Source organism: Panicum virgatum, chromosome 2K (assembly GCF_016808335.1).
Source record: "Panicum virgatum strain AP13 chromosome 2K, P.virgatum_v5, whole genome shotgun sequence".
Classification (NCBI taxonomy): Eukaryota; Viridiplantae; Streptophyta; class Magnoliopsida; order Poales; family Poaceae; genus Panicum; species Panicum virgatum.
The window spans coordinates 18,195,369-18,267,457 of NC_053137.1; the positions used below are offsets into that span (position 1 = coordinate 18,195,369).

Genomic DNA, 72,089 nt, shown 5'->3' on the forward strand with positions numbered 1-72,089 from the left:
TCTGAGCATGAAATTTGAGAAATGTCAAGTTCTTTTATGTAATTCTAACTGCAATCTGGAGTAAAATAGAGAAAATTTGAAGCACTTTGGTAGCATGTTGTTTGAAAACTGTTTGTGTATTGCTATGTAAATTGGTTCACTGAGGGAACACACGTAGTATTCTTACTATCTCTGCAATGTGTTATCTGAATTTTCATTGAAATAAGTAGCCAAGTATATTGTTATCAGCTCTAAACATCATCTTTGTTTGGATTCATGACTGAAATAAGTAGACAAGTATATTCATTAAAATAAGTAGCCAAGTCTGTTGTGTAAAATAAGTAGCCAAGTCTGTTGTGTAAAATAAGTAGCCAAGTCTATTGTGCAGGCAGCGGCGCGAGGGGTGCAGGCAGTGGTAGCGTGCAGGGCAGGGGAACCGGTGAGGCAGCTATGACACAACCATAGAGCGATCGACCGCAAGATCAAGGTGGCTAGTGCGGAGGAGCTCGACACGGGGCAGAGTTCAACCTTGGTGCATCCCCAATATGTTCGTGCATTTTTATGTTGGTTTTTTAGCAGAAGGCTAATTCATATATTTTATTAAGCATTAATACCTCTTAGCATAGGCAAATTCATGCATTAGATTAGGCAACTTATTATGATTATTGATTGCTTGGACTGGAATCTGTGTTTTCTTAGCACCAGAATCCTTGGGTTTGTCCAGAAAAAAAATGATCATATGTAAGAGGCTTAGATAGGAGTACTTTCTGATGACCTGCCATCTTCTTGTGTGTAATATATGAATTTTCCATTACTAAAATTGTGCACTTTAGGTTTGAGTCATCATTTATTTTTTCTGATGATCTGCCATGTTTTTTATTTTAGCGTGCCATCGGCTCCTGCTACTTTTGCGGCCAAGGGAATTGAGGCTGCTCCTCCGCTCCTGCCTCCATCTCGAGGAGCTCTCCATCAGCCGCCTACACGGCCTCACTAAGTTGGAGCCCATCAAGGCTATGGATCCGGGGGCGGTTATCAAGGCTGCACTTGGGAGCCACAGCAGCGACTCTGAACCATCACCCAACAGCAAGCACGCTTAGTTGTCCAGCAGCAAGCTGCAACCTACAAGCATAAGCGGAGCTATTGCAATGGTGTTGTAAACAGAAGCAGCATTAAGGTTCTTCACTAACTGATGTTTGTTTCTGCTCACAGTTGTATTGCTTTGTGATGGTATTTTTTAGGCAACTTATGCTAAAGCAACTAGCATTTTGGTAAAACTCATGAGCATTTTAATTGGGTTAGTAATATCCTTTGACAATCTCGTATAAGCATTTTAGTTGTATTGCGTTGATCCCCCTAGCATTGTGCATTTTATTAGATTTTTGGTTGTGAAATCCTCAGCTCCCTGGAGAGCGTCACAACTTTTCTTATCTGCTGCGAGAAGACTGCTGCCCCTGGTGAGAAAGTGCACAAATGTTAGTCAAGCAAACCACCCCTTTTTCAATTCTCAGTTTAAGGAATAGGACTCCTAGTTGCTAGTAGTTATTTTTTGTCTTAGCTTGACTAGGCATCTATTAATATGCATTTAGTTATGGGCTTTTTGGTGATTTAGTCGATCAATAGTACAGTGAGGGCGGGCCTAGTTGCTAGATTTGTTCTCTCTTTAGTTTTTTGACCAGTCATTTATCTGTGGTGCTTTTTTGGTGACCTAGTTGATCAACGCAGCTTGGGGGTAGGCCTAGGCGCCTAGTTGCTCCATTTTTTCTCCTTTTAGCTTTTAGCTAGGCATCTTTTTTAATCATGCGTTAGTCATGGGGCTTGTTGATCTAGTCGGATAGCGCAGTCTATGTCTAGCTTATCACCGATAATCCTGGTTGTAATTAGAGTAGAGAATAGATGACAAAGATCAGGAGCTGGCCGATAGGCACATCACTATGTGACACTTCCATCCTAAGGCACTAGGTAGACTGGTGCACTGACTGGACCGAAGCTAGAGTTTGTCACTCGACTTTTAGGATATTTTCTTCCTACAGATAACTTTGGTGTGTGGGGGGGGGGATTGGTAGCTGAGACTTTGGTCATTTTTTTCTGAGCAATTTAATACATGCATGCCAAGCATTTTATATTGAATCCACAAGCAACTGTATATGAGCCGCTACCGCTATACAGTTAGGGATGCAAGCAATTTAGGCTGCATCCATAAATAATTTAGGATCTATAACAAAGCAATTAGGCTGTGCAATATCGAAATTTAGGAGCCATATAGAAGTAAGTATATGGTTATATGATCTATAATTTAGGTAATTATTCTACAAATGCAAAAAAATAAGAATTTGTAACTTTGGTACTTTTAGCTTTATGTGTGCATGTTCTTGTCATATTGCAGGCTAGCAAAATAATTCACCATGGTTATGTAGAAGAAGCTCCAAAATAGTTATATAAACCAACTTGGATGAACTGTTCTTCAAAAGGTTAGTTATCAATGTACTAAATTTTCTCTTCAGAATTTTTCACGTTCAATTGTTCCATACACACTTTTTTCTCCAACTATTTTTATACTAGTTAGTGGTTACTGATGACCAAATTCCCCATGGTAGCAGAATAACGATACCTTCTTAATATTTTCACTTGTACGTTGGATGGTTTTTCCTCTTTACATTTTGTAGGCAACATATGTGAAATCAACAAGCAGATTTTGTATTTTAGTTTAGTATTTTTTGGTATTTTCGTTAGCATTTTTGGTGTTAAGCTGCAGCTCAACCATTTAACAGGTTGTACTTATGCTCAAACAACAGGTTATTGCTGCCTTTTCTTGTGTGTGTGTGTGTGTGTTCATGAGATTTCGAGTGATGTGAAACATTAGGGAGACAGATCTTTTTGTCGTTTTGTTTGAACTACAACATATACTTGATGTTTTATCCGTTTTTCATATTTGGTTAGGTTCACCATTTTGGTTTCACTTACCAACTTCTAAGGAAAATCTCATTTTCAGTTTAGCATGTTCTGTATTCTAGTTTAGCATTTTATAATCTGGTCATCTATCATCTTTTAATTTATAGTGACTCAATTTTTTTGTAGGGTACTTTGTGCTTTGTTCTATAGCATGTTCACGCAAATTTGGAGGAGCCACTTCATACTTTTATTTTGGTGCTAGGGGATGACATCTGAAGACTTGTTTTTTGAATCTTTTAGAATTTAATTATATGGGTGAAAATACCTTTGTGCATGTTCTAATTTGCTTACATCTTTTCATAGTTTTGCTTATGAGATCTTAAGAAGTTGCTTTTTAAAAAAACATTAGTAGGAATTGGGTAATAATATATGTTCTTGATAGGCAATAATATCTGTTACAATAGGTATTCTTTTTACATAAGATTACATGCGGCTTTTGCATACTAGTTGATGCACATATTGGAGCAACCGCATCACCATAAAATATTAGATGCTAAATCTAATGCTTCATCAGGCAAGAATAATGTACTCTGTGTATTGTAGTGTCATCTAATGTTTGCATGTAGGCAACATACTACAAAGTCTTCAACCACTAGTGCTTTCCTCTAATTATGTTCTGTCTAAAAGCATTGCAGGTCATAGTGTGGCCAGGACGGGAAGCCAATATGTATTTTTCCTCTAATGTTGTTTGTTTGTATATTTTACTCTAATTTTGCTTCTAATCAATCTATTTTATTTGTTTGTACATTTATTCCAAATTGCTTTAGAGTTTATTATGATATGCTTTTAACTTTTAACAAACATGCTTTTTGGGACTGTATGAGAAAAAATATCATTGAAACATACTGAAGTGAGATCTTATTTTGATGTTTTTGTTGAGGGCAACTTAATGGTGCAATCAGATTTTAGTTTTGATGCTCAGCATAAAATTATAGCTTTTTAAATCTGAGATTGCTTTTTGCATGCGCTGATGTCATCTATTTTATTTTTATCCTCCTTTGATAACGAAGTTGCACTCGGGTAGCAGCTTTTTTATTAAAAAAAGAGAAACCTGATTTCCATATGGCCAAAAAAGGGTAGGCTCGTACGGCCGTACGTTAGCCGCGTCTATAAAAAAATGTTTTCTACCGTCATCCTGAGCTCGCTGCTGCGCGCCGCGCTTCTTGCTGCGGGCCCGAGCCACCACCGCTCGCCCCGGACGCGGCTCGCCACGAGCCCGACCCACCATCAGTCACATTAGGCCTGGTCCGCCACTGCTCACCGGTAGCGCGGCTTGCCGCGGGCCTGAGCAGCCACAGCGCGGCGCTGCTTGTCCCGGGCCGGGCGTGGCTTGCCGTGGCCCGAGCCACCGCCACTCGCCGTAGGCTTGACACGTCACCGCTCGCCCCGGGCGCGGCTTGCTGCAGGCCGGAGATGGCACCACGCGGCGCTGCTTGCAGTGGGCCCGACCTGCCGCCACCACTTCCCTGTCTCTGGTCTTACCTACCGATCCGCTCTGCCTCCCCTAGCCTTTGCCTGCCACTCCGCCTGGCTGCACCACTCCCCGACAAAAGAGCGAGGGAGAGAGAGAGGAGAGGGAAGAGGATAATTCACCGTAAAGGAGAGGATGGTCTAGGGAGATATTGAGAGACGAGAAAGATGAATAGATGGAGATCCGACCAAGAAAAAAACGATTTAGTTTTTCATCCCGGTGGCTGGCTACACCTGGGATTAATGCTCTCTTTTGGTCCCGGTTGGACCCAAAAGAAGGCTGCATGGAGCTGCCAATTAGAATTAAAATTTCTCCTCTTCTAGCTATTGGATCTGGGACTATTCTCATATTGATCCCGTATCCAATATTAGCCGTGATAAACGGTGACCCTTTCTATAGTAGTGAAAGGGTCACCAGTTGGAGCCTCCGCCTAGGACTAAAGAGTTCTTTAGTCTTGGTTCGGGATATAACTTGGGTATAAAGCTTTGTCCATAGGTTAGTTTAAAATGAAGGAATCCTATGAAAGTCATATGTACTGTGTAGGTGGTGTGGTAAAGAAGTTATGCGCGAGACATGAGGTCTTGTGTGCAAATCCTATTAACTGCATAATGGTGGTGGTTGTGTATTATTTTTTAACCCTCCACTCTCTTTAGACTATGTTGGGATTGCTACCTCCGAATGGAGTAGACGAGGTGATGTAACCCCTTGGAGGTGATTTCTCTCCTTATTTCTCACTAGGATGGAACACATGAAGGATCGAAGGTCAGTGGCGAGCTCCTCGTAAAGGATGGAGGTCTTCTATAACCTCTGAAACTGAAGAGGGAGCTCGGTGTTGTGCGCAGATCTAACGATACGACAATCGGAGGTCCTTGTCCTTTGGCGATCACCAAAAGGCAAAAAGTCATTCCAATACCTTCAAAGATGCTCGGATCTCCTTAAGATAGCCCGAAGGTGACATCACCTGAAGAGTGTGGATTTGAGGCCGGAGGTCACCTTTGGGATCACCTGAGAACCGTGATTTTTTTTGGGTATTCAATTTGTACACTCCAAGCCCTAGAATATCCATTAGGTCGGAGTATCCTTCGAATATTCTGGGCAGGTAGTGGTATTTTTTACATCATATAACGAAGACCATGGTATAAATAGCCCCTCCCATTTTCACTGTACAAGGTTGATTTTTTTTGGAGAATATAGAGCACATTTCCTACATTACACCCGCTTGTGCTGTAGAACTTTCTTCTATTCTGTCTGGTTTCGCTTGTTCAAATCCCAACGGAGGCACCTGCCGTGGTCTCAGCTCAATTAATAACCTATGATGGCACCTGCTGTGGATTCATTGAGCAAGTCTCTACGATAGAAGAGTCACGTTCTAGGACACTACTGAGCAAAGAAAGGCAAACGTGAGTCGAGCATAACCTCAGATCTATAAGCAAGAAGACGGCTGCACAGACAACTAATCAACAACACGAAAGTGGAGATGATGAACTCATGCTCGCACAGCAAAAAGAGCTACTTGTAACCCTCACACAACTCAAAAAGCTGGAAAAGGCTAAGGCCCAAATCCAAGCACAAGTGGGAACAAAGCAAACAGCAACACTAATGGCTAGGAACTTGACCAAAGCCAGCCGCAAACTAGCCGAGATACAAGCTGAGCTTGAGGACCTTCAAAAGGCTCAAGAAGATACCCATCATGAATATGAAGAAGAGCAAATCCGCCACTACTATGCCGGGACTTCCCATCACACAGAAAGAAACAACCCCCAACACCAAAAAGCACCTTTGTCATGAAGATAACCATCGACAACCACCGCTAAACCCTCCATTTGACCCCAGTTCACCACTGTCTACAACTAACACCTTGGCCAGTTGGCTACAAGCCCACCCAACTCCCAAAGTAAAATAGGTCTCTAGATCCAACCTAGTTCCTCATGTCCTACCAGGCAGCAATTGCATCAGTTGGTGGCAACAATTTTACCCTCCTCCATCTCTTTTTCTTTTCCCTTCTCAGATTCATCATCCACAATGTTGGCCAACCTCCGCCTCTTGGGCATGGCTTCAAGCTTCCTATGATGAAGGGCAAGCATTGCCTCTGCCATCTTTACGTGAAACTCGGAACCTGCGCGCATAGTTTCAAATTGGTGAAGATCAATAACATATTGACCACCTTCTACCTTCGAGAACCTAAGGCTTATCTCCTTTAGCATTCTTCAATTCCTCCATAAATGAGGGCATACCAAGGTCATGAGATTCGATTTTTTGTGGGTAGTCCCCCTGGTTAGCAACCTTTCTTTTTTGAGCCTCCGCCTGATGGGCAGATTGCTTGGCAGTATGCTACTTCAGGGGCTTGCTCAGAGGAGGTTGAGTGGAGGTACTGGTAACCTCCACGTCTGCCTTTCCTTTTGACTTGCTGGGAAGTCTACCGCGCCATCGACCGTGAGCCGCCGCCTCCGCACCGCGACGGCGTAGCCCTCTACTCCAGCTCGCCGTCGACCTCTGCATCGACACCATGACGCCTCTGCACCGCTCCTCTGCATCTTGGATGTCACAGAGGCCACGAGAAGGTATTTTTCTCTGTTAAAGGTTTACCCAAATCGATCTACTCCTAGAGATCCAAAAGTGTATATATAACAGCTGGAAATTCCGAGCTAATGTTGCCAGGACCTCAAATCCTCTTTTGAGAGGTCGGAGGTATATAGATCGCACCTCATAGCTGACGCCCATTTCATGTAAGCACCGATTGATGCATCCTTGGTGACCGATTGATGCATCCTTGGTGACCGATTGATGCATCCTTGGTGTCCGCAAACACAAAATAAAAGAATCACACTCTTTCTTGTTCCATGGCCTTAAGAGCTATGATGCAGCTCGCTCTAACTCGGAAACAATGACCTCATCGCTCTTGCCTCCCGACTTCCTCAGACAAAAGATAGGGCAAACTTGTACTCCAAGTATGCAAATTTCACATGCCTAGTGTGGACTGTCAGTGGCCAAACTTAGCAGCCAAGTACGCCTATACAAGGTCTTGACCTCCGCATGTTAGACAAAAGAAACGGGACAGCGGGGGAAGGGGAAAGAATGGGCTGGCGGCCTAGGAGACGATAGAAAACTGAAGAAAAGAGAGAAAAAGGAAAAAAAATAGAAAAAAGAATATTTCCTTTGCGCAGAAAATTAGATAAATGCATAGAAAATAAGAGAAAAGCTCAGAAAATTCTAGAAATTTTTTGGGAGTTTTAGAAACTCAAGAACAATCATACAAAAATATAATATGCACCAGTATAAATGCAACAAAACAAATTAAAGCCTATGGTGAGTTTTCAAAAGTGCAAAAATGATTCTTTTTGGAGCTAGAAAATTGTGAAACTAAGCTAGATTCTTCTAATGTAGCAAGTCAGTTCCAAATGTCATATGACACATCTTGTCCGTTCCATGTTTGTAGTTCCTCCATGCAAGAAGGGCCATAAATCTTAAGCTGTTTTCATTGTTGATCAGGATCCTCCAACATTATCTCGACCACTCAACATCCACCATTTCTATCCTGTCGGCGTATCTGATCAGGAGCCTACAACATTAATATGCCCTAGATCAGAAATTTGGAATAACAAAAAAATTGACACCAGAAAATGGGGCAAAGAATAATCAGATGAATATAGCGTTGATGTCATCCATTTATTAAATGCATCGACATAGGGGGTGTTTGGGACTGCTCTGCGAATTCTGCTCCACAAACTCCACCGTGGAGCAGCTTCACAAAAACCTGGAGTTTGTGGAGCACCCCTTTAGGTGCTCTCACAACTCCACCCTTTTTTCTCAAGCCAGTGCATGCAGCTAAAAACCGTTTGTCTAGAAAATATAGAGCGGAGCTGAAAACCGTGGAGCGGAGCAGTCCCAAACACCCCCATAATTCTCTCCTCCAATACACATGTCAGATGTGAATACCAAAAATATTCACGACAATAATGTCATAAGTAAATACGCGCATGCAATTTATGCCAAAGATAATTTTGTTCTATTTAATTCTTAGCCGAAAATATTAATTATAGCACTATAATTCCGGCTGAGGACACACGCAGAAATAGCATACTGTGCAATATGTAGCACATTGGGTAGACAACCTACAGAAGGGGCGTGTCTTGTGTATTTCAGTTTTGTCTGTCTCAAATAATTGATCTTCGCCGTAAAAAGTGACATGGATAAAAAAGTGTTGACCAAGAAGCATATTCGGACTATTCGGCTGGCTGGAAAGAAGCGCTTATTTTGGCTTATAAGTTAGAAAATAATATTGCTGTATGATCAAGTCCATAATGTTACCTTGTAAAGCTCCCTTCTATCTCCATGAATCCAAAACCTTCAACCTTATCTTCTCCAAACCAAAGTGACTCCTTAAGCCTGCAAACTTGTGTTTATCATTTAACTGTAGAGCAAATCATATTATCTAGGCAAAACAACATAGAGGCCTACGCTAAGTGCCTTGTTACATATATACATTCATTAAAAATTGTCGTCTATAACAAGACTGATGCGGTGTAATCACCAATGGGGTGATTTTTTTAATAAAGATCATGCCACTTAATCATAGACCAACAACTGTGCAGTGCATTGCAACGGAACATATAACCTATTGCTCGGTCACTCGAACGATTTAATTTGTGCTCAGATATTTATCAACAATCACGCCATCTGGTGAATACGTGTTAGAATTAGACTTTGTACTGTCGCTAGACACATCTTTAGAATCAAACTGCATACCGTGTAGCAAATATGCACATGCATTATAACTGAACATACAGCTTGCTGCGAGGTCAATTTAGTTTGAGCCATCAAAACTGGATATGCGAAGCGTGTTCAGCACCCAGCAGCCCAGCAGCAACATTGAATAGACAGTAGAAGCCCAATGAATATATTTTGGCCCAAGTTCTAAATAAACAACTGTGGGTCCATTTAGTTGGGTGGCTTAGCCCCCAACCAAGGCTATCTAGGTGCACACTTGACTTGTTTGGTCGTCTGTTTAGGCCTCCAGGCCTGGCCGAAACAGGTCACCGACCACACCTAAGCCTGGCCCGCTGGTGGAAACACGAGGGTCGGCCGTTCCCTGCGAGCAAGGATTAGCCAAGGAGCCGTAGGGCCTGTTTGGTAGCCTGGCTAAGGGCTGGGCAGGCCAGCTGGGGCCAGGTTTGGGCCGTTTGGTTTGCCTGGTCAGGCCCTCGCAAGCCTCCTTATGTGGGCTGGCCAGGCACCTAGAAAACGGTTTTTCTGGGGCCTGGCTTGGCCAAGCCGTTGGCCCGCTCCTCACACTCTCCTTGGTATTTCTTCACCGCCCAAGGCCGCTATCCGTCGCTCGAAGTCGCCATCGCCGCGCTTGCTCCCGCTCCTCCGTCCTACTGTCGGCCGTGGGCCTCTCTGCTCCATCCTCGACAACCGCAGCCACCTGGACGGAGCCCTGATGGCGTGCAGCACTGCTCCGCGGATCCCATCACCGTGTGAGCCGTCCACGAATCCCACCGGGCCATGGCGTTCTTCGAGGACGTGCTGAACCGCGTCACGGCCATGATGTGCTACATCGCGTCGGACGCCGGCCCTTGCGGCACCGGGAAGGAGTCTGCACCGCCGTACTCGACGGAGACCGTGGAGCGGCTCCGCGCCATGGCCGACCACCACGCCGCCGTGGGCCTGTCCACGGAGCACGACCTGTGCACCTGCGTCTTCGCCGGCCGCCACGTCACCATGGGCCGCGGCATCTTCACCGACCTCACCCGCTGCGTGATGCTCCGCACGCACGAGGAAGGGGAGGATCCGCCGGACACTGCCACGCTTCGATTGGTATGAGCCGCTGCAATTTAGTTTCCATTGGTATGAGCTGCTGCGTGCACATGCAGGGAGTGTCCTGTGGCCGAGCTCTGCTCCTGATGTGCTCGATTCGGTGGCGCTCAATTCGCCTGGTGCTCGACCACGGATGGTGGAGCTCGATTCGGCGGCGGGAGCCCTGCTCCTTTTCAGTGGCGCTGGACTTCAATGAGCTCTTGGCTTAGGTGGTGCGTTGGATATGGCTGTGGTGGTGCTACCGAGATGAATAAGGTGAGGGGTGGGGGGCGGGGGGAAGTACCAACTAATGTATGCAACCAAACAAAAACTGACTTAGCCAGGTTGAGCTAGCACATTAGAACCAAACACTACTTGGGTGGCTTGATTTAGGGCCTGTTTGGCATGGCTCCAGAGCTGAACTCTAGCAGCTCCAAACAATTTTCTTGCCAAACAGACCAACTCTAAAACTCTAGAAATGTAGTTCATTTTTTCTTGGAGTTTTAGAGCACCTCTTTTGCAGCTCCAAAAACATCTGTTATGGACCTAGACATGGAGTTGGGCTGGAATTACCCACCACTGCCACCCATTACACAGAAAAACGGTTCGTTCTTTTCCTTCTTCTTCGACCCTGCGCCTTCTGCCCACCCCTTCTTCCCCGCCGCCCGCCTTTCCCACCGCCGCCGGCAGCTCACCATCCTCAGCCGCGAGACCTTCTGCTCCCCTCCCTGCATCTCGCCGCCGCTGCCGCCGCCGGCTCCATCCTCCTCGGCCGCGTCGCCCAGCCCTCCCCTCCCTGCATCTAGTCGCCACCGTTGCCGGGGGCCCTTCCTCCCCGGCCGTGCCCCCCGTCCTCCCCTCCCCGCATCTCGCCACCGCGGCCGTCGATGACCCCTTCCTCCCCGGCCGCCCCACCCCGCCATTCTCACCACTGATAGCTCTGGCGCCGCCCTCCCCTCCCCGCAACCGCCGTTGGCGCTCTCCCCGCCGGCCTTCGCCCTCCCCTCCCTCCCCGCCGGTCCCTCCCTCACCACCGGAGCAGCAACAGTTGTGTCCTTCCTCGCCAGCATCGAGCGACAGCGGCGGCCCTTGTGGCTTGCTTGTGGATTTGGGATGGCTTACTGTACGAGAAAGAAGAGGGAGGGGAGGGGTATAGTTCAAAAGAAGATAGAAGTTCTAGGGGGCGTTCTGCAAATAAACTTAGAGCTAAAAGAGTATGACATGTGGGTCCCGCAAACTAAGGGAAAAAAGGACAATCCACCCTCAAAATCCCCTTTTCTGAAGCTGGGGATACCTTTCATGCCAAACACACCATCCAGCCAGCTCTAACTCCACCTAGAGCTAGCTTTGGCTAGAGTTTTAGAGTGGAGTTGCTCCAGGCAGAGCTGGAGCCATGCCAAATAGGCCTTTAGATATGCTAACTCAAGCCTAGCTTATTTTTCTAGCTGGGCTACCACTACTACAAAAACGGCCTTTGTCCCGATTCCAATGGGCCATTTGTCCCGGTTTTGGAACCAGGATTCACCTTCTGGGACAAAAGGCTGGAGGCTTTTGTCCCGGGTGGCAAAACCGGGATAAAATGTCCCACATGCTAAAAATTTTTTTGCACCCCGCGGGATTCGATCCCAAGACCTCTTGTCTAGTGCATGGTTTCCTTGCCAACTCACCTAAGTAGTACATGTGACTCAGTATAGAATAACTTTCTTTTGAACTGTCACGTGGAGGGGCCTTTTGTCCGGGTTGGTGCCACCAACCGGGATAAAAGAGTTGGGCCTTTTGTCCCTGGTGGAGCCACCAACCGGGACAAAAGGGGGACCTTTTGTCCGGGTTGGTACCTCCAACCGGGACAAAAGGCTCTTGTCCCCCCCGCTGGCCCAGCTAACCGTTGGACCCGGGACAAAAGCCACCTATTGTCCCGGGCCCAAAGGCAACCGGGACAAATGGCCTCGAACAAAGGCCTGTTCTGTAGTAGTGTACGTAGAGCCATGTAACCAAACAGGCCCGCATTGCTTCTCTTCTCACCTCCCCCTTATGGGCACGGGGTGCTCATTGTCGCACCGGCTACGCACGGGATGCTCGCTGCGCTGGCTTCCCACCTCGGCCGCCCTCCACTCCCGGCTGCTCGTGGGACGGCCTCCGCGCCACCCCCCACCACGGTCTGCTCTCCCTAAGTCACTTGAAGTCCCCTGCTCCCATGGCCACCATGCGCTTTAGCTTCAGCCCCCTCCTACATCTTTCCTTCCTGCTCCTCTCCATCCTTGGTGCCTCCGCATGTAACGAGAGGACACCTGCATGCCCACCTATGACTGTGCCTATTCCCGTGAAGATTGACGCCATCGTCAACTTCCAAGGTGAGGATTTGAGATTTCAATACCTTTTTTCCTTGGTTTCCTAGGAAAATGATAGCTTTGTTGGCTTTTTTTTGGGTTCGTTACTGCATTTTGGAACTTCTTAAATTTTGTTTTCTGGGAGACTAGTGTTCCACACTTCTTTTTACAACAAAAACTGTGGGGGAGATCCCCACAGTGAGGCCATTTTCATTAATTTTCGAAGTGAAAGAAGTTCATGACATTTGGAGCTCGTTTCTATTTTAGATTTGAACATTGGGGAGGCAAAATGATCTGTTCCATTTGAGTTTTAGAAAGGAGAAGCTTCAACATTAGCCAAATTACAGAAATCATTTTAATGAAACTTCAAATCAAAGTGGCACTTTCTTGTGTGCATAATAAAGATGATGTTGGATTTCTTGCTTCACCGATCTTGATCGATTTCGGTGGCAATGTGGATTACTTGTGTTATTGCACACTCTGTGCTTGCAAGGAGGTGGCGATCTTACCTTCACAAGTACAAGGAGAATGTATCAAAGCTAACCAACCAAACAAGATCTAGGCAATCCAGGCTTAGCTAAGATGAACAAACCAAACAACAACCTCTTGTATTGTGGAGCCAGATTTTGGCTAGCCTGCCTTAGAGCATCTCTAGTAGTAGCCCATAAATCAGGGCCCCTATTTTCAATTTGGGTGCCCACCACTATTTTTGTTGGCCCAAATTTGTGTTTGAACTCTAGCATTAACATACAAACCAAGGCCCCAAAATTCCTTCCCATAGCCACAGACACCTGGGACCCGCCAATTAGTGACTCTCTGCTTTTTCTCCTTTTCTTTTCTTCTCGTTCTACTGGCACCACAAGTGGGAGATCTGGAGGAGAGAGGGAGCGCATGGCTGGGGAGCAAGGAGCACGCGGTTGGTGAGCGCTCATTCTAGTAGCTAGAGGGGCACCGCTTTGGAGGCCGGAGGGGGCCTGCAGTGTTCCCACACCCGCACATCCACAATGGGACATCATGGCAAAGGAAGGCACGGTTAGGCCCTATGCGGTGGAGCATAAGCAGGGGACGGGCCATGTGGCATGGGGCAGGGTGCTCGCATGGCGGACTGACGGCGGCTTGCACACTCCCATGCTCTTGCGGCAAAGGATGAGCAAAGGAGTAGCGGCCTGCGTGGCTGGGGACAGCGCGCCCACGCGGCGGAACATGCGCACCGGAGCTGGCCTAGGAGGAGAGAGGTGGAGGGAAAGGCTATGGGTAGGGCGGAGCATAGGAGAGGACGAAGAGACCCAGACTGAGAGGCAACGAGTGAGGAGGAGCAAAGCGCGAAGGCTATTGGTTCTGGCGGCGATACAATCGGTGCGGAGGCTTCTCCGTCGGGCAAGCTGTGCCCAGGAGGCCATTGGATCTAGCAGTGGTGGCAGTAGCGAGAGCGGTGGGTCCGGCCATGGGGGCTTCTTCTCTGTCGCATAGTGGCGTCGGGTGTAGCGAGAGCGGCGGATCCGGACAAGTGTGGAGAGGAAATGACTGTAATAGTCAAATGGGGGTTATGACCTCTAGGAATGCGGTCTGGAGGGGGATTTGGGGCCAACCTCCCTAATTTTGGGGACCTAGTAGGGCCCTGCTCAAGCTCGTTTCTTTGGCCTGAGCCCCAATTGAGCTATGGGGGCTTAAGTAGGCCCCCTGCTAGAGTTGCTCTGATCTTAGATGGCTAACCAGGCCAAGTCTAAAACGAGAACTAAACTATATATAAGGCATGTTTGGTTCCATGGCTATCCCCTAACCAAGCTTCCTAGAACCAACTTGAGGCTGTTTGGTGGATGAACAACTAGCTAGGCCCCAGCAAGTCACCCAGGGGATCTTAGCCTGGCTCCAGAAAAATGTAGGAGTTGGGCATTTTTCTAGAGCCAAGATCCGGCCAGCCTTGCACTGAGTCAGCTCACCTCTAGTCTACCTGAAGCGGACTGCTTTGGGGTTGTCTTTTCTCCCTCCAGCGGCACACCTTCATGCTTGCCCCCACCCTCGCAGTCACCATGCCCGTGCCACCACGCCATCCACACTCCTCGTGGTCGCTGGTTGCCATGCTCATTGCTGCCCAGCAGTCTGCTCACCCCGATGACGTCATGGCAATGACACCATCTCTGCGAACGAGTTGGCCGTGCCATGATGCTTCCTAAAGCTGGCCATCTCTGCCTCTATGCTATCCTGACACCATCTCCACTATCATGCTGCTCAGAGCTCACGAAATCAATGACAAATTGGTCGACATGGAGGCATCTGTTCCTCCTTTGGTGGCCTGAATTTGTTCCTTCTCTAATGACCCGCATCTGATCCTCCTCCAGTGCACATGGTGTCACCACTGTCGACTTCTTCAGTCGGTTTTCTATGGCAGGAGGCATGGCGATGGTGGACATGCGAACAAGGCGGTCATCCGAGAATGCAAACAAGTTGTTTGATGAAATCCTTGAGAAGGGTGACCTTACCAGAATAGAGAAGAGGTAATTGCATCCAATACAAACCTGATACCCAAACACATTTGATGCTTGCCAGGCTTACACAAAGCATGCAACCAAACAATCCCATGGTGGCTTGTTGGAACCAAGTTTATCCTAGCCATGCTCCAATCCTAGCCAGGCTATGGTAAGCTAGGTAACTAAACACCCATAGTGCATGTGTGTTGTGACCCTATCTTTCTTTTTATCTTTCCATTCCTAGCCACCGCTGCGCAGTTGCACATTGACTTGGATACAAGTGGCAACACGGTGGATCAAAAGTTGTATCGGCCAATGATAGGAAGCCTACTCTATGTGATCGCTTCTAGACCAGATGTGATGTTTAGTGTGTGTGTGTGAGAGAGAGAGACAGAGAGAGAGAGAGAGAGAGAGAGAGAGAGAGAGAGTGCGTGTGTGTGTGTGCAAGGTTGTAAGCTTCACCAAGAGAAAGTCACTTGAAGGTAAACAAGAGGATATTGAGATATCTCAAGCACATGGACTCTGACTATGCGGGATGCAAAGTGGATAGGAAGGGCACTTTGGGTACATGCCAATTACTTGGTAGATCACTTGTGTCATGGTCATCCAAAAAGCAAAATAGTGTTGCACTTCACCGAGGCCGAGTACATCCAATGCCGGTAGTTTTGTGCTCAATTACTTTGGATGGAGGCCACATTGCAAGACTTTGGAATCAAGTACACAAGCGCCATTGCTTTGTGACAATGAGAGTGTGGTCAATATTGCCACTAACCCAATTCAACATTCAAGGAACAAGCACATTGACATTCGACATCACTTCATTAGAGATCATCAAGCCAAAGGAGACATCACAATTGAGTGTGTGGGCATGGATGATCAACTAGCGGACATATTCACCAAACCACTAAATGAAGCAAGATTTTGCAAGCTCCAAAATGAATTGAACATACTTGATTGCTCCAACATGAGATGACTGAACACCCCCACTTATATGACATGCCTCTCCTCCAAGAAAGCAAAGGTAAAATTGTATGGCATACACATTCATACCTCACTAAGGACATGATTAGAGCATATAAACATATCTCTTATTTAAATTAGGCTCATTCATGGAAATTAAATGATTTTGAGTACATATGATGCCACTATTTCTTTTATGTTTATTTGATCTGGTGGCTAAATATGACTAGTTCATAAGAATGTGAACCTAGTGTTTAATCTAGTACATGAGCAAGAAAGTATCTAATTCAACTTTGGCAAATTGAATCAGATTACCTATACAAGTTGACTCGATTGAACCACAAGAGAAGAACCTCAAGCCATTATCTTCAAGTGGTGTCACCCCCATTGATTTCAAGCTATGAACCATTCCAAGAGTTGTCTTCCCAAGACTTCACACCACTGAAGACACATGATTGATTGCATTTGAATGTGCATTTCCATATGATTGCTTGCATAAGCACTAGTTTTAATTTCCAAATAGCATCTTCTTGCTTGTGTGGTGTATGCTAGTTTAGAACTTGATTGATGAAATAATCAACTAGCATGCATAGGAAGTAGCTAGATTCTTTGAGTTATGATTTTCATGTGGTGCTAGTACCTTGCTTCTAATGTTGATCTCATGAGGCATCTAGTGTCTTTGATGAATCTAGCTAACCATGGTGCTAAGGATGGTTCAAATGGTGCACTCTGATGGTATAACGCCTCATTTGAGAGTAGTAACTCTCCCACAACTCTAATCAATACATATGTGCAAAGTTTTAAACCAAACACACTTGGTACATACTACCAAATCAGGTTTGCAATGACTTGTCCAATATTTGACTCATGATCTAATTGCTTGGACAAGTGATTCAAATCCAAACTTGATTGAATTCAATTCATATCTTTGCGAAGGTTGTCATCAATTACCAAAAGGAGGGAGATTGAAAACCCTAGTTTGTTTTGGCTAATTGATGAAACCTAAGTGTACTAACCTTGTGCTTGAGTTTGTTTATGAGCTTGGTTGGTACACCCCAAGTGTGGAGCTTGATGGCATCCATGGAGATGGTGTAAGACCACAAGATGGTGATCAAGTGCTTCACATTGGGAAAAGAAGAAAGAGAAAAACAAAAGGCATGAAGGCAAAGGTATAAAGCCTAAGGATCCTTTTGTTTAGTGATCAAGGCACTATAGAGAGTGCGATCATATTTTGGATTGATAGTTGTACTATTAAGAGGGAGAATCTCGGTGAAAATGGTTATTAAGTGCGACTAGGTGAGATTAATCATGTGCATGCATTAGGACCTAGTGTGCAAACTAACAAACCCTTGGAAAATGTTTTGAGAAATACTAACACATGAGCACACTAGTATTAGATACCACTTGGTGTTAACACTTATGGACAAGGTGAGAGAAATGAGTTGAATAGAGCTCAATGTGAATCGTCGAACCCTGCTCCATTGTGTGGTCCGGACCATCTCTGTGAGTCCGAAACCTTACCCTAACTTCAGGGTTGTCTCGGTGAAGCATCAAGCTCTGGTGCTTTGTGAGCATCGGGCTAACTTGTGAGAGTCCGACGCAACCGCGCAGAGAGGCTCAGAATTCGAGTAAGCGTCGGACCCTGGGTGAAAGATGGTGTCGTACCATCTCTCCTCAGTCTGACACCCAATCCTAGGTGTGGCAAACCATTGAGTGACACGTGGCTCTTTGGCCTGTGAGAGCCAGACCCTGGCTCAGCACTACGGTGGGCATTGGATCCAGTCTAGAGGGAGAAACCCTCCCTAGTTGCTTTGACTGGGGTGTTCAGTTGGTCCGGAGCCTGGCTGGACTGAGTCTAGAGCTTGGTGCGAAATGCGCAATCAGATGGCCGTTGTACACCAATGGCTATATTCAAATGGCTAGTGACACATGATAGTTTTCTGAGCGACAGACCCAGACTATAGATGGTCTTGAGCTCGGTCCAACGGCCCTTCATGGGAGGCAACGACTAGTTGAGTGTTGGGGCTCTATAAATAGAAGTTGGCCGATGCTAGCTCACCCTCTTGGACTTCCTGATCATTGATGCATACTTGTGAGCCTAGCAAACACCCTCCCACTCAATTCGTTGCTTGATTGTGCATCCAAGTGAGTTGGGAGAGATCCTAAGTGCATTCTCTTAAGAGATTGCATCTAGAGGCACTTGGTGATCGAGTTCGCTATGGTTTTCTCGCTCGTTACTCTTGGTGGGGTAGCTGCCACATAGATGGCTTGGAGCAGTGTGTTGGTGTTGGCGGAGGTTGGTGATTGTCTCCGGCCACACTGATGGTGATTTGTGAGGGGTGCTTGGTCTTATTCTCCGGCAGCGGAGCACCAAAAGCACCATTAGTGGACTGCTCGTGTGGCTTGTGTAGCCTTGCTAGTGTGGTTCTTATGGCACCCAAGTGTTGGGCTAGGCGTGTGATGCCTATTAGCGCATGAGCCACCTAGCAAGTGTCGTGCCACAACGAGGACGTAGCTTGCTGGCAAGCAAGTGAACCTCGAGATAAATCTTGTGTCTCTTGGTTTATACATGCCTTTGCTCTCCAGTATCTCCCCTTATGCTACAGGTATGTTTGCCATTCTGGGTCGGAGAATCTAGAGCTGGGCCGGCACGCGTGAGCGGCCGGGCTTGATCTTCTTGGACGCCCGCCTTCCTTCCTTGAGCTGCTGCCTGCTGGGTGCTGGGAGCGGAGCTATGGGAACGTTGCTGACATTCACTCCACCGTTTAAGACATCTTTTTTTTTTAGATTAATGCTCATAGTATAATATCTCTGAAATGGATAGACGTGAACACCTCCCCTGGTCGGAGGTGGTTATGGTTCCGAGTGGACTTGAAGTGATAGAGAAGCTTAAGGTGAGCTACAAGGATGATCCTGAAGCGAAAGGAAGAGCCTGGACCAATCTGAGTGGATCTGGGAGTCATGTAGGTTCTTGGTTTATGCTTAGTTAAGATGGTAAACTCTGTAAGAACACATTTGTGACCTGGGCGCTGGGTGTCGCCAGCGCCAGGTCTAGTGCTTCTGGACAGGTGTGACCCACCTGAATGATGTAACGTACTATGTTTTGCCTTTGCTAATGCTAAAGGCAGGGGCGATGCCCTTAAACTCTATAAAAAAAAAAGCGCAGCCGCTGCAAGCTCAAGCGAACACCCGCCAACGTAAACAAAAGCAGCATATGTTGTCATTACCTGTACGTGCTGTAGTTCCAAATGAAAACATTCCCCTCACTTGTGCCTGTAATTATTATGGGATACTTGGGGTGGCAAGCAACAGCCGTGATGGCAGTGTCCCTCGGAGGCACCAGCAGTGATGATGTCTCTGACCTCACATCCAAGATTTGAAGCGTGTGAACATACGTCATTGACTCCATATCCAAGATCTGAAGTGCATAAAACGAATAAAAGGAACCAATGCGTTAGTAAACATTGTTTGGGACGCATATATTCTTCAAATTAATTAACAACTGTGACAGGTACCTTTGTTCGTCCTTCCTGCATGCTAATAGCCATGTAACACCCAATATTGTTACTTGTGAAATACGCAATAGACTCTACTTTCATTTTCCAGATCTTGACAGGATCGTCAGAATCGATGCTCCAGGTCTGGAGATTTCAATCATAAACGAAAGAAAATAATCATGCGCTGACACGAAAATTTAGGTGCTAACATGAAAAAAGATTAAAATTTAGGGTAAGAAAACCTTCACAGTCCTAGGTAAAGTGGTGACAGTGGCAAAAGTGCTGGCGTCCCTGGGGTTGAAGGCCACCTGAAGCACAGTGCCCTTCTGCCTTCTGAATTCGCGAGTACATGACCAGTCCTCACTCCAGTTCCATAGTCTGATTGTGCCATCGTCAGATGACGACAGTACAAGTGGCTGACTTGGGTGGACCGCCAAAGATGTAACTGCACCCTCGTGCGCTTCGACTCTCTCGACTTGTTTCGGTTCGCCATCATTATATGTGTGCACAAGGATCACCCCGTTACTATGACCTGATACAACCCATTGCATAGAGGCAATAAACTTAACCGAGCGACAAGGTCCACACCCTTTCTGATGACATTCCTCTACGATGAATCTATAATCGTGTGCTCCCTCAGGGTGGGCCTCCTGCAAACAAAGGTGACCTCTTATTAATTTACAGTTTAATGAACAAGTAAACATGGGCTCAATGCATAAAATACCAAAACAGAATAGAACAAAAAAAATGCTTAATAATACGCTTCTACAGAGTAGACCACCACTACCTTGGAGCCCGCCACTACCTTCCGGCTAAGGTTCCTCCAAATGCAAATATACCCTCCTTCATAACCCATGAGAACCCTATGTCAAACAATAGAAACATAATTAACAAGTGTAGCAAATTATTACTCCTCCCTCCATTTTTAAATTGTTATGAAAACAATTGTAGTTCAAACATATGAACTCAACTTAGCTAGTATGTGGAACATGATTTCTAGAGCAAAATTTTAAACCATGTACTCACCATTCCTCCGTCGGATGAACATCCATTGATGTTAGGTAACCAAAGTACTCATCATCTAACTTCACCTCACCCTGCAAAATACCTGTCAGCATAAAAAAGAAAAGAGTAAAGTCCATCAGCGGTCCCTAAACTTGTATCGTTGTGTTATTTCGGTCCCTAAACTTGCAAATCGACCATTTAGGTCCTCAAATTTGTTCGATTGTGTCATCTCGGTCCCTAAACTTAGAAATTACCCGTTTAGGTCCTCAAACTTGTTCGGTTGTGTCATTCCGGTCTCTAAACTTAATTTTGAGTCTCATTTAGGTCAAAACAATACGATCTAAAAACTATATATCAAAAAATAATTTATAACATTTTCATATAAACTCGAATGAAGACAAACTTTATATCAAAATTGTAGCCCTCGACATGATCTATAACTTTGTAGTTGAAAAGTTTCCGAATTAAAGTTGTTTAGGGTCCCAAAATATTGTGTAAGTCTATAGATTTTGAAATTTAAAATTTGAAATTAAATTTTGGGACACTAAATGACTTCAAATAAAAAACTTTTCAACTACAAAGTTGTAGACCATGTCAAGCTGATATAAAGTTTATCTTCATTCAAGTTCATATAAAAATGTTATCAATTATTTTCTAATATAAAGTTTTTGGACCACCCTGTTTTGATCAAGATGAGACTCAAAATCAAGTTTAGGGACCGGAATGACATAATTGAACAAGTTGGAGGATCTAAATGGGTGATTTCTAAGTTTAGGGACCTGATTGACATAGCCAGACAAGTTTGAGGACCTAAATGGTCGATTTTCAAGTTTAAGGACCGGAATGACATAGCTGGACAAGTTTAGGGACCGGTGATGAACTTTACTCAAAAGAAAAACAACAATTTCTTGTCGACCCAACTAGGGAAGGGCAAATGGAAGGAAAGATTAAACAAATTTTAATGAAAATTAACTCACCCAATGCCTCGCTGCAGGGTCGGGATCCCTAAACAAGACGACACCCTTCAAAGTCACATATTTATCCCTGGCTTCATCCGCAGCCAGATTATTATTGGTCTTGTCCGACTCATCATCATACATCTCAAGATGTTTTTTGTGCTGGATGTCAAGATGATGCCGGTGCCTGATGGGTTTCACATATATTTCGAACTCATCATTATCCCGCGGTGGCTTTTTCTTTCGCTCTCTCATTACCACATGGAAAGCACAAGTGAAATGTGAGTGCACAAAGCCACACAACCGTTTTTCATGGATGTACCACTCGGGGTAATTTTTAGGATCAACAAAGAATTGAACATCATTATCTGTTTTGTTGCATATGCTTAATCTGCTCTTGCTGCACTTGTTCAGCTCGAATGGGAAGCAGAGGAGTGAGGGGTAGATATCTATCAACTCTGTGATAAAGGAGCCAGGGCTCGTCTGCAATGAAAATTGAATTCACGGTAACATTAAAAATATCTTAGAAGATTGTATCATACTGGTTCCACACTTGAGAGTTCTTCGACACAGATATCAGGGAAGCCGTTAGGCCTTGAGCCCTGGCTAAATGTAACATATATTGAACCAGGTACAATGAAAACATCTAATGGTGGCACTTTCGTCTAGGCATTTTCTAATTTTCTTCTATATATGTTATGAAACATGTTGTTGTGGCACCATGGAATCAGGGTTATTAAAATTTGCTTCCGTTTGCTAGCACGAGAGAATTTGTTGAGTATCCGTTGCTCCTCTATGTGCTGATGCCTAGCGCTGCGCCTTTTGCAATAAGAGCTCTCTATGTGAGTATCCGTTGCTCCTCTATGTGCTGATGCCTAGCGCTGCGTCTTTTGCAAAAAGAGATCTCTATGTTTTTCAAAAATAACCCACAATCAAGTTCATCTACCCGGAGCTCCATTCACGCTTGGAATTGTTTTTGTTACAAAACCCAACTATAACTTTTATTCTTACGCGAAGAAGAGAAAATTCGTAGATTGTCTCCGGTTTGCATAAAACTCATCGCCGTAGATTTTGTGGAGAGCCCCCTCCACCTGGCACGAACCCTAAACTCTTTCCTCATTCCCCATCCTCCTTTCTCTCTCTTCTCCCCGCTGCCACTGCCACACCCACTCGCCCACCAAACACATGTCCAACACCAGCTACACCCCAACACGAAGCCTCCCACGGTTGGCATGTGGTACTCCTGGAGCGGTTGGACCGACGGTGGCACGGGGTTAGAGCATGAGGGTGGTATCTGGCGTGGGGGCATGACATAGGCGAGACACTGATGGAGGAAGGCACAAGCCCGGAAAACTTTCCTCCGATGTGAGGTGAAGAGGATCAAGGAGCGGTGGCGCGACTCAGGCTATCCCCACCGAGAGCACCTTGAGGCCTACTTTGGCAATAGGGGAAACCTGAGGGATCCCTGCGATTTACCTGGGCCAAAAACCCACGAGCCAATCTATCCCGGGACAATCTGTCACGCACTTTGGAAGCCCATCTGCGCAGGGCTCGAAGCCCTCTTCCCCTCTTTTTTCCCGCGCGGAAGGAATCCACTACTCTGGAGGCCGGGACGGTTCACCTGACTTGTCGCTCGCTCACCACTCGCTACTCCCCTCTATTTGTCCATTTTCTTATGCTACAAGCATCTATGTGCCTCTATGTCCATTTTCTTATGCTTTTCTTGGGGTGGTCCGGATGCTATAGTAACCCCGTTCCATTTGTAGTAACGAGTGAAATTTTGGTCCGTCCCTGAAAAAAATCGGGGCGTTCCTACAAATCATTTTTGTAGTATTGTGTCTATGAAGTGGAGGACCTTATATAATTTATTCTACTTTTGTTCATGATTTTTGTGGATTTTTTCCTTTTTGTTTGGGAGACATATACGGTACTTTGCTTCAATTGCACGATCATATTTACCAAATGAATTCTTGGATTGTTATATACTATATAGAACAGCAGTAGGTAAACTCATATAAAACAACAACCAAAGAGCAGCAGGGAATTCTCCCCTACTGTGGATACCTCCCACGGAGTTTTTTTCCCCGAAGGACTCAGCTGGCAGATCTGCGCATCCTATCGACGGGGACGTCGGCTACCACTTAATGCATAGCGCCGAAAAATTCTAGAATAAATTTAAAAAAATGCGAGTACCAGTGTCAAGTTCAGGAGTTAAATCCTGATGAGCAGGTTCCACCACAAAGAATCTAACTGGCTGATCTATGATCAGTTCGCATACCTCCTAAAGGAGTTGAGGCGACAATAAGAAATCCAAAATAATCCCGTCGGGGGCAGATTTTCCGGGCTAACTTCCCCCGCACTGCCAAAGTAGGCCTGAGGGTGTCCAATCCCCCGTGCAAGCCTCCTAAGCAGAGGCGGACACACACGCCAGTGACGCCACCCGGCAGGCTTCCGTGTGAAGTAGGTCCAAGGACCAGATTGTAATTTCAGTTTTTCTTGAGGTCCTTAGGGTTGGACAGCTGTCCTCCGTATCTTCTACGGTGTTCTGTATTTGTACTGCTTCGTTGTCTTTAATTAATACAGGTACACTTTCTCAAAAAAAAAATAAACGACGCCAATGAGGCCACTGCGGCACACATGGTGGCGGTGAAGCTAGCAGGCGGGGTACATCGCCGGGCAATGAGTCATGCCTGCGCTGCCAAGGTACCATCTCAAGCAACTGTCTTTGTTGGCATCATTCTCGATGAGCCCAAACTCGATTGTTTCCATGTCTTCCTTGCTATCTGTTGGGACATTATTACTGATGCTTCACATGTATGGACCAAATGCCGCATTCAAGGTGTTTGACGCAATGCCTTGGAAGAAGACCAAGTGCCATATTCAAGGTGTTTGCTGGTGATATAAGAGCAAGTTTAGTGGTAGGCTGGGAGCGGGCGGATACTGATGTGAATGAGAAAGAAACGAGGAGAGAGAGGGAGGCGGGCGTCTGGCAATACGCCCGCTCGGTGCCGGCTGAGAGCTCCTACCGCTGCTGCTATTGACTGACAGAGCTGCTGGGCATTAAAACTTCGCAGGACCCGCCACCATATGCGCCACCTCACCCCTCGCTTGCAGCCCGCTGCCGGCGGGATCACTAAACTTGCTCTAAGTTTGCGGGTGTCTTCCGATGTCCTTGGTGATTGGGTCGCATGCTTTGCCAGAAACGAATAGGTTCGTCCATAAGATTTATTGTTTGCCTAGATGATTATGTTCATGTATAAGAATCATTTACTTTGTGGTTCCGTGCCTTTGATTGTGGTTTTTGGTTGGGCGATGAGAACCAACACCTGGTGTTGGTTTGATCTTGCAGTGTTCTTTTGATGGAGTGAAAGGAGGGTTCTCATCACTCGATTTTTTGGACCGTTGGATCAAAATCCAATGATTCTCCTTCATCTTCTACCTCCATCCATCTTCTTCCCAACCTTCTTCACCTTCCCATGACGGCCCACCCCCACCGCCCAGCCCCGCCGCTGCCCCTCCGGCGCGGGCAAGCTAGGTCTTTGCCGGAGCTCGGAGCCCTAGCTCGCCCGCGCCGGCCCCTCCCGCCGCCGCCTTGCACTACCATCGCCCCCGCCCTGGCACTGTCCCAACCGCCGTCCTCCACCGCCCGGGGCGGCGGCGCCACCGCCGCCGGCCTTGCCGCCCCTGCGCCCGCCACCACCGCCGGCCCTCTTTCTAAGGCCGGCGGTGAGCAGCCCCCCCCCCCTAAGCAACCCCAAACCCTAATCCGAACCCTAACCTCGCCGGAGTTGGAGAAGTCGCCGGAGTTGGAGAAGAAAGGGAGGATTTAGTGAAAGAAAAAATCGAGTGAGGAGATGCCTCAAATCACTCAAGTGAGTGATAGCTTTCCCCTTTGAAAAAGCTCCAATTCCGTTTTAGTTTTTACTGCTTGGGATCCCTACCTCCTTGGTTTGTTGCCGTCTGTATTCCAAAACAATTTTTTTTCATGCGGTGCCCTGATGTGTTGTGAACGCCAAATTACAAATTGCAAATCCTCTTTGCAACCTTTCTCTGGCTGATAGCAGAGGCGAATCCATAGCCTATACTATCCGATGGTCAGCTTCTTAGAATTTTTTGTTAGCTCAGCACTTGTTTTTATTGGATCTAAAGGTCATGGGGTGTATATTACGATAAAGAACCCTGTACCCATAGGGATATATGAGGATATAACTGCCACTATCCAGTGCTAGGCTCACAATCAGGATGTGTGTCTTCCGATGTCCGATGTCCTTGGTGATTGGGTCGCATGCTTTACCTACTCATCTGGGTTCAAGTTCGTAATTAACTTGACATGAGTGCTCATATTTTTCTAGATTTATTCCAGAATTTAACGGCGTTATGTTTTTAGTGGTAGGCGATGTTCTCATCAATAACGAGGTGTCTGTGGTGACTTCGTCAATCTTGAGATCTCCCGGTCCAACTCAGTTCTTCGGAAGTGCTCATAGGGATAGGATGTGCGTGTGTGCGTTCGTAGAGGTGAGTACTACTACGAAAATATTAATCGAGGCTGGGCATATTTTTGAACCGCCGCAGATTTACCGAGACGATTATTTTTTATTAACTGAGACGGTAAAAAAAACCCGACTGCCTTGGTAAATCAATTTACCGAGCTGAGCGAACCTAACAGGACCGCCTCGGTTATACTATTTTAACTTAATTCGTACTACTTAACGAGTTTAAACCTGCATTGCCTAATAGATCCATACTAGTTTAAAATACTACTTCGTACTACTTAACGAGTTAAAGTAGTATAGATGTATCTAAACCGTTGGATTAAGAGAAATGAATGACCCTTGTTCATTTATTAAGCCTAATGGTTCTCAACTATTTACAGTGTTGCACAGCAATACATGAAGTCTTATGTTCGAAGCTTTAGGACTATTATATTGGAAAAATACTTAACACTACAAAAAATGCCTCTGTTTATTAAGAGGCATTATTGCATATTGCCTCGAGCACGAGGAAATCATCAATAATTTTTGTGTGGAGATTACTCACAAAGTGTCACTACTTTCCTAGATTCAATACATGGCAGGGCATTTACATGACATTTTATATTAGAACAAAAGTGTCATTATGGTTGTTTAGGGCGGACAAAATAACAATGTGTCTATGTCTACTATATGAAGAAAGTGATTGTAGAAGCTTGTTGTCATATTGTACTCACCGGCGTTACGGTTTCCGATTCCATGGCCGCACACAGCTGCAGCTTTGCAAAATTCTTTTCGACTTTTTGACAGACCTGGCCGTCAATAGGATGCACATTTGGAGGAGGTGGCGTCGGGTATGGTGGTATTTGATCATTGTATTGCACATGGTGAGCTACGTGAAGAGGCTCCTTTAAGATAGAAGCAATTGCCTACTCCAGAAGAAAAAATGTGACTGATTTACGTGGGTACTGGACATACTTGCATAGTATTATGTACTTATTATATATATGATGAAAAAATAGACATATTATCAGAGATATATACCTGTTCCTTGGCCGCCAACGATCTGAGTTCTTCAGTAATAACACGTACTTTTGGCCTCTTATCTTTATCAAAATCAACACACTGTACTGCTATTTCAATGCATTTCTTCACTTGACGGAAATATACATCTAGTAATGCACCTCCCATTGTCGACTTTAACCTTTCCCTCCAGATATTACATACCTGGAAAATTGAAATTTGTTCAATGGAGAAATCAGGTTAGGAATACAGAGGTATATTTTTTAAAAATACTTCTTTAATTAAAAGAGAGATGATCTTGTGATAAAAGGAGTTTCCTTACTTTCTGAACAAAACGTTTGTATTCTTGCGCAGAAGACATTCCCTCGAATTCTTTGTAACCACTAGGTCCTGCCATTACCTCTATAATTACGATACCTAAACTGAAAACGTCATTCTTGCATGTGATCTCGTTGTTACTCATGAATTCTGGTGGCATATATTTCCTGCAAGTTCCCATAAAATTAACATCATTCAATAAAATTTTCATCCAACTTAATGCAAGGATTAATTTAGTGAGAAATATATTTGAATACCGTGTTCCAATAACATTTTTTGTGACTAGTATCTGTGATCCGTATAATGATGGCCTCGCTAATCCAAAATCTGCTAGCTTTGGGACCATGTTCTGATCGAGTAATATGTTTGACGGTTTTAGATCTAGATGATAAATGGGTACTTCACGTCCTTCATGAAGGTGTAGTAGGCCCTCACAAATGCCCTTTATTAGTTGGTAATGCATGCACCAATTGTGTTCTAAAGATTTTTCTGCGGTAGACAAAATTATATGATACTTAATTAATTAAATGCAGATTAAGGAGTTAGTATATATATCCTGCATATACTAAATAATATGAGCAAATTTATGCATCGTCTTACTAGAAATATACTCCTCAAGGCTTCCATTCTGCAAATATTCAAAGCAGAGAATTTTATATTTGTTCCCAGATATAATAGTTTTTCCATAATGTTTAACAACTTTACTTTCGGTCACATAGCAATAGCCAACTGATCGTATAATATTTCGATGCCGGACCCCTTGCAGGTTAACAATTTCATTCAGAAACACTTTGTCATCAACATCTAGCGTAGGATAAAACATCTTCACAGCAATGTCTTTCCCATTGTATGTACCCTGTTTATCATATAAATCAGATAATCAATACAATGTTGTACACGGGCTTCTATGGTTGTTGGTTCAGAAACTGAAAGCAAGGAATTAACAATGTATGTACCTTGAAAACCTCTGCAAAGCCGCCAAATCCAAGCCTTTCTGAGAATCCATTTGTAGCAACTTCTAAGTCCTTATACGGAATGGGTATGTCCATTGTTACTGGGATCCTTCACTTTTCTTCCACTACTACAAAAAGTGCATTAACTGAGGCGTTTCCAAAAACCCTCAGAGGCGGGCACAATTTTTAACCACCTCGGTTAATGCCTAGCATTAACCGAGGCGGTCATTTCTTATTAACCGAGGCGGTTAGAGAAACCGCCTCGCAAAATAGATTAATCAAGACAGTTTTTTTGTTTACCGAGGCGGTTTTAACCGCCTCGGTTTAGGGTTTAGGGTTTAGGGTTTTAACCGCCTCGGTTAATCATTTACTGAGGTGGACATATATAAGACGTCCGCCTCAAAAAATGAGGCCTAGCCCACGGCCCACTATTGCACTCGACTATATAAACAGAACTTAGTTTTTTTTTCATTCCATCCCCTCACTCTCCCTCATCAGCCGCCGCCCCTCTCTCTTCCTCTCTCTCCCTCAGGCCCCCTCCCGGCGGCGACGCGGGGGTCCCTGGCCCCTCTTTCCTAGTGGCGGCGGCGCACGGGGCTCGGGCCCCTCCCTCCCGGCGGTGGCGGCGCGCGGGGTCCAGGCCCTCCCCCCCGGTGGTGGTGGCGCGCGGGGCTCTGGCCCCTCCCTTCTGGATCCAGCGAAGTGGAGGCCAGATCTGGCGAGGAGATCCCGGATCCAGCGGCGGCGACCGATGGGCTCGCCGGGCCTGTGATGGGCTCGGTGGGCTTTTCTCCTTTTTTAACTTTTTTTTATTTACCGAGGCGGGCATGGAAACCGCCACGGTTAAGTCATGATTTACCATGACGATGCCTCCGAGGCGGTTGGGCTTGCCTGCCTCGAAAAATATTTTTTGACCGTCTCGAAAAATAATTTTTGTAGTAGTGTGCATACATATATTTAAACAAACTGGTTGATCCTGTCCAAATAATCTTGAAAACTCTCACAACAAGAAAAATATATATTCATTGATTTGACTGAGTATAATCATCATTAGCCATGATAGTCATCCAATAAAGACCTTTTATAAATTATATACACCTTTGTTGTTGTACATAATTAAAATAACCTTAATATGGTTGAGTTGAAAGAAATTCACTTGGACTAATAATCAGATTTGTGTAACTTCACAGAAATTGAATAGAGTAGTAATGGCTAAAGAGTTTGTTAGAGAAATTTCTGATGATAATCAAATAATTGTTGACACCTGGACAGTGCAACATATGAAATCTCGACATCAAATTTGCACTTTATTGGATTAAGAATCATGAATTCTTTGAGCATGTTAAACAAATATGGGGCAAGAGGTATAAAGCTGAGAGAGCTTTCGTTAGGACTTAGCTTAAACACACAAAGCCTTGGCTGAGGTTTCAATATTCTGGGTAACACTTTAAAAAAAAGAAGAAAATAGCTTTAGATAGAACTTTGATAATTTGGAACAATTAGAGGAGAGTAGTAATCTTAATGTGATCACAGTTAGAGAGAAAAAATAAGGTCAAAGCAGAGATTCTACATATCCTAGAGGATGAAGAAGAGCTTTATTTGCACAAAAGATCCCATGAGACCTGGCTTCTCAAGGGTAACAATAACACATAATTTTTTTGTAGAATGGCAAATGGAAAGAAGGAAGCATAAAATAATTTACTTCCAAGACGGGCAGAATGTAACTGAAGGAGATGAAAGCCTCCTAGAACATGCTACTATGTACTATAAACAATTGTTTCGATCTGTCCTAAATAATAACATCCCCCCTCTCCAAACTGTCCCTTTTGGGATGGGATGGGAAAAGTATCCATAGAGGATAATGTTGCACTATGCAAATCTTTTTCAGAGGAGGAAGTTAAATGTGCTCTCATTCAAATGGAAACTATTAAGGCTTCCCAGATTCTATTCCAATTGAGTTTTATTAGTCATGTTGGGAGATTGTAAAGAAGGAAGTTGTTAAGAATTATTATAGAACTTCTAGGCTGGCAACTTGAATGTGAGTAGAATCCTCTTACCCAAGGTGAAAGATGCATGTAAAATACAGCAATATAAACTCATTTTGCCTCCTGAACTGCATCTATAAGCTAATTACGAAAACATTAACACTCAGAATTGAAGCTGTGGTGGCTAAGGTAATTCATAAAACCCAGGCAATTTTCATGAAGAATAGGAACATGGATGCCATTCTAGCCTTGCACAAAATTCTTCATGAAACCAAAATGAAGAAAACTCCTGGACAAGTTCTTAAGCTTGACTTTGAAAAGGCCTGTGGGAAGTCAATTGGAACTTCCTTTTTGAAATTTTAAGGCTGAGGAGTTTTGCTCTTAAATGGTGTACGTGGATTGAACAAGTGGTGGACAACAGAATAATTGGTGTCAAAATAAATAACAAAGCAGGCCCCTACTTTTCAAGTGAAAAAGGAGTGAGACACGGCCAGTGACCCTTTAATTTGTCATCAATACTGTTCAATTTTGTCAAAAAGGAGTGATAATAAATAGAATGGTGTTGAATGCATAATAGAATCAACTTATTGAGGGGCGAGCTATAAATCTGGTTGACAAGGCGGTGGCTACTCTCTGCAATATGCAGATGACACAATTCTTTGCATTAAAGATGACTTAGATATGACTAGAAAAAACTTGAAATTTTTATTGTACATTTATGAAATGCTTACGGGGCTGAAAATCGACTTTTCAAAAAGTGAGGTCCTGATAATAAATGTATTATAGAATATGAAGCATCTAGAAGTTGAAACGTTCGGTCACATGGTATCTGCAGTTCAGGATCCTCTCTCTCCCTGACCCCTCACTGCCCCCTCTACCCCTTCTGTTACCTCCTTCCTTCATCCATGGTACTCGACGAGGACACCCAGACTGCCGCTGATTTTGCCGCCGCGATTGTCGCTGCTCTTGCCCCTACCCCTACACCGAGCCTAGCCTCAGCGCTCCCATCAACGTCAAGACTCACATTCAATTCGCTCCTGAACTTGATCCACCAAACTACACATGGAGGGAGCTACTCCCTCCATACTCAAAAAACCTGATGTTTAGGATAGCGACACGGTCTCCAAAACACAATTTTGACTTCTTATTTCTCTAAAAATATTTATCAAAAAGTGATATATGTATACTTTTATAAAAGTATTTTTCAAGACAAATCTATTCATATAATTTTTATATTTTCAAACTCAACAACTTGAGAATTATTCATGATTTATATTCTCAAGGTTTGACACAAATTTTGTCCTAAACGTCAGGTTTTTTAGGTATGGAGGGAGTATTCCTTACCTGCATCGACGGCGCACCGGTGCCTGACGAACCCAATGCAAATTGGCAGGCAATCGACTGCTCTATCCGATCACTGATGTACTACTCCTCGTCATCACCTCGTGTGATCCGTCTGATCATGGAGACAGCTGGACCAAGCCGGCTGCGAACCTCTTCCTCAACAACAAAGCGTCTCAGGCTATGACCCTGGAGGCGAAGTTACGTGCTCTGACATAGGGCAATTTGTTGGCCCTTGAGTCACTAATACAAAAATGATTTGAAGCAATGACACCATTTTTTTATAGGAGCGGCTCAATCACCAACCACCCCTATAGTGGGCAAGTCGGACCCATAGAACAAGCTGCCCCTACAAATCGAATAGTAGAGGCGGCTGCTGGTATGAACTGACCCTACAAATATGTCTATTTGTAAGGGCAGCTCACTCACGAGCCGTCCTTCCTGTCTTCATTTGTAGAGGTGGGTAATTTTATCGGCCACCCAGTAAAGTTTTAGGTGCAGTTTCTCGGACAAAATATCAGCCCGCGCCTGTGAATGGAATACTTGGTGGAGAACGCGCGCTCTAGATTCAAAATGTTGGCAATCAAAAGCAAAAAAGACAGGCCTTGTCGGTTTCAAACCAAAGGAAGGAGGGGCTGCATGCATTTACTACACACCAGTTTTCTCCCACCCACACGTTATCTCTCCTCTTCTCCATCAACTCGCACATTCCTCCCCAAACAAGTAGCACAACAGGAGAGGTAACGCAGCCGGCTCCAGGTGCTTTCCATCGCTGTGGGCCTCCTCGTCTCCACCAAGCGGGCTCCCGGTGCGGCCGCTTCCCCACCAAGCCACTATGGCGGCACTGGCAGATCCCACGTGGTTTCTCCAGTGGCGGCGGAACCGGCGCGGACCACGGCAGCCCGAGATTCGGTGCGGCGTGGCAGCTCACACAGCGTCCCTGCGGAGGTCTCTGCGGTGGCACAAGCAGGGCCCAGCGCGACCTCCCGTATCTTGGCGGCGACGGCACCGATGCGGGTAAGTCTAGCGTTGACGCTGGGGGCGTCCCCGATGTCGGCACGACGAAGGCGACCCTGACGAAGGCTAGGCCGGCAGCAGCAGGAGGCAGTCCAGCTGCAGATATGGCAAAAACAAGTGTGGCGAGCCGATGCAACCGCGCGGTGGGTGGTTAGCTGTAACACCCGGTGTTAATTTTATGTTTAACTTGCTAATCATAAGTTTAATCCTGTCATTAGCGCTAATTAAGTTTGCATAGTATATTCTGCCTTAGCTAGTTTTGATCACGTTTTTCTCCCTAATCCAAGTTTCAAATCAACTTTCACCCAAAACAAAAGTTGTAGATCTTTTCTTCCTCTACAACTTTTATTTTGGCCAAATTTCTAGTTGACATATGAAATTTTGAGTTTCAATCGATCAAAATCGAGTAAAAACCAGTCAAACTGGATCCCTGTGCTTCCACTGTGCTCGGCGCCCATACCGCGACCGACCGCCGGCGACTCCATGCGTCGGCCATCATGGTGATCCTCGTCCTACGTGCGTGCCGCTCTTATCCGTTCCCCATGCCGTCCCTATCCATTCCCCTCTCTTCTCCTACCTCGAGCTCGAGCTGAGTCGAGCCCGAGCAGCCCCGCCGCGGAGCGCCCCTGCTCTGGCCGAACCCCGCCGCCCCGCTTCGATTCCCCGCGCCCCAGCCTTCCTCGCCTCATCCCGCACCTCCGCCGCCCCTCCCTAAGCCCGACCGAGCCCTACCCCGGCCGGAAATGGGCCCCTGTACCACCGGCCTCCATTAAACTTCGACGAAACTCAGGCTGCACGTCGATCCATCCTTCCGGCCCTTCTCCCTCCAACCTAGGTATAAGAATCGACTCCCCTCGACTCACTAATGCTCATGCTCGCCTCGTTCCATCGCGTTCATGTCGTTTCCGCGCTCGTTCTCGAGCCATGCCGCCGCCAGCATGCTGCTCACGCCGCGCCCCACCTCCGGCCGTTCCAGACCCCAACTGAGCACACCCCCGGGTAGCCCTTGCTTCCCTCTTGCTCCTCCACCCCTCCCTCGCCGCCGACATAGCCTTCTCTTGGCGAATCGAGCTCCCAAGCGGCCTCCTCTATTCCAGTTCGTGTGGAGGACTTCGGGCAACAATTGAATAAAGTCCAGGGGTTTTCTGTGAAATCTATGACTCATATGAATAGTCCTTCGTGGACCAAATCGCTTAGAACTTTGAAAATCCATAGAAAATAGTAGAAAAATGCTAAAAATGCAAAACCAGTTTTGTTAGCTTCATATTTTTATGCTATATAAGATAGAATCATGAAATGTGTTGTTTGACAAATAATTATGTGTAGTTTTATTTATGCTAGATAAATGCTTTTGTATATTGTTAAATGCCTAAGTGGAGTTAGGAGCATGAAAAAAAATATAAACCTAGTTGGGTTAAATTATTTTTAGCATTTAGAACTTAGAAAAAATATTTAACCTGCTGTTTGTTTAATGTTTCTATGATGTATTGATTTAATTATGAGTAATGCTATTTTTAGCTTGTTTATTTAATATCTGCAGTTCTGGAAGTCAAAAAATTATGAAATTTATGCAGTAGCTTACTCTTTGCATGTTTAGTTCATTGTAAAAATTTCAGAACCAGAAGCTATGTGCATGTTTGTAAATCTATTTTTGTTTAGTTTGTCTTGTTGAGGCTAAATTAAATACTTTTTGTTATCAATAAATGTTGGTAAATTTTTGTGGCATGATTTATCAATACCTTAACCTGCTGGTAAAGGTTTTCTATCAGGTTATGGCTGCATGTCCAGTTTTTGTATTTGTTTAGCTACTAGCTGTAGCTTTTCCTTTTATGTTTGTTGCTAAATAAGTTATTTTCTGTATGGTTAATTTCAGCAATTTGTGTCGATCATGTGTAAATCATGTTCACCCTGTTAGACCAGTATATGGTTGGTTTTATTTAACTTGCTTATGCTTGCTTGTTAGTTAAATAAAGTCTCTAGTTAATCCTTCGTGCTTTATAGCGTTGCTTGGCTTTTTTAAATAAAATTTAGTAATGTTTTTCGAAGGAATCACTTAAGGCTGAAGTGTTTGAAATCTGAAATTTTACATCAGAAACAAACCGTTTTTCTTTTAAGCTTGTTGTTTTCTTGCTATGGTTAATCAGTAAATGTTGTCCTAGCCATGTCTGTTTGATTGCATTGTATTGCGTCATGTGTTTTTCTTATGTTCATACATATGCATTATTGCATCTCATTTAGGTAGAATAGATGAACTATGTGAAGTACGTGCTGTTGGAGCCAAAACCGAAGACGATGTTTGGTGGACATATCCAGAAGATGGATGGATGGATCCCGATGTGCATTACCGAAGGGAGATGCTCGCCAAGCAAGTATCATCTAACCAACACCGACTTAGTGTTACTCCCAGGCAAGCCCCGGAGCATAACCCTAATTTTCAGTATTCAATGTTTATTTAAGTATTTGTGCATTTACATTTCTAGGAGTTGTATGGAACCCTAGTATGCATGCTTCTCCCTAGATACCTATGAGTTTATACTAGTATACATGTGTCGTTAGAAATGCTTTGCTAAGTAGAAACTCGGTAGAAGTCGAGTGATTCCTGTCACTCACGAGATATAAGATCTTGATACTTATGGCAAAGTGGTTTGAGAATGAATATGTGAGAAAAGAAAATTGGAGACCGGGCGGAGAGGAATTGGATTATGGGTATGGAATGGATGAAAAATAAACCTCTGCCTGTGTCGATTGAGGACCGTACTGTTGTTGGCACTATTGATCAAGGATTGAACAGTACTAACCACATGCCGGAAGTAGGAGGTAGTCAAAACCGGTAAACTGTGTACCGCTTTACGATGATACTTTCAATCCGTCTTGCTACGCTGGGCGTGGGATGATGGCGGGTGTTGGATTGGATGTCGCCTCCGGGTTCTCCGGGAGTTCACTGTGAGGGGCCCTTCACCTGGGTTTTAGCAGGCGTAGTTCAGATGTCGTGGTAATGATGGGAACAGCTGACGCGTGTGGCCTGGCGTGGTTTGCATATGTCGTGTGAGTTAGGTCCACCTTGCAAGGTTAAATCGGATCGATTCGCCGTGACTCGCGGTTATGAGAGCCTTGATCTCTCGGTCACATCATAGTAAACAAGTGGCACGAGAATGGCAATGTGATGAAATATGTTTATTGTACTCTTGGAAAATATAATGTGATATACCATGTTTGCTCTAGATGTTTATGCAAACCTAGTTGATGTTTGTACATTAAACTTGAACTAAAATATTGAAAGTAAGGATTCACTATTAGTCGCCTTTCAGCAAAATAAACTCCAGGCCAAAAAACTTTGCATGTCTAGATAGTGGGCTAAGTATACCCATGTCGGGTAAGTCTTGCTGAGTATTAGTATACTCAGGGTTTGTTGTTACCCTGTTTCAGATGTAGCTGCTGCTGGTTGGAGCTAACCAGGATTCACATCGGTGGGCTCGATGTGACATCCTCACGTCATCGTAGTTATCGTAGTTTTTCTAAACTAAACTTCTATTTAAATTTTGCCGTATTTTAAACTCTGATATTTTACGTAAACTTGTTTGCAAAACTCCGCATTGTAAATTGACTTTGAGAACTTTTGTCTACTTGTAATCATCTGTGCTCGTCTTCGTACGAGACTTCCAGTGTTTTTCGATCCTTAACACGACAAACGACCGGATTACACCGTTTTAAGTGCGTGGTAGCTTGATTAACCATTAAAATGATAATTAGTGCACTTAAGCCGATTTAATTTAGGCGGTTCTGCTACACTAGCGGTGCGGCGTCCGTCCTAACAAGGCGCGCAGTTTCCAAAGGCGAGACCGGCTGGTGGCGCAGCGGCAGTCCCCGGCGAGCAGCGCTGTTTCAGTTGGTGTGGCGTGGGCCCGGCTGGTCGCCCGCAGCTTGCCACCAATTTTTTTATTTTTAATCCCTTTGTAGGAGTGGTTCTTATTTTTAAGCGTCTCTACAAATAATGTTTATAGGGGCTGGTGGCTGCACCCTCCCCTCGTCCACAACTCCCTTCAGCAGAGGCAAGGGCGCCTCCTACAACAACTGTTGGCGTGGTCACTGGCCACGGAACAACCCTTGTAGTAGCTCCTTCCAGATGTGGCCGCAGTCGCAGTCAAGCCCGGGCATACTGGGCGCTCGCCCGGGCCCTCCCCCGTTCAGCCGGCGTTGTTCCAAGGCATACCTCATGCCAATTTTGCCGCTGCTCCTCAACCTGGTTACCCCTATGGCACCCCATGGCTTCTACAGAAGCTCCATGGCCAGTGCTTCCACCGTTGATCCAACGGTGTCATGGAATCAGGTTACGCTCCGGCAAACGCTTTCAACACCATGACGCTGCAACAACCAGAGCCAACACTAGTATAGAAAAGATTTTTAGAGGCAGTTAAAATCGGTTTTCTGAGACAGTTTGAAAAGCAAATATAATACCACTGATTGTAAACATAAAGATTTTCAGAGGCAGTTTTAAAACCACCTCGAAAATCAATTTTTAGGAATGGTTCTCTTTAGACAACCACCTCTAAAAGTCGATTTTCAGTGGGGGTTGACTCCCTCAAAATAATTTTCAAAATTTTTATAAATTAATTAGTCTAATAAAAAATAAGAAAAATATTTTTGATGTAGCCCAAAGGGCTAATTAAGGATCGGCCATAGCTCACAAATCAATTTACTTTCCACTTGTTTTGAAGTGTTTCATCCCTCTACCATCGCATGTCGGGTATGTAAGAAACGGATACCCTCATTAATGAGTTAAAACGGTATGAACATTTCCAGAAAGAAAGAGGGCCCAGCCGTCAAAGCCGGGCCGGCCCCAGCTTATCTCAGCTCTGTCTTGGCCCCCGAGGGCTCGGGCGCAAAACCACGAAGCGGTTCACTCGAGCTCCCTCAGCAGGACCTCGGGAGAATACTATTCCCTCGACCAGCCCTATCTGTGCCCGACCTCAAGCGAAGGACTACTCGAGAGGGAAACCCTGCCTCACACGAACTCCTGACACTGGGCCCAGAGATGACTCTTGACCAGACCAGGAGAAGGACGAACACTCGATACAGTGCCAAACTGTGTTAACCTTGACTTCTTTACCCCCACCAGCCGGGTAAAAAGCAACGACACATACTAAAAACCACCCGGACCACCCTATTATCCGGAGAGTAAAACTGTGGCCATGTCCTACAGGAGTGTGGAAGCATCGCCCAACAGGTTTTATGGCGTGGTAAGTGTAACTCAAAGCCACTGTAACAGCGATACTCTACAGCAGGATGGAGCGACGGCTAGACCAACCCTTCAATGCGAATCCAGGCACCCGCTCAGCATTTCCTTCAACAAAGAGAGAAGGACGAATCTCGACTGTAGTTGCACTATTCATCTACAGGAGCAAGGACGCCGACTACTCCGACTCAACGCCGCCCCCCCTCTCTCTTCTTCATATTTTTTCTCTTTCTTCTTTTCCTCCTTTGTCTCTAAACAAAACACGTGTACACATGCCCTCTCCTTCCGACTATAAAAGGGGAGGCAGGGAGGCCCATCAGGGGGACACTTCTAGCCAACTAGAACTCTACTCTGCCACCAATATTGGCACGAAACACTCAATCATCTCCTTATAAACTTGGGGGCTGGACCCCTCCCTCGAAGGCTTGTAATCCCCTACTGCAAGCACCTCTAGCGGTGCAAGATAACACAAAACACACGACTAGATGTAGGGCATGTTGCCTGAACCGGTATAAGACCTCGTGTTCCCTTTGACCCCACCACTAACTCGAACAAGCAAGTAGTGGCGCACAATCTATCTCACTTGTCTAGTGTGTGCGGAACCCCCAGTTCAACACACCGACACCGCACCATTGTTGATGCATGTTAACATATGATTTTATCCATCAACAAGACATGAGAAATGCATTAAAATGGATGTAAACATAGGATTAGGGGTCTACCTGACAAAGTTCCACGAGTTTTGGTGAATTATGTATTTTTCAGGGACTATACAAGGAAACAACGAGAGTTATCAAGCCATATGAGATTGGGACGTGTCCCAAACAAATTCCAACAAGAAACATAGAAAAGAAGACTCCAGAAGACACCAGAAGGCAACATGAGGAAGCCTGGCCCTAGCCAGGGCTCGGCCGAGTTCTGGTCAAGCATGTCCGAGCCCCTGGTCCCACCAATCAGTCTCAGCTTTGGATGTCGGTTCATAACCGCCATTGAGATGCAATCTAAGCAGTTATCCAAGGTCGGTTTGATCCAAGGGCTATGGTTCATCGCTCCTGACTATATAACTAAACCCCTGACCCCTGGGTGAAAACCTAATTCATTCGAAGTCATTATCAATTCATATCAAGAAGAGAAGCCAGGGCAGAAGAAGAAGAGAGCATCTCCACCAGAGATTAGGATAGCTACTCAACTGTCTAGTTCTAGTTCTAGTTCTAGACCTAGTTCTAGATTAGCAAGTTAGATTCAAGTAGAGTCGAGTGTTGCCAGCTCAGGATTCTACACCTTCAAGTCACTAGGAGGCTGGTACTATCTTGTATCCCTTATTATGACTTTATTCTATTCCAATATTATGTGTTTGTTTGCTTTGATCTTAGTTTGCTCTAGTAGTATATTTGATATAGTCATGATTAATGATAATTTTACACATTTATTCGTAGAGCTCCTAGCTCACTACTCGAGTGGGTTAGGTGGTAAAGATTATGTATGCATGGTGCTTAGATATTATTTACCTGCGGATGCATCTTATATTCTGGGCCATGTGGTAGATCGCGGGTGTGGCATTCCTGCTGAGTCCTTTGGAGTCCACTCCCCGTTTATAAGACAAGTTGAACATGATTATAAGGATAGGCTTGCTCTGTTCCTGATATTCCTTATTAATCTTCATGATGTGTAGTTTCAAAGTTATTATGCTATACATGATTGTATATGTGCTAGAGTAGATGAATAACTGAGTAAATTAAATGCTACATAAGAATTTAATCTCTTAATTAGTCCACGCTGATCGTTCTAGTGAGTAGTTATGCCTATCTCTGTGTGTTACCTCTGCCTAAGTTATCATTGCTATCATTATCATATCTTTATCATTACTGGCTTACCCCTGTTAAGTAAGTTCCTTGCAATTGATTCTCTCTTAAGTAATCTCATTTATCAATCATCTCTAGCCACTTCATATTTTCCTCCCTGTGGTTAAAATATAAATAACGATACCTGGATTACTCCCGGTTGAAATGCTACAGTGGTATTTTCTATCTGTGCGCTTGCGGATAACCTTTGTCACATATATAATAATTATTCTTAAAGATTTCAAGGAGCATATTACAGATACCATAAATGCATTTCTAGCATTGCTGCTGGGGATGACAACCTAGCGTTACGGTAATGCTATGAAATGTCCACACACTGGTACTCCTAGTGGCATATCACTAGGGGGTGAGATTAACTCAACCCTCTAGGGGTAGAGACGTTAAGGAATACCAACAACCACACAATAACTTGTGACTAATTCTAAGATGCTATCTATTTGTAATAATATGTACAAATCTTGTAGTCAATAATTTAACACATAAACAATCTTAAATGAGAAAACTAACAACTACAAAGTTTTAGATCTCATCAAGCACTACAACTTTCATATATATAGGACATTTCTCCGTCCAAGGTCATTTGAAAATTTTAAAAATTTGAAATTCAAAATCTAAGACTTAATTTATATATTTGGAACCCTAAATGAACTCCATAAACTTTATCAACTATAAAGTTTTGATCTCATCGAGCTCTACAATTTTGATATAAAATTTGTCTTCATCCTACTTCATTTAAAAAGATATGAATTTCTTTGTGCTATAGCTATTCTTAAGGAAGGTTGACTTAGTCAACCATCCTTGAAAATCTACTTTTAGGGAAGGTGCACTTAATAAAACAACTTCTAAAAACTATTCATTTTCAGAGATGGTTGACATAAGCAACCATCCTTAAAAATAGCATTTTTAGAGGCGATTCTTTTAATGGAACCGCACCTAAAAATTCACTGAAAATGGATCTTTAGCGACGGTCACAGAGCCACAGTGCTCCCCGATGATGTTAGAGGCGGCATGCTAGTTTAACCGCATTTGATAGAAAAGGGAGGCGTCCCTAATAATCTTTTTTGTACTAGTGCAAATTGGTACATGAATTATAGTGCATCCTCACACCTCTCATCGTCCTCGCATAATCTCTTCTCCATCAACACCTCCTCTAACCCCCATTCTAACATTATTATCGGCAATGGTTCTCCTTTCTATACCTATTTCTTGTACTGGCCATAACTCCTCCCTAACCCTACTCAGCCTTTACATCTTCATAACGTTATCACCTCTCAAGTTTTAACGATTCTTATTTTTGTTTGCTAATTCACCAAACCAGGGAAGTTCCTCCACTGATGTACGTGATGGCTTTGGGGATCTTTACTGTTCCTCCCGGCGTCAACTCCACCTCCACCTGCCTTCCTAACTGCCCTGGAGACTACATGGCATCAGCGTTGGGGCACATCATGGGGTGCAAATTATCTCTCGTTTGCGTTCCAGTAAAGCTATTTCTATTGCACCTAATTCCCATGACACCTCACTATGCCATGCATGTGAATTAGGTTTGCCACAGTCGTTTACCTTTTTCCAACTCCTTGTCCTGCTCCACTATATACCTTTTGAGTTGATTCACTGTGATTTGTGGACATCTCCTATTATGAGCATCTATGAGTCTAAATATTATCTTGTATGTTTGGATGATTTTACTCATTATTTGTGGACTTTCCCTCTTGCTATTAAATCCGACATGTTCAATACCTTGCGCAATTTTCACAGCTATGTCCTTACTCACTTCAACTGTTGTGTACAGTTTATTCACTGTGACCGAATGCTTCAACTTCTAGATGATTCAGGGGGCGTTTAGTTCCCTTTGGTGAAAATTTTTGGGCGTCACGTCAATGTTTGACCAGATGTCGGGAGGGTTTTTCGAACACTAATTAAAAAAATAATTTCAGAACTCACTTGGAAACCGCGAGACGAATCTTTTGAGGCCTTTGACCGCATCATTAGCACATGTGGGCTACTGTAGCACTTATGGCTAATCATGCACTAATTAGGCTCAAAAGATTCGTCTCGTCGTGTACATCCAAACTGTGTAATTAGTTTTGTTATTTAATTACATTTAGTGATTCATATATGTGTTCAAAGGGGAGGTGAAAATTTTTGGGTGAAAATTTTTGGTAACTAAACGGGCTCTCATATTCTAATAAAATGACTATAACAAAAGAGTGAACATATATATGCGCTGAAATGTGTTTAACTTTTTTTTTTTGAGAAAGGCTGAAATGTGTTTAACTGTGAAGTGAGGCTGTTTCCTATGAAGTATATCTTGGGGTTCCTATTAGTCCCAACAGACATCGGATCAGTGGTTGGATTATGTAAATTGTCATTCACAGTCAGTCAACTAGGATCTTCTTCTGTCCTTCAATCACACATGGGTGCATGTATGGGCATCGTGTGCATCTACCCTCCTTTACCTATACATAATTCTCAAGTATCATTCAAATCTTAATCCCTCTTGAACCTAAGGCTGACAACAGACGGACAGACTATATAGTGTGACAAAGCAGCCAGTAATAATATAGACAACTGTAGTTTAGGAATACCCAACTTTGAAGTCCTAGATCCATGTCGGTAAAGGCATCCGCAATGACTAGCTATTGGGCTAGCTAGATCAGACGTGGCAAGCAAAAAGTAGGAGAAAGAGTAGTCACTAGTGACGAGAAAATGACCGATCTATTTCATGTAGCCTAAGAATATGTGAAAGGAACATGTGAGAGGAGCATGTGGATCTAGTAGTGTAAAATAGTCTTTTTTTCTTGTCTCTCACATCCACATCAGCTGACTATGTAGCTATAACCATTGCGGACGCCCTAATAACCATGCAATGTCTATTCATTGCCAGTGTGTGTGGCGCTATACCGCTTGCACGTAGAACACAAGGACCACTTGGCACTTGGGTGATTCCAGTTCCAGCAAGGCGCCTCGGCACCATCAAGAATCTCGCACACACATTAGGCCAATCCCTATGGGAGTGTTATAGGGTGTCATGGACATTAAATTTGCTAACATGTACTAATAGTATGAGAAAAGAGGAGAGATAAGTGTCATGAAATATGAGACCACTGACACAGTTCTCAAATTTCCAGTCTTAGTAACTGTGTCGATGATACTCCCACGGAGAGTGGCTTTAGGCGACATAAGGCCATCTTAGTGGAGATTTCGGGAGTGTCATACACATTAAATAGGACCCCACGTCAGTCAAAAGTGAATCTTTGCATGAAACAGAGAGGAGAAAGAAGGAGAAAGTTTCATGGAGATGAAACGTTTGGGCACCAACACTTGGGGTCGAGCGAGAAAGTTTCATCCGATGGATCCTGTGCTCCAAACGCTCGCGCCTCTACCCAATCTTTCCTGCCCCTGTCGAATCCTTTCCGTCCCCGTCCGCCGCCGCTCCTTGACAGCTTCGATTGAGCAGAGCAGAGCTCCACGGCGATCGGAACCGGCGGCGAGTGCTGCGGCTAGCGGCACCGGCTCAGGCGGGCGCGGGCACAGGCGCGTTTCGTTCCCAGCTCCGGGCGGGCACGGGCGCAGGCCGCATCCCTGGCTCCGGTTGGCGCGGGCGCAAGCGCGTCCTGTCCCCGGCTCCCGGCGGGTGGAGGAGAATGTGGGCGGCACGGAGCTTCGCCGGATACGAGCACACGCCGGATTTGCTCGTCTCTCACCGCAAGAAGTCTCAGCTGGCAACGCCTCCGTGCCGGGGTGGCGGCGGCGCGCAGCGGCGCAGGTCCAGTAGCGACGTGGTGGGGGCGAGCACAGCAGTCGACGGCGGCCTTTTCTCTGTTCTAGTAGCAGCAATGTAGCTTAGCACCTGATGGGAAGCACGACCTGAAAGAAGCTAGCTTGTGCAGTATTGTGCGGAAACTACCAAAGCATGCTAGCTTGTGCAGTATCGTATCTGCTTCTTGTGCGTACGCTACTGATGAATACTAGCTTGTGCAGTCTTGTGTTAGTTTGATCAAATATGGCCACATAAACATATGTAGCATTTGATCAAAGCACCGTGCAATAATTTAAAGATGTTTGTATTCTATGGAATCGTGAGATGAAATTATCCCACTTACAGAGCCTGATCGAAAGAAGAAAGAAAAAGTAGAATCAACTGGAAGAAGGAAAAGAAAATATCTTCATGCACCTGTCGGAGGAGCGCCGCCGCGGGTCGGTTGGCCCTCTTTCGGATCTGCAGTGGCAGCGCCAACCCTGGCTGGCACCCGTCTGGCTCAGGCAGCCGGAGCGCTGCCGTCCTCCAACACAGCCCGCGTGACGGGCGAGGTCAATCAACGACAACTTATTCCTGAGCACACCGCCCTCTCGTCCGTGGTAGAAGACAGGAGCATGCGGACATGCGGTGGTGGCAGGTCCCACGAGGTGTACTGATGTGGAGGAGAGAAGCGGGATGAGGCTCCCATGGAAACACCAAGCTGGTCATGGAAGGATAGGTGTTAGCGAGCCTAAGTATTGTGAGGAAAAATAAGAGAGAGAATTTTCTAAAATAAATAGAAAACACTTATTGTATTACTTGGCTCTTCTTAGCTTATAACCAAATAACTTGGCTCTATTATGGACCGTGCTCTTAGTCTATTTTTCACCTCACACGGTCTACATTAAATTTTCTAATGTTATGGACCCACTAAATTTTTTTTTTTGAAAACCGAGACCTCACCCAATTTTTTGTATTTGGCGGCTAAGGGCATCCTCAACGGTTGTCGATCTGCTAGCTAGATGTCGACATAGAGGTGATAGAAAGTAGCACCGTGTTTGGACGGAGGTGAAAAAATTTTCACCCAAGAAAATCTTACATGCATGACGTAATAAATAAAGTTTATTAACAAAACTTTTTCACAGATGAGTGCGGTTTGACGAGACGAATCTAATGACACTAATTAATCCATATTTTGCAATAGTAATATTACATGAATCTTTATCTAATCGTGCGGTCAAATGTCTCGTTAGATTCGTCTCACAAATTTATCTAGAATTCTGCGGATGATTTTGTAATTAGATTTTACTCAATACTCCTAATTAGTGATCAAATTAGGTTGAAAAAGTTTTCACCGAACTACTCGCTAGCAAGTCAGAAAGCACTAGACTCGCACACATCTCGAGGTCTATCATGGGGCTAGCTCCCACAATGCACATATTTCCATAGTCTCTTAACCATTCTTTTCTTTTTTTATTCTTCTCTCGTCCATGTATGACAACACCGTTGCGGGAAAACACGGACCCGATGATGCTTGACCCGATTTTCCTTTTTCACGCTGCCAACTTGTGCAGTGTTCCATGCTCCATCGGTAACGGTGTCTGTCTAGCATCCGGGCAGCCAAACACGTGCCCTTGCTGGGTTGGGCACTACTAGGTCGGACTGGCCTATTATTAAAAAATAAACGCTTAGAGCAGTATAATAATATAGGTCAGCTTGTCTTATAGCCAAAATACATAAGCAAATATGTGGAGGAAAAAGAACAGAGGAGGAGAGAGAAGCTGCTTGGCACCAGCTCCATCACCGAGCATGTGCACAGCTCCCCGTTTTCACGGGGCCTGCCACCAACCGTGCTCCCGTGATGCCATGCCCCTTGCAGTCAGCGCACCAGTAGCATCGACCACCTTGAATAAAATAACAATAATGAACAACGTGTGAAGAGCTATGTTGTTTGAATACTTAGGTCTTTTGTTTCCCCAGACTTTTCTTTAGTCCTATCACATAAAAAAGAATCTTACTATTTTGGAGTATCAAATCAAATTTGTTTGTAAATATTTTTTGACAGCTGAGTGCTAATTCACGAGACGAATTTAATAATCATAATTAATCCATAATTTACTACAGTGATACTATAGTAACCATCCTCTAATTATGAATTAGTATATCTCGTTAGATTCGTCTCGCAGTTTAGCCCTATGGTTTTACAATTAGTTTTATAATTAATCTTTATTTAACACTTCTAAATATTAAGATTCTCTTTGACGTGACATAGACTAAAATTTAGCCCCTCAAACCAAACAACCCCTTAGACTATTAAGTTGAAAGAGCCTTATTCATGATGAAGCCAAATAAATCTCCAGGCCTGATGGTTTTACAGCCGGCTTCTACCAAAAACATTGGCCTTTATTGAAGGATGACATGTACGCCATGCAGTTCTGGATTTTTTTAGGAGGGGGAGACCTTCCACCTGAGCTAAATAAAACTGTGCTAGTTTTAATCCCAAAATTTAAACACCCTCAGAAAATGGCACATTTTAGGCCGAGCTCGCTATGTAATGTGCTTTATAAAATATGTTCAAAGGTCTTGGCGAAGATTGATCACTGATAATGTTTTGATGGCTTATTAATGTATTCATTATCAGAAGAGGAAGAAAGGTAAGATGGGCCTTTGTGCTATCAAGTTAGACATGATAAAGGCTTATGACATAGTGGAATGGGATTATCTAAGAAGCATTATGGTGAAACTGGGTTTTGCAGATTCGTGGGTCACTTATTATGAAGTGTGTCGAAACAGTAGGCCTCTTGAACCGGGTAAATAGTCATCTTTCATAGTTCTTTACTCCCTCCAGAGGCATTAGGCAGGGCGATCCTATATCTCTCTACCTCTTTCTTCTATGTGCAGAAGGTTTGTCATGCTTACTAAAGTTTTCTGGACCCCTATTCTTGTCAAGAGGTATAAGGGTTGGAAATACATGCGCCATGGATTTCTCATCTGTTTTCTGCTGATGATTGCATTATTTTCAACCAGGCTTCAGGAAGGAGTAGTGCGCAGATAGAGTAAATAACATCCTTGAAGCTTATAACAAGGGTTCAGGACAAGCTATTAAGAATTGTTCTGAGGACACTAGAAGAGAAGTTATTGAAGTTTTAAATATTCAAAAAGAAGCAATTGAGGAAAAATATTTGGGTCTACCTACAGTGGTTTGTCGTAGTACAACAGAGAGGCTTTTGAGAATCTTTGCATGAAACTGGGAGGAGAAAGAAGGAAAAGATTTCATGGGGGCCAAATGTATCAGCATTGTTTCTAACGCCTTGGAATGGCCACGAAATCCCCACTGAGACCCTTAGGTCTTTTCATCGTGAGTGATGCCGGCTGCGGATGATCTCCGTTGGGCACCGGTGAGGTCCGCCGCTGGGCACGAGCGTAGTCCGCCGGTCGCGTCGAGCTCCGCCGGGCGGCGCGGTCGCAAGCTGCTCCGTCGCGAGATGCCGCGAGGTCGTTCGCCCGCCGTCGCGAGGCCGCCCATCCACCATAGCGAGTCCGCTCGAGGTCACGAGTTCATCCATCGTCACGAGGCTGTCTGTCTGCCATCGCCAAACCGCCCGCTGGACACCGCACACCCTCGATCTCCTTCACCTGCCTGCGCTCACGTGATGGCCGCGCCTCCCCGCACCACCATCGCGCCCCTCGCCAGCCGTGCCTCCCCACCACGCACGGAATCTGCCTGCAGAAGATCGAGGAACACCACAGCCAAATTTGGCACCTGCTAAGGCCGACCGGTCGGGCCGACCGGTCAGACCGGTCTGGTTTGTGTAATCCGAGTAGAGTTAGGGTTTTTTTATAGAGTCCTTTTGTAATCATACTCGTGAAGGGGTACATCTTCCCCGGCCTATAAATATAAAGGTTAAGGCCGATTGAGGTTATTCCCAATCGAATCAATCAAAATATCGCATTACTTTTTGTCTCTCAAACCCTAGCCTTTTCCAACCCTAGATTGCTTTCTTCCTTCGTCCCTACGGCGTCTGAGGACGTTCTGTGTGGCATGCCGACTTCAGGACAACTTTACGTTCACGAGCTCTGACGGGGTCCCTCCCGAGCTCGTTGTTCTAGGTTTTCGGCGATGCTCTGCCTGCACCAGTCAGATTGGTCGGCGGCACCGGTCAGACCGGCCTGCCCAGGGTTTCGCGGGTGTTGATCGTTTTGATGATCGTTCGCGTGTGCTTGCGCATTTGAGTGTGTTTGGCGCGATTTTGTGTCGACACACTTTTTGGCGACTCCGCTGGGGAAGGATTAATCTGGTTTTAAAACCAATCTAATCTAGTTTCTCCAACAAGATGGGTGAGAAACCTGAAATCAGTGGATCCAACATCATCAAGGCGACCATGGAGGAGCTCACCGACGACGAGTGCTAGGCCTACCTCATCACTGAAGAGCACTTGAAGGAGCACTTCCTTCAAGGATTCAAGAAGGAGCGAGGAGGCTTATTCAAGAGGGTCGGGGAGTTCGTGATGCCATCCTTCAAGCTGAACAAAGATAAGATTGAGGTACTCCCTAATGATCCCTCTGAATTAGTTAAGCAATTCTCTCTCATGGTAGATTCGAAAATTTCTGCTGCACAAGTAGCCGCGGGAGAGACTTTTGCTGGGCTCAATGATGAGATTGCTTCACTTAAAAAGAGTAAAAGTGTCGAGGGTGGCACTTATTTTCCAGAAGCGAATTCGGCTGGCACATCTGCTACCCAGGACCAGTTTTTTGGGATGCCGCCGAACTTGTTCCCATGGCAAACACTGCCGCTATCTACTGTTCATGCGCCATCGGTCCAACCGGTCCAGTCGGCCGGTCAGACCGGTCTGACGGGGCAGTATCCACCCCCTCTGCACCGCACACTTCTGTCCCTAGTTCGGCCGCCCCTAGCTGAACTGGTGAGATGGTGTTGCATACAGGACCTCATGCTGCATCACAGCAGGGATCTGGACCTCACCGAGTACCGATTCCTAACACTAACACGGCTTACACCGGTCCTAGCACACGACGTGTTTCGTCCTCTTTACATGCATCGGCCAGTGGTACTTATCAGACCAATTTCACTAGGTTTAAGGAGAATTTGGCCGGTGTGCTTAAATCTAAGCTTGGGATTGATATGTGTGGTTGTTCGGTATTTTAGCATCACGAATAAATCCGCAAGCGCATGGATACCGTTGTAGCTTTTACCTTTGAGTATTCCAAGGGTTATCGAATCCATAGGGAACGTGTGTGCACTCTCTTCTATTCTAATCGGTCCAAGGACACACCAAGATAGGTAGAAGGGTAGAGAGGATTCCTAAGATAGCGCTACTGCTGAGTTAAAGGTCGATCTCTCGGGCACAATACTTTCTTCGGGCACCGGCTTACAACTGGTCTGCCAGTCGACTCCGGCAAACAGCTATACGCTATATCCGAACATGGAGGATTACGAAGCACCGATAGGGCTGTCACTACCTACGGCTTACCTCTAACAAACCGTGGGATATAAGGTAAACGAAGGATAACCCCTAGCCTAGACACCACGTCTACGCTATTGATTATTACTGTAGTTTAACTACGTATGTCGACCCGTAGCAAACTACAGCACTCTGTATGAATATAGAGCGACGAACCCGCGAGTAAGAGAACTGATCTCACTTAACTACAAGCACTACTAGCATCTACTATACCAAGTAAAATACTAGAGATAGGAACCATGAATACTTACTAAATACCGAAGAATGTAGCAGCATCCGTAGAGGTACAAGCTGGGAGCAGAATGCCGACACCCCGGCACTTCTCCTGAACTACTCCCTCACTCTCGTAGAGGTACAATTTGGAGAAGAGCGCCAAAGACCGGCGCCCCTCCTGAGTACCTCTACCCTCTCCCTACTCTAAGACAACTCCAAATGCAAGAGGAGGCTTGGATGAGCACTTGATGGATATGGAACTCCACTTGGTGGTGTGTCCTCATTTGAGCCCCCTCCCCTCATATATATAGGGGGGAGCCACGGCCAGAAAGGTCAGTTTCAGCAGGTGATCCTCCCAGAACCGACTTCTAGGACCAATGGGGAGCTGCCACATTGAAGGCTGAGGTCGGTTGGTGTTGTGGGAGATGGGGAGCTGCCACGTCGAAGGCTAAGGTCGGTTGGTGCTGTGGGAGGTCGGTCGACCTACGGCCGGCTCCGAATCGGCCCAGTTTTGGTTGGGTGATTGCTAGGTGGGCCCTCATCACTAATCCACTGGTAATAGCTCTTGTCTAAGTCGGTAGCTTGCTCAAGTGGGCCCAAGAATCCATGTGAGGCTGAATATTGCGCTCTGATTGGTCGACGCATTTTGCCTTGGATTGAGGAGTGTGTTTCCATGCTCTTGAAGTGTGTTTTCACCCTTATTTCACCTGCATACAAATATTTACCAACACTCGTGGAAATGGTTAGTAATAAACCCTATCACTATGTTGATGTTTATATTTTATGTATTTATACAGGAGTTGATGGCCTAGATTTGGTACTTAAGAGCCATCAATAGTGGTTCACGTTTATATCAAAAACCATATCCTCCCGAGTTTGATTTTGTGTCATATCCTGCTGGTTGGCGTGTTCCTAAGTTTGTTAAGTTTAATGGTGATGATTCTCGTACAACTTGGGAGCATGTTAGCCAATATGTCTTGCAATTAGGAGAAGCGGGTCTTAACGATGCTTTGCGGGTGCGCTTATTTTCTTTATCTTTGACCGAGTGTTGACGCTCGCTAACAACTCATTTCAGGCATCATCTTAAGCCTAAAATTATGAGAATAAAGTCTCATACCTGCTGATGTTATCAAGAAAGAGCCAATTCCACGTTTACTCTTAGAAATATCGCTATATCGGAATTCGGGCAGAAATGCAAGTAAAACAGGCTTCAAGCGTCAAGATACAAACCCGACCATTAGAGCAAGCTATCGGCTCCTGCATGAGCGTATGAAAGATGAGCGTCAACACTAGTGGTAGGAGTTATTACTAATAAATTCTACAAAATATTGGTGTACATTTATGTGCAGGTTGCTTATGCTTGGAAATGAGAGGAGAATTCAGCCCAAAAGCAAGGTGACACATCATGGATCCGAGGCAACAACTTCTCGATGAATTAGATGCATTCACGAGGATCTACAGGCCCACCAGAGCTACCAAACCGACTTAAGATAGGCCCTTGACATGGGGGCCCACCTAGCAGCCATCTGACCGAAGACCGGGCCAAACGGGCCCAGCCCACGGTTGGCCGACCAGCAAGGTCGGCCAACCAAGTGGTGATGGCCCACGGGCCCCACCGACTTGCAGATGACATGTGGCAAGGTGCTATTAGTCCTCCATGGCGGTTTGGGTAGGTTCTCGTGAAAATGGCTGGTGGCTCCCCCCTATATATATGAGGGAAGAGGGCTCAAATGAAGACACACTCACACCACACACCACAACATCTTCTCTTGAGTTCTCACTTGAGTGAGAGTTGTCTTAGGGAGTTTAGGAGTAGAGGTACTCAGGAGGGCCGCCGATAATAGTGCTCTTCTCCAATTTGTACCTCTACAAGAGAGTGAGGAGTCGGGGGATGTGTCGGGCTTGTCGGCGCTCTTCTCCGCTTGTACCTCGACGGATGCTAATTCGGTTGTAAGTGTTCGAGACTTTCTTATTTAGAATTAGAATTTAGATCGCAAGTTATCATCTCTGCCTTATATTAGTTGATGTGTATGCTTAGTGAGTAGCATTTGACTCTACAGTTGGGCTCCGGATAGAAAAGGATAACCTTGTACGCCTCTAGAGTTAGTTGGGAAAGGCGTAGACGTGGTGTCTAGGCTGGACTATACCACTCAGTTGTCCGATAGACCCACAGTTTGTAGAGGTAGCTGGTAGGTGGTGACAGCCCTGTTCGAGCCCTAGTAATCCTCCATATTTGGATATTGGATAGAGCACTATTACTAGAGCTATCGGCTTGTAGAAGTCGGTCGGAGCTCGAAGTATAATGGCGACGTGATCTCTTCTTCTAAACATAGATTCTAAATCTTAGTCCTCTCTATCCTATCCTTTCTACACCAGTGTGTGTCCTTGGACTGTCTGAACCCGTAGATAGTGTACTCATGTTCCCCAGTGGATACGATACTCTGGAATACTCTTGGGTGAAAGCTACAGTGGTATCCGTGCGCTTGCGGATTTTATTCGTGACGTTACAAAGTACCAACACCGGGACCGCTGTCTCTTGGTTTTCCCCGCTTGCACCGGGTTCGATTTTAAATTTGAATCAGTTAGAGTGCAAATTTCATGATCACTTCTTTAGTGGGGAAACTGAAATTAGATTGCTAGACTTGAGATCGGTTAAACAAAATCGAGATGAATCAGTTTTAGATTACTTCCAAAGATTTAAAGCTTTGAAAAACCAATGCTTTAATTCATCTCTTTTGGAAAAAGATTTGGTTGATTTGGCATTTAATGGCTTGCGTTCTTATTTGAAAAAAAAAACTTGAAGGTTTTGATTTCATTACGGTGAATCATTTGCAAATGAGAGCTATTGGTGTTGAGTTTAAATATAAAAATTGTAAAGATTCTTTTAAGCCTCATCGGTCCAACACACATGTTGTTGAGAATGATTCGGATTGTTCGGATGATGAGGAGAAGGGTTTTTACGCCGCTGAATTTGTTTGGCCATCCAAGGACAAACCCTCTACATGTCCTTCGCTTAAGCCGATTCAAAAGACACTATGTAAGAAAAGGCCTCCCTATGGTGACGGGCATCACTCCTGTCACTCCTACATTGTCACTGTTTAGAACAGAAGGGTGACGGGCATTTGCCTGTCACCTTTCTTGGTGACCAGGTCCCCCGTGTGAGGTCTTCGACCGTCACCTTTGTCTACTCCAGGTGACGGGCCTGTATCAAAACCTATCACTTATCATTATTTAGAAGGTGACGGGCTTCAGTTTAGCACCGTCACCTTTCTCGGTGACCAGGCCCCCCCGTATGGGGTCTACGACCGTCACCTTTGTCCAACACATGTGACGGTTATCTCACGACGCCCGTCACCTACGATTCTAGATAAGTGACGGGTTGTGCTTTATTGCGCCGTCACCTGGTGAGTATACAGAAGGGACGGGTTTGGTTGTTGTCCATCATCTTAGAACCTGACCCCTGCAAGCTGAAATTTGTTTCCTAGAGCACAGCTAGGATTTGGCAGCCTTCTTGTTGATCCAGCAAACACACAGAACATAACTCAATTGATATCTCACAAAGCTTACATAAGAAACAACCACCAACTGTATATGACAAACTATATATTGTATCTCTGCACTACAAATTAACAGTACACATATACAATAATCACATGAATTGAGAGTACGTCCATGAAAGAATTAACAGTACACATATACAATTATCAGTTCAGCTGTGACAGTGGAAGTCATCTTTGTCTCTTATGACATCTACAAGCAAGAAGGAGGCAAGCTTTTCTCTAATAGCCAAGAGCTGCTTGTCGTCCAATTGCTTGTCCGGATGACCCCGCACATCCTAGCAAAAAGTGACAGTCAAATGATTAGTGCTTGTACGACAAATATATATATATGTTAATGCAGCAAGCGGTCAGAGATATATTTGACAAAGGCTTACTTTTGCTCCTTTAAGGTTTTCGAAACTTGAAGCAAGCCGGATCATGTGGTATGCAATATAGAACCCGCAAACATTTCTAGGTCCTTGCTGCATGCACTGCTTAAGATGATATATACTGTTAGGACAAATATATTATTTAGTGAAATCATGAAACCTTAGTATGCAGGAGGTCAGAGATATACCGGAAAATCGGTCACGTGTGTCAACTTGGTTTTTGGAAGATAGTGCTCGGCTCGAAAGGTGGAGAAAGCACTGCATTAGGCGTTATGGATGTCGTTAGCTGTAAATAGGTAACAGGCTCCAAATGAGAAGATTGCAAATGTGGTAACTCAGAGATATAGCTACCAATAACAGCCTTGATGCTGGTGAAGTCTCGTTGCCCTAGAGTGATGCCATCGTCGCCACGTGGTCTTAAGGAGTCCATGTACCACACTATTTCCCACTTCGGACAGATGACGACTAGGAAATAGTGGGAGCTTGTGTGGTGCGCGGCATCCAGACAACCTGGTGAAGACTTCAAGACTGTTGAGATGGCAGACTGTACGTGCTGCGGATCCGAATTGATCACGCTGGCAGAGAAATCCTGGGGATCAATGAATGCAACACCAAGTTGACGGTTCTTTGATTCTCTGGCCAATTGCCTACATACAAATACATTAGTTTTTAGGAAGCTGGCATAGGGTTTAGCACTACGAAGTAATTAAGAATGACAGTGAACAATCTTTTGTGCTATTTATACTCATAGTGTCAAGCAATGGATGAGGGAGATGTCCAAGGCATCGAGGTTGAAGACGTCGTACAGATCAGACCAAGAAACGGAGAAAAAACCAAGCCCACTGTGCAAGTCCTCAGCCTTGAATTGACCCACGATTGACGTATTATCATCGTTGGCATGGGTCATGTAGTGCTTGTGGAGTCCCTTTGTATTCACCCCTGCAGTGGCCAGATTTAGCTCTGACAACATTGGCTTGCCCATCACAAACTCGGAGTGAGCAGAAGTCCATACATTCTTTGCAGCTAGTTCTTTGGGTGCCACCTTACCCTTTGATTCTGTTGCTTTCTGTGCTGGTTCCTTGGGTTCTGCCTTACCCCTTCCCTTTTTCTTTGGGGTGGCTGGTCTCTTTTTCTTTGGTGCGGGGGGAGGGTCGTCGCATGCCGCGGCATCCTTCTTCACATATTCAGGATCAGGTGTTGGGGTGCGTGGCCACTTTTGGTCACCACTAGTTGACGACCCACCAATGGGGGGATGAGAATACCACTTTTCTTCCATTGGATCCGCATGGTACGGGCATCCCCCAAAGTAAAAATGTCGGCTTCTGGTAGCGGGATGGGCAGAGCGACATCCTTGGCATTTTCATGGATAAAATCAATCTTGACCATGACATACCCATCCTGCATTGGCACTGTGTGGCATTCCTTGTCCCCGGGTTGCATAATCCTCTGTGCTAGCTCAATCAACAAAGTTGAGTAACTTCCAGTTATAATGCTGCAGGGGATTGGAACATTATTGAGCCTTTCAATTGTGTCCGGCTCATCATATATAGGACCAATGCTGGGGGAGGGGGGTCTTGGGTTCGGCATGCTGCTGACCGGGGGAGGGGGGTTAGGCAAGGCTGCTGCTGCTGCTACTTCTTCTTCTTCTTCTGGTACTCGCTGTTCCACCTCCTTGGAGGCGCAACTGCTCTTGCCACAGGCCGCAGCTAATAATGCTGCATCAACATCTATCCCCACTGCCCTGAGTGTAGCAAATATGTCATCCTTTATCTCCTATTTTAGGCGGTCGGGATCCACAGCAGATGACCGTTTCTTTTTGTTCCACAAGCCTTCATGTTCTTTGCCGAAGACTTCCTTCCAACCCCTTGAGCTGGAGACTTCACGCATGCGACCGGTGTGCTCTGGCGTATCAATGGCAGTGGAGAGGATGTCATGTTCTCTTATACCGCTCTCATGATCCTTCAGCTCGATCACCTGGTCGGCCAGCCTCTTGGTACCGTCGCTATTCCAGGTGATTTCCCCGGTGGATGGTGTTGGACCAGCCCTGGCCCTTAAATATGGCTTTGATCACCCAGGATACTATTTCCAAGGGTTCTCTGACCCCGCCTCCTCCATTGCCTTGTTCACTTTGCTCCACCTCCCCATTTCTTTCCCAGCATAGCCCTCTGGACCGAGGCGGTGGTTGTCCGTGATCCTAGCATGAAGGTTCTTGAAGTGCTCACTCTTCTCTTTGAGCTGCTCCGAGGTGGCAGTCTGCATGAACATCTCCCAGTCTTGACGATCCAAGTGTTTGTGCAGCTCAAAGGGCTCTTTACCTTCATTGACAAAATTTCGTACCAAATTGGACTTGAAGCTCCTGTGGAGCTTGGCGATTGACTTGCATGCCGCCCCTCTGACATGATTCAGCTCTGCCTCGGATGTGCCCTCAGGAAACTGCAAGTATTGCTTCATGGGAGCGAACAAGCCCTGCCACGCGGGCTCATCCAAATCCTCAAAGTGGACATTGATTCCAACCCTTTGTCGTGTGATTAATCCACAGATCAGTCGCCGGCATTTTATTCCATCATCATTTATTGGGAACCCCTCACTGTCGAAGCCTGCGACTTTGATGATGTCACTAGGCCACTTGGTTTGTGCTCTTGGCTTCCTACACTGGGAGGTGCCTATTTGTGCAGACACTTCGGGTTGAAGATTCAGCACTTGGTCAAGTTGTGCATTTGAATCGGAGGATCCAGTTTCCGACATGGCTGCTTCCACTGATTCTGCAAAAATAGGCAGTAAAATAAACCATGATGATCCAATTAAATAGGCAGCAAATCTACCACATCATCATTTGCAGAAAGATTCAATAAAACCAAAATAATCTAATAATACATAAAAAATGACCTTAGACATCAAAGATCAGCATCACTTGCATGTCAATATAAAAAATATAACATAGAAAGGCATCAGAAGTGGGAGAGATATATTTGTATTAACTAACTATCCATGAAGACCTCAGCCTCAAATGAAAGAAGCACATGCCACAATACTCTAGCAAGTGTACATGCCATATGCTTCATGCCTTTCGAGGTTGACCTGTTCATGGCAACAACTCAATCTCTCAATTTTATTTGGCAGATGTGGCAATGACTGATTCAATCTCTAGAATCCATGAAGAGCTCAGCCTCAAAGGGTAGAAACAGATGTCACACACCAGTGAGTGTACATGGCATCTATTTCATGCCCTTCGAGGCTGACCTGTTCATGGCAAGTATCAATCTCTCACTCTCAATTATATTTGGCAAGTATCAATTTCACTCTCCCATATCATCATTTGCCTCTAATTGCAAAAATAGACAGCAAATCCAAGCAATTCAGACTGATGTTTCGGACAGCAAAAATAGACAACAAATCCAAGTAAATATATGACAGCAAGAACAATATTGCCTGAAGACGACGACAGGCGCGATAGCATGACCGGCTTTGGATCTTGGCCGCTGGCGGCGGCTGGGCTCTGGATCTTGTCTGCGCGACAGCGTGCCCAGCTCTGGATCTTGCCTGCTGGCAGTGGCTGGCCTTTGGATCTTGCCTGGGCAACGGCATGCCTAGCTCTGAATCTTGCCTGCGGTCGGCTCCTTGGCGAGGGCGGGCGGGCGTCGGTGGCCGCGTCTAGGAGGCGTGACAGCGAAGAGGGCGGCGCGACCAGAGGAGGGGAGGAGGTGGGCCTGCGCGACGGCGAAGAGGGTGGCGCTACCAGAGGAGGCGAGGAGGTGGGCACGACCTAGGGTTTGAAATGGGAGCCTTAAAGAGCTACGGCTAAGGGGGATGGCTTTAAGTCCAGTTGGAACTTAACCCAGGTGACGGGCGAGAAATGTAGCCCGTCACCTTTCTCTTAGCTTTGCAGTGCAGCACCTGAAGATTGTTTCCACTGTGGCCTTAGGTGACGTGCTATATTTTGGACCCGTCACCTTTCATGCATGGGTGACAGGCCACACAGATGTCGCCTGTCACCTATGAAAGATAGGTGACGGGTAATGCAGTTGCACTTACACTTCCAGAAGCCTGTTCAGAAAACAAATTTAGAGTGATGTACATTGCAGCTGCACTTACACTTCGAGAAACAAAATTCAGAAAGAAAGTTCAGTCATATTGCAGTTGCACTTACACTTCCAGAAAGAAAATTCAGTCATATTACAGTTGCACTTACATTCCAATTGCACTTACACTTCCAGAAATAAAATTCAGACTGCTATACATTGCAGTTGCACTTACACTTCCAGAAAGCAAATTCAGTCATATTATATCAAAATTCAGACAACAAGTAATGTACATTACACTATAATTATTTGGAACATCAAAATTCAGAATTTGACCATGTTACACTAGGTTTCTTTACGTCCACGTCCACATCCACGCCCATGTCCACGGCCTGATTTTGACATCACACGGATTTTTTTGTTGTGGTCGGTCCGCAGGTACGGGGTCTTGTCATTGGCATTTAGGCGGGGAGCTCACAAGTTGCAAAAGAGGGATTTCATCAAATTGATTAAACTCCTCCTCATCCACCGCATTATGCACTCCAATGATCCTTCTCTTGCCAGGAAGGACAATATGCCACGTCGTCCTAACTATATCAGGAATATAAAACACTTGCAGCACATCTTTTGCCAAAACAAAGGGTTCTATCTTGTACCCTACATTATGAAGATCAACGCTGACAAACCCATTCTTTTCACGTGTCACTCCCTGTAACCCTTGAACCCATCAACATTTGAATAGGGCAACCTTGAATTCCAGGTAGTTGAGCTCCCATATCTCCTCTATTTGACCATAGTATGGGGCCTTTTGCATGTTGCTATCATAAGCATCAATGCGGACCCGACTGTTCTGGTATATGCTCTTCTTGTCCTTCTTGACTGTGTAAAATGTGTATCCATTGATATCATAGGCCTGATATGTGATCACACTGATGGGGCCTGTAGCTAGTTTCTTAATGTCATCATTCGGTACATTGCTTGCTACCACATGGCCTTTGAACTAATTGTTGAACTCTTTCATGTGCTTTTTGGCAACCCAACCTTCACCTCTCCCAGGATTTTGCTGCACGATAAGCTGTTTGTGCATGAGAACATATGGCTCCACCACCTCCATGTGTTCTAGGACAAAAAATTGGGCTTGATCGTACATTTTCCATTCCGAATTTATAGACTCCTTGCCCAGAATCCCAACCCCATCCAACTTCCCTTTGTGTCTTGAATGAGGCACTCCAATTGGGTTATTTGGATCCAAGTAAGTCATTGACCACTCAACAGCCTCCTCGGTCCCATATCGGGTGATGATGTTTCCCTCCGGATATTTTCGATTATTTACAAATGACTTCAGGATACCCATGTATCTCTCATAAGGAAACATCTGGTGGAGGTAAGAGGGGCCAAGGTAGTGTATCTCCTATACAAGGTGAACCGTGAGGTGAACCATAATATCAAAAAATGTCGGAGGGAAGAAGGCCTCCATCAAACAAAGTGTCTCATGTAACCGTCTATCTAGAGCTGTCAGCAACTCGTCATCAATGACATTTTGCTCTATGGCATTGAAGAAGAAGCAGAGGCTCATGACTGTCTTACGAACCTTCACAGGGAGCACATTCCTAATTACTACAGGCAGTACTGACGTCATAAGCTCGTGATAGTCATGAGACTTCATCATGGCGAAATTCAACTTCAGTTCTTTCATGCTGACTAGCCTGGCAAAGTTGGAACTGTATCCTGAGGGAAATTTGACACTATGCAAGAATTGGCATAATTCTTTCTTCTCCTTTCTGGACATTGTGGTGGCAGCTACAGGAAGGTCTTTTCCATGTTCCGCTTCTTTAGCATAAACCTCAGGACGAATGTCCATCTCTTTAAGATCAGCTCTGGCATTCTCATGGTCCTTTCCTTTACCCTTTGTGTTCATGATTGTGCCCACATGGCTCTCACAAATGTTTTTCTTTAAATGCATGGTATCACTCCCTGAGAAATGTGGTGGAGGATTTCTTGTCTCCCTTGTACCATCAAACTGTTTGTCCATGCTTCGGTATAGGTGATTCTTCGGAAGCCATCGTCTGTGGCCTATATATGCAAATTTGTTCAAGTTCTTCAGCCTCAAGGAACATGTCTCTGACAAACAATGGGAGCAACCTTGACCCTTCCTTTTGCTCTGCCCGGACAAATTACGATGAGCCGGATTGTCATTGATGGTGGTCATCAGCATAGCATGCAAAGTGAAGTGCTTATTGACAACGACATCCCTAACCTCCACACCTTCCCAAAGCAGCTGAAGATCTTCGACGAGCGACTGGAGGAACACATCAATTCTATCACCGGGTTATTTCAGTCCGGAGACCAATACTAACAGCATTACTTACTTGCGTTTATTGCAAAGCCATGGGGGGAGATTCATGATTGACAATAGAACAATCCACGTGCTATGTGATGTACTCATGTTTCCATATGGATTCATTCCATCTGTGCTCAAAGCAAACATGATATTCCTAGGATCATCACCGAACCAGCCATAGGTGTTATCAAAATGTCGCCATTGAGCACAATCTGCAGGGTGATGTAGCATTCCGTCTTTATTACATCCCTCGTCATGCCAACGCAACAACTTCACCTCCTTATTGTTTGCAAGCATCCACTGCAGTCTGGAAACCAGAGGAAAGTACCATGCAACTTTCCTAGGAGTCCCCTTCTTCCTCTCATCCATGTTGTCCTCTCCATCATCACCACCATCCTTTCGATGCTTGTACCTCGACATTCCACATTCAGAGCAATTGTCCAGATCTTCATTCTCTCCACAAAACAGGACACAATTATTCCAGCATGCATGAATTTTTTCAATTTTCAATCCCACGGGACACACAATCTGCTTGGCCTCATACACAGTATCTGGTAGCAAGTTCTCCTCTGGCAGCATATCCTTCAGGAGAAGAAGCAATGCTTTGAAACTCTTGTCTATCCAACCATGAGCAGCCTTTAGTTGCATAAGCTTCAGATCCCCGGTTACCCTCGAGTACTTCTAACAATGGGGATAAAGAGGTTCTTTGGAATCTTCAACAAATTGCTTATATTTACGCAGCTCATCTTCAGTCATCTTATCTTCTCCCCTGACATCATGGATCATCACCTCAACATTGTCGACCAAGGCATCAAACTGGTCGTCACTGAACTCTAGAATGTAGTCCTCATTGATGTCATCCCTGCACCCTTCTTGATCACAGTTGCCTTGCCTATCTTGATCATCATTCCTGCACCCTGCTTCTTGGGTATCGGCGACCCATTCCCCCCTTTCCTTAGGCCTTTCCTCTCCATGCTTATTCCAACAAGTGTAATTTGGTACAAATCCATGAATGATCAAATGCACATAAACCACTTCAAAATCAGAGTATTTCTTATCATTTCCGCAATCGAGGCACGAACAATACATTGTTGTTTCAGACCTTGCTTCCATGTCGGCCTTGGCCATCTGTATGAAAGACTTCAACCCCCTCAAGTACTGCTGACAACAATGGCTAGAAAGGCTCATCCAACTTCTATCCCCCATCTACTCGCAAAACACAAGATTTTTTATAGTTAATTAAACATCGAGGTCGAGGTGATCGAGGAGGAGGGAATGGGGAGATCAAGCGGGATAATTTGGAGCACTAACCTTGCACGACCCCCAAATCGCCCAAATGTGTCGCCGCCAAAAATCGCCGCCTCCCTTCTCTGCTCCGCAACGAGCGGCGGCTGGCTGCCCGAGCTACGGTTGATCGAGGGGAAATACTAGGTTAAGATCAACAGGTGATGGGCAACGTTTACAGGTGATGGATGTCATAGTGGTCCGTCACTTATTATAAAGAGCTCATGTCACCTTAAAATGATTGCAGGTGACGGACTCCACATACCGCCCGTCACCTACCTTTCTCTCTCGGAAAACTCAACCGCCGCCCATTGCCCACGTCACCTTGAAATAGTTACAGGTGACGGGCTCCACATAATGCATGTCACCTATCTTTTTATCTCGGGAATCGCAACCGCCGCCCGTTGCCCTCTCCGCAAACGCGCACCCATTCGAATTCCGCCGGCCCTTTTGCATTCCGCCGGCCCTATAAATACTGCCTCCTTGCTTCTTCTTCTTCTCCACTCGCCATGATTGCCATTGCCTCATATCACACAACTGCTCTCGCGCGCGCAGCCGCCGCCGCACGCCGCGATGTCGGGTGGCTCTCCCTCCCGCCGCTGCCGCCGCTTCGTTCAAGCAGCGGACTCATCCTCGTCGCCGTCTTCCTCCCCCTCCTCCCCTCGTCACCGTCGCCTTCGTCCTCCGTCACCTCTGGCGCCGGCCCCTGCTCCGGTCCCTGCTCTGGCTCCGGCTCCGGCTTCGGCCCCTGCGGTGGTGGAGGACGTCTTCAATCCCCACTCCTTCCGCCCAGGCGACACCTAGGCAATCGGCGTCCTGAGGGACTCGTTCAACTCGTTGAACGAGACCTTCCACCACCTTGGGAGACCTCCGGTGAACGCGCCACTCGTGCCGAGCGTCGCCAGATACGTCTACGCCATCTTCATGGTGGCAGAACCTATGAGGGGGCTGCCATAAACTATGTATATCATAGTTTGTATGTAGCTCCCTTTGTGTGTGTGTGTATATATATATATATATATATATATATATATATATATATATATATATATATATATATATATATATATATATATATATATATATATATTATGAACTTCTGGCTGCTTGTTATCTCGCAACAATCTCGCAATTTCCAAGCTTTTCTTATCTCGCGCTATTCTCAGCATTGTTACCTCGCAATTTTCATCGTTTTGTTAGAACTGCGGCGACGTGTCCAACAAAAAATGGCTAAGTTTGTGGCCACTGGTAAGATGACGCATACACATAAGTGACGAACTATATGCATAATGCATCACCTTTCAAGTAGCATAGGTTAAGCGCATCACAAGACGTAGTGACGGGCTAAGTAAACGCCGTCACCTTCGCAGCTTCAGTCATGGCCCATCACCATTGAATGTAATCTAGGTTACGGTCAAAGAATGTGGACCGTCACCTTCGCAGCTTCAGTCATGGCCTGTCACCATTGAATGTAATCTAGGTGACGGTCAAAGAATGTGGACCGTCACCTCCAGTCTAGGTGACGGGCGTTGTTAAGACCTGTCACCTATCCTGTCTCAAAGGTGACAGGCCACGTTTCTACCAAGGCTTCGCGAGGCCCAAACTGACCCGAGGGTGACGCGCGGAGATAAAGCTCGTCACCTCTACTTGTGGGGTGACGGGCAACAATGGCTGGTCACCTTTGTGCACGTCACTATAGGCCGTTTCTTACGTAGTGAGAATCGGCAGAATGAGATGAAATTTACTTTCGATGTTTCCAAGTGCGATAGAATTTTTGATGAGTTGCTTAAACATGGAAACATTAGTTTATCTCATGCTATACTGTCACCGGAAGAATTAAAGAGGCATGCATATTGTGAGTGGTATAATTCTTTTTCGCATGCAACTAATGATTATAATATTTTCCGTCGACAGATCCAATCGGTTGTAGATGAAAGATGATTGGTACTTTCTGAGATGCAAGTGGACAAGACTCCCTTCCCTGTTCATACTTTGGAACTGAATAATCCAAAGGTCCTCCTTTGGCCGGAGCAAGCCAAAGGGGCTCAAGGGAAGAATGTCGTGATTGGAGATCCGAGGCCAATGAATGCAAATGACAAGATTCTGGCCGGAGAAGTCGTTGCTAAAAAGACTCCTGATGGGAAGCTGACTTTGAGGATTTTTGTGAATGCTCCTAAGTCCAGGGGGGCAGTCCAAGCGCGGCCGGTCAGACCGGTGATACCGACCGATCAGACCGGGTCCAATGACCGGTCAGACCGGCCCAGCGAGCAGCCCCGGACATTCAAGCCAAAATGTCTGGAAGAGGGTACTTGGAAGACAAATGTGCCAAAGCTACAAGGAAGGCGTACAAATCAGGGACCTACCTTTGGACAATTGCTGAACAAATAAACTAAGGCCGTTCAACAAGATTGGCCATTAAAAAAGAGACCTCGCTCACCACCGTATCGGGACAATGCTTCACCTCCAAGGAGAGAATTCATCAGGTGCAGGGGTGATCATCCACAGTTTCCTCCGCAGAAGGTATATGCTACTATGCCTTGGTCTCCTCCGGCATCAAATGCAGTTAATCTGGTGTGGGAACATGAGGGGATTTGGCTCTAGTGCTTTCCAATGCCATACCCACCATCATATCCGAAGGAGGAATGTCCTAGGACACCAGTACATGACCGATTGGGGCCACACCAATCTGGTCCAAGTCAGACCAGTCTCAGCAGAGGCTGGCGCAGTTTGCTCCTCCACGGATGGAATAACACGTGAAGGAGAAGAAATCAGAGGTACAACCTGGAGCTACTTCAGAGAAGGCCAAGGCCGATACTGTTGTTCAGATCGGCGAAATCAAAGTGGTTGTACAAGACAAGGGAAATGAGCCGATGGTAATTGACAAATCGGCTAGTTCTTTTGCTCCTCCTATCCAGAAACCTTTTACTGCCAACAATCATGAGGCTAGTGGCAGCAATGTGGCAAACAAGTGCCATCAACCCCGTTGGTGTCCCGAGAGGTTGACACATACTCAAAAAAGAAAGCTCCGACGCCTTCGCAACAAGGAGAAGAGGGAGCAGGAGGTAGAAAAGGCGAGGGATGAATACTTCAACAAGTACAGACCAATGATCCCTCATGGCAAGGTGTGGCAGGTCAAGACGGTTGACCAGCCAACAGAAGGACCAGTCAGATCGACCCCGACGACCGGTCAGATCGGTATTCCCGACTGGTCAGACCGCCCTGAGACACCGGTCAGACCGGTTGAGCCCAGTGGAGAAAGCACAGCCGAATCAGTGGTGCCTATTTCAGTTTCTCTTGAGCTCCTCCAGCAAAGGAAGATGAAGAGTTGGTGGATTACGAGACATCTCTGGAGTGCAACAATTTGGAGATTAACGTTGTGCATATGTCTTCAAATTACCTCATAATTCCCAAAGAGGAGGTAGCTCATCTTCAGTTTGGGCCTCATGATGCTGTGTTCCAGAAGCCCAAAGAATCGGATAACCATTTGAAGGCTCTCTACATGAGAGGACATGTTAATGGAAAACCGATTTCTCGCATGCTAGTGGATGGTGGGGCTATTGTAAATCTCATGCCCTACTCATTATACAAGAAGCTTGGTGGCAAGGATGAGGAGTTGATCAAGACCAACATGATAGTTAGTGGCGTGGATGGAGGTGATCCCATTGGGGCCAAAGGGGTTGCATCCATGGAGTTGACCGTTGGGAGCAAGACACTCGCCACAGCCTTCTTCGTCTCGGAGGTGCAAGGTAACTTCAGTTTAATACTTGGGCGTGATTGGATTCATGCCAATCAATGTGTTCTATCTACCTTGCATTAGTTTCTTATTCAGTGGATCGGCGATGAGGTTGAGATAGTACCTGGTGATACTTCTTCCTTCATTGCTATCGCTGATTCTAACTCCGTTGGTGCCAATGACAACATCAAGTGCTTATCGGGCTTGGATCTGTCCGATTGTGAGCTGATCGGTTGCACCAAGAAAGGATTCGTTCCTGCTACTCTAAAGCCGATAGAAAATCGGCTAAATCATTTAATGCTGTAAAGATGAGTCAAGCAGGCGACTCAGGCGCAACCGGTCAGACCAGGTCCTGCGACCGGTCAGACTGGTCTTCTCCAGATTAGCCGCCAGAGCTGGCCGGTCAGACCGGTGGGTCGGACCGGTTAGACCGGTCTAATGCAGAGTGGCTCCAGTAGCGTATTGAGCACTATCAGGCGCGTACGAACGATATGTGTGAGACTATTAAAGAGTCAGAGGACATGGACATGCTGGGCCAAGGTTTTACGTCGGCTAATCCTTTGGAAAAGGTAGATTTAGGTGATGGTACTATTCCTATGCTGACTTTTGTAAACAAAAATTTATCGGCTGAGTTTAAGGCTGATTTAGTAAAGTTATTAAAAGAGTACATCGATTGTTTTGCTTGGGAGTATTCTAAAATGCTGGGATTGAGTCGTGATCTTGTTGAGCATCATTTACCAATCAAAGCCAGTTTTAAACCATATAAGCAACCGACTAGGCATTTCAATCCTAGTATTTATGACCGAATTAAAGAAGATATTAATCGATTGTTGGACCCTAGTTTTATTCGGTCTTGTCGTTATGTGTATTGGATCTCTAATATTGTGCCCGTTGAAAAGAAAGATTCGGGCAAGATTCGTGTTTGCATTGATTTTAGAGATCTCAATAAAGCTACTCCCAAGGATGAATATCCTATGCCTATAGACGATATGTTGATTAATGAGGCATTGGGACATCGTGTTATTAGCTTTCTTGATGGTAGTACAGGTTACAATCAAATATTCATGGCCGAAGAAGATACGTCTAAAACAACCTTTGTATGTCCCGGATTTATTGGTTTGTTTGAGTGGGTGGTTATGACTTTTGGTTTGAAGAATGCCGGTGCAACTTATCAAAGGGCTATGAATTTGATCTTCCATGATTTGCTTGGTGTCATATTGGAAGTGCATATTGATGACATTGTTATTATATCGGCCGGTCTAGATCATCATTTAGCCAATTTAAGACTTGTTCTTGAAAGAATGTGTCGGTATTGTTTAAAGATGAATCCACTCAAATGTGCTTTTGGAGTATCGGCTAGAAAGTTCCTTGGTTTCATTATTCATGAGAAGGGCATAGAGATTGATCCTAAGAGAATTGAAGCCATGAAGAAAGTTGAGGCTCCTACTTGCAAAAAGGATTTGCAAAAAAAATTCTGGGCAAGGTAAATTACTTGAGAAGGTTTATTTCTAACTTGTTTGGAAAGATTGATGCTTTTACTCCCATTCTTCGGTTAAAGAATGAAGCCGAATTTACTTGGGGGGCAAAACAGCAAGAGGCATTTGAGAAAATTAAATATTACTTGTCTTCGCCGCCAGTTCTTAAAGCATCGAGGAGAGGTGTTCGTTTTAAACCTTATATAGTGGCCGAAGATAAAGTTATTGGGGCTGTTTTGGCTCAAGCAAGAAACCGAAGGCAAGGAGTATCTTAATACCTACATAGGCCGACGACTTATTGATGCCGAGACAAGGTTGTTGGTATTTTGCAACGTCACGAATAAAATCCGCAAGCGCACGGATACCGCTGTAGCTTTCACTCAAGAGTATTCCAGGGTATCATATCCACTAAGAAATGTGAGTACGCTATCTAGGGGTTCAGGCTCATCCAAGGACACACACGCCGGTGTGGAGAAGACAGAAGAGAGGACTTTCTATATCTAGAATCTATGCTTAGAAGAAAAGATCATGTCGCCGTGATACATCGAGCTAAAGGTATCGACCGGCTTATACAAGCCGATACCTCCAATATGATGCTCAATCCAATATCCAAACATGGAGGATTACTAGGGCTCAAACAGGGCTATCTCCACCTGTCGGCTACCTCTACAAACTGTGGGACTATCAGACAACTGAGTGGTATAGTCCAGCCTAGATACCACGTCTACGCCTTTCCTTACTAAACTTAGCCGTGGCCAAGACTACCATTTTGTATTCGGGGTCTTAAGCTAAGATCAAATGCTACTCGCTAGCATACACATCAACTAATATAAGACAGAGATGATAACTTCCGATCTAAACTCTAATTCTAGATAAACAAACAAAGAAAGTCTCGAACACTTACAACCGAATAAGCATCCGTCGAGGTACAAGCGGAGAAGAGTGCCGACAGACCCGACACTTCCCCTGACTCCTCCTCACTCTCCCCCTCTTCTTCTACACCTCCTAGTCTACCTAAGCATCTAGGATGAAGGCCTCAAGCTCAAAGGGAGAAAGGTGAGTTGAGAGGGTGTGTGTTGTGTGTGTGTGTGTGTGTTCCATTCCTTACCCCCTCCCCTTGTATTTATAGGAGGGAGCCACCCCGGGAATGCAGCTCTTCCTTGCAGAACCGACCTTGGGGGCCAGTGAGGGAGCGCCATGTGGAAAAGTTGAGGTGGTGGGGCCTTTGGGCCAGGTCGGCCGACCCCTTGGTCGGCCGAGCCCATGTAGGCTCCCACCGACCTCTCCTTTGGTGGGGTGGTTGACATGTGGGCCCTTCATCTAGGGAAGAGTGCATGCCAAGTTTCCTCCTTTTGCATGGCTTCCATGTGGGTCCTTTGATCCTCGTGCTTGCGTCTGATTGATCGAGAGGAGTTTGCCTCAGATTGCTGACATGTCACTGCTCATGGGCTGCGTCTCCCTCTCATGTGCAGCTGCCAAGTGGGCTCTTTTGGCCTTTGGGCTTGCTTGTGCTTGGCCTAAGAATTTATGCCTTGGATAATATGCTTGTCACATGAAATTTTGGCCCAAATTCACCTGCACACATTCTCAGACTAGTATCTATGGAATTCATCAAATAATCATCCTATGCTAACATTTATTCCTTCTGATGCTCGACTTTTGCACGATAGTTGATGGTCAAAATGGATCGTTAGTGACCGTCAACAAGATCCCCCACACTTAGTTCTTTGCTCGTCCTCGAGTAAAGCCAAGAACTAAGGCAGACCCGACTTCATATGACATGGTACCTGCATACAGATTATTCTGAGCTTCACCCTTACCTGTGAATTTTGATGTGTGTACCATGAATTGTTTGGGAAGTTGAAGAGCGGAACGGTATTGACTTTAGTCTCCTCCACTTTCCTGCCATATGTCTGGGGTTTTGAAAATATTTTTGTAGAGACCAACCGTAGCTTTACTTCTCCATAGGTTCTCTCATGTCGCTCACTGTGTATATATCCTCACGAAAGTATTGCTTATTTTCATCCTACTTCTAAAGATAGCTTATCTAGGGCTCATGGTAGGAGAAGGAAGCATGCACTTGTGTCACATATATTGCAAAATCAAACAATGGATCCATGGATATGACAAATCAAACAAGCTGATCAAGATCGTGCACATATGTGGAAGGTGGATGGTGGAAATGGAATACTCCTTTTATGTATCTCTCTCCCTTTTATTTGGATAACATGAGGGCATGGCTATATTAATATATATATTCCCCCTTTTTTTTCTTGGACCTTCATGTGTCCAATTTTTTTTTTCAACACTAGGACCTTCATGTGTCCCCTTATTTTTTGGGTCATGCTTTGTGGGCATGCCATCTTTTCTCTCTTTTTTTTATATAGCCCATGCCTCATTTGAGAGATACTAGAGAGAGAGATCATTCAACATGGAGTTTTATTTTGTGGATGGATGGAATGGCATAGATAACTTCCAGTGTAGAAGTTTAGCTGGTGGAGTGCACGTGATCTTGATCAAACAAGTATGAAAGACATCTCACTAGGGTCACAAAGTTTGATGAAGCTCAAAGCAACAACAAGGCACATATGTGTAAGATTTGTATCATGAAGGTCAACATATAGCTTTGGTAGGACAAGCACGTGGAGTTGTAAAGCTATGGAGGTTTTCCTTTTGATAAAAATTTCCCAAACGCATAAGCAGATAAAGCAACGATTCTTCCATCAAACCATATCTCACTGGTCAACAACTTAACAATTATGGGTTCCCTAAGATATGATTCACAAGCTCAGGCTTAGCAAAGAATAAAAACTACGCAAGCCAATCATTGAGAAGAACAAAACCAGAGGATACCTTGAGTTTACTTTTAATGATTAAGCATGGCTTCCATTTAAACTCATAGGTTGGGGAGAGTATGAGGGATAGAGTGCACAAACCGTTGCAATGAAGATGAGCGGAGTTAGTGCTAGCCAGCCAAACCTGAGGTTCCACTGCCCAATACTAGCTCTGATTCATCTCGGCGTTTTGCATTTTGATTTGTTCGGTGTTGTGCACGTGTTGTGGGAGATCTCGAGTGTATATGCATGAAAGTTCCGAGAGATCTCCCCCACACTTGTTCTTGTACCTGGTGCTTATTCAAAAACAAAAATATGGAAACAAACTACTAGCTCTACCGGTTTTAAGAACCAGGGAGCTCCTAAAATTTTATTGAAACTAAAATTTAATCTCAACAAGATACTTACTCAAGCAAGGCTGGATCAAGATTGCATTAACATGAGTATGTTGTGCAATATTAATCAAAAACCTTGTCTTACCTTTCCATTTGAATTCAGCTCGATGACTCACCCAATTTGATTTGATTTTTTCTGCAGGGGTTTGTCCATATATGCAACCAACATTTATGCAAGTATTAACTCCAGAACGTCAATCAAACTTGACACAAGGTCTAGTTGGACTCAAGATGACATTTTAACCCAAACACCATGCTTGATTTAAAAGGCCTATGAATGTGTTTTCGAACACACATCCAAACTAGAGCATACAAGAACAAATAAAGAAAGCATGAAGCATGATTGAGCTGTATTCAAATAGAGATAATCATGAGTATGAACCTGGTGATCCTCGGGGGACCTCCCGGCAGGGCTTTGTTTAATGTCAAAAGCAGGACATTGGGAGTACTTACCATGGCATTTTGTTGATGAAGACTCAATGTTGTCACCATGGCAATTCCTCTCATGTTTTTTTCATTTTTTATTGAGCAAGATGCGAGGACATACACCAATTCCAAGACAAGATATGAATGGAGAAAGGAACTTCGGGGTACACACATACCTCCCCCACACTTGGAGTTTGCAAAACTTCAAGTGTATGGAGTTCAAGACTCCTTCTGTAGTTGCTCCTTCATCAAGGCATATCGAGGCGTTGTAGTCGGTGTAGCTGTCATGTCCGTAGGTGTTGCTTGTCCATCATTCTTCTTGATCTTCCCCTGGAAAGGTTATCGACCAAAAATACCCAAAGGAAAACTGTATCCTAGAACATGCTCTTGCTTTTTATTGAAAGGGAAATAAATAAATAAATAAATAAATAAATAAATGATAGTCCGGGCTCTCTCCCGGCAGTGCTTTATTTCTGGTCATAAGCTCGACCATGATATCCCTTGTATCCATCATTGGTGATGGGTCATTGTTTCACCACCAATTGTTGAAGCTAGCTACAAGGTTAGTGTCATGGAGCACCCATAAAATCTGCAATGTTTACGATAAATATATACATCTACAACAAACCTTCTGAAGATTTTGTAGAAGAGGACCATAAGGTGGTTGTAGTCCTCGTGTGAGCACGGTGCACTAAGCATGCATGACTCTGGAGTTGCATTGAATGAACATGGTTTATGTGGTATATCCAGAGTGAAGTTCTCATGCTCATGTGAGGAATCCTTTTCATTGGACTCCAGAGTCGGCACCTCACAAAATTCCTTGGCCCATGATTTCTCCATCTCAAGAGATTTATCGTGGAAGCTCATAGTTGTAACTCGATAAAGATCGAGAACAACGTATTCAGGGCCAGCATGAAGAGGCTCACACTCGATCGAGGGGGACGATGAACGTTCGTCTTCACAAAAGTGAAGGCTATCTTTCGAGTCGTACTCTTCAAAAGATTCTACATCTTCCAAGAGGACGGGGTCAGATGATACGAATGGAGATGTATGCACCATCTCCTCGAGCAAGTTCTGCTTAGGGAAATGCTTTGCCATGGGATTTTCTAAACAAGGGGCAGCAGTGGCTGAAGAATTTTCCCTTAGCATTTCATCTAGGCTCCCATGAGATGCTAAAAGTTTTTCTAGCGGGTAGACTAGGAGAAGATCAAAATCGAGGATATCGTAGATGTAGAAATCCAAATGCACCTCGATTTTGTCTACTGTGATAGGCACGTCCCTTGCAATCCCCCGACATTCAAAGAATAGTCCGGATGGTAAGAGAAAATCCAAGATCTCTCTTCCTTCCATTGGAATTATCTGAGCAAACAAACCTCCGGCGGTAATGTCGAGTTTGAGGGCAGATTCCATGTCTAGACCCGAGCAGAAGATGTTCAATGACACATCGTCAGGTAGAGACAAGTCTGGGTTAGACGCCAAAAGGCGTAAGAATCTAGCCCAAGATGCACCTATGGACTCCTCCTCTAATTGCTGAAAGTTGAGGATGTCAGTCGGCAGGGAGTCTATGCGTTCGGTGAGGGAGAACGAGTAATAAAAGTCATCTTGCGGCTCCTCCCAATCACCACACATACTTCCTATCGTACGGGTGTACCATTGCTCCGCCGTCTCTGTGAGAGATAAAGGAAACAACTTCCACCGCACGGCCTCCTATGTCATGCCTGGGATTTCCAAGCTTGAACACAGTCCCTCGAACACTCTCAAATGATCGCCGGGATCTTCAATAATTGTTCCAGAAAAGAGTTGAGTTCGAACCATGGCTTTGAAGGCAGGATGGGGTTCACCGCTTGCCGTAAGAAATGCATTCGATGAGGATGAAGGCTTCCCGAACTCGCCCTTGGGGTTAGAGAGCCGTGAAAAGGATGGCTGCTCCATGGGTAGTAGGGGGAAAGGTAGAAGGAAACAAAAAGAAAAATGAAGATACGAGGACGATTAAGTCCGAAGATAATGTAGCTACTGTTCTGAGGCAACGGCGCCAGAAAGCTTGTTGGTATTTTGCAACGTCACGAATAAAATCTGCAAGTGCACGGATACCACTGTGGCTTTCACCCAAGAGTATTCTAGGGTATCGTATCCACTGAGGAACATGAGTACGCTATCTATGGGTTCAGGCTCATCCAAGGACACACACACCGGTGTGGAGAAGACAGAAGAGAGGACTTTCTATATCTAGAATCTATGCTTAGAAGAAGAGATCACATCGCCGTTATACTTCGAGCTAAAGGTATCGACCGGCTTATACAAGCCGATAGCTCCAATATGATGCTCTATACAATATCCGAATGTGGAGGATTACTAGGGCTTGAACAGGGCTGTCACCACCTACCAGCTACCTCTACAAACCGTGGGACTATCAGACAACTGAGTGATATAGTCCAGCCTAGACACCACGTCTACGCCTTTCCCTACTAACCTTAGCCCTGGCCAAGACTACCCTTTTCTATCAGGGATCTTAAGCTAAGATCAAATGCTACTCGCTAGTATATACTTCAACTAATATAAGGCAGAGATGATAACTTACGATCTAAACTCTAATTCCAGATAAACAAACAAAGA

At 45.1% G+C, this 72,089-nt stretch overlaps 1 protein-coding gene across 1 annotated transcript; it reads right to left on the reverse strand.

Moving 5' to 3' along the window:
* Window positions 1-7,594: 7,594 nt before the first annotated feature.
* Window positions 7,595-44,048, reverse strand: LOC120669924. Its single transcript, XM_039949833.1, has 15 exons — window positions 43,784-44,048; window positions 28,175-28,299; window positions 27,819-28,074; window positions 27,476-27,707; window positions 27,223-27,385; window positions 26,922-27,104; window positions 26,615-26,806; window positions 21,430-21,891; window positions 20,474-20,544; window positions 20,235-20,310; window positions 19,690-20,097; window positions 19,466-19,591; window positions 19,178-19,368; window positions 8,708-8,785; window positions 7,595-7,958 (listed from the first exon to the last, which is right to left on the reverse strand). The coding sequence occupies exons 2-15, from the start codon at window positions 28,265-28,267 to the stop codon at window positions 7,901-7,903; spliced, it is 2,589 nt and encodes an 862-aa protein (XP_039805767.1). The 5' UTR covers window positions 28,268-28,299; window positions 43,784-44,048; the 3' UTR covers window positions 7,595-7,900.
* Between the last annotated feature and the right edge of the window lie 28,041 nt (window positions 44,049-72,089).

Bases quoted from the DNA above. Each gene is read 5' to 3' on its own strand.
- LOC120669924 (XM_039949833.1), bottom strand. From the start codon at position 28,267: ATGGACATACCCATTCCGTATAAGGACTTAGAAGTTGCTACAAATGGA. The intron at 19,592-19,689 runs GTTTTCTTACCC...TGAAATCTCCAG, and splicing joins CTTTACCTAGGACTGTGAAG to ACCTGGAGCATCGATTCTGA. The intron at 19,369-19,465 runs GTACCTGTCACA...TATGCACTTCAG, and splicing joins TGCAGGAAGGACGAACAAAG to ATCTTGGATATGGAGTCAAT.